This window comes from Erythranthe guttata, chromosome 12 (assembly GCF_056151865.1).
Source record: "Erythranthe guttata isolate IM_541 chromosome 12, IM_541, whole genome shotgun sequence".
Lineage (NCBI taxonomy): Eukaryota > Viridiplantae > Streptophyta > Magnoliopsida > Lamiales > Phrymaceae > Erythranthe > Erythranthe guttata.
The window spans coordinates 12,364,514-12,436,602 of record NC_142544.1 but is presented as its reverse complement, the minus strand read 5'-3'; the positions used below and the strand labels follow the sequence as shown (position 1 = coordinate 12,436,602).

General features: G+C 34.3%; 4 protein-coding genes across 4 annotated transcripts; 2 read left to right on the top strand and 2 right to left on the bottom strand.

Moving 5' to 3' along the window:
* Positions 1–31,026: 31,026 nt before the first annotated feature.
* LOC148766472 (uncharacterized) lies at positions 31,027–36,165 on the bottom strand. The gene is made up of 5 exons (XM_088827301.1): positions 35,250–36,165; positions 34,559–34,881; positions 34,150–34,462; positions 32,178–34,032; positions 31,027–31,714 (listed from the first exon to the last, which is right to left on the bottom strand). Exons 1-5 carry the CDS (start codon positions 36,163–36,165, stop codon positions 31,027–31,029), a joined length of 4,095 nt encoding a protein of 1,364 aa, XP_088683427.1.
* Positions 36,166–37,812: 1,647 nt separating this feature from the next.
* Positions 37,813–42,978, bottom strand: LOC105954277 (purple acid phosphatase 3). Its single transcript, XM_012977951.2, has 7 exons — positions 42,431–42,978; positions 39,712–39,868; positions 39,403–39,510; positions 38,749–38,876; positions 38,507–38,635; positions 38,314–38,381; positions 37,813–38,174 (listed from the first exon to the last, which is right to left on the bottom strand). Exons 1-7 carry the CDS (start codon positions 42,614–42,616, stop codon positions 37,955–37,957), a joined length of 996 nt encoding a protein of 331 aa, XP_012833405.2. The 5' UTR covers positions 42,617–42,978; the 3' UTR covers positions 37,813–37,954.
* Positions 42,979–58,763: 15,785 nt separating this feature from the next.
* Positions 58,764–59,192, top strand: LOC105963524 (uncharacterized). Its single transcript, XM_088827300.1, has one exon. It carries the CDS (start codon positions 58,764–58,766, stop codon positions 59,190–59,192), a length of 429 nt encoding a protein of 142 aa, XP_088683426.1.
* A 35-nt stretch (positions 59,193–59,227) lies between these two features.
* On the top strand, positions 59,228–59,797 carry LOC148766471 (uncharacterized). Its single transcript, XM_088827299.1, has one exon. The coding sequence runs from the start codon at positions 59,228–59,230 to the stop codon at positions 59,795–59,797; it is 570 nt and encodes a 189-aa protein (XP_088683425.1).
* Positions 59,798–72,089: the final 12,292 nt, after the last annotated feature.

Below are 72,089 nucleotides of genomic sequence, written 5' to 3'. Positions count from 1 at the left end.
ATCATCTTGAGACCGTGCTCGTGGACCGAAGCCCCTTCACGCAGCCTCATGGTGATCAACTCCTTGGTAGCTGAGTACCTCGATGCCCTAGTATTCTCACTGTACATGGTTTCAAGATGATGCTTGATATCATAAGCATGCACGTGAGACTCATACTTCCTCGCGAGCTCTGGCACCATGGATGCTAGCATGTAGCACCTCGCATGGAGGTCGTCCTTCTTCCATGCCTCGAAAGTGGCAGTCTCGTCAGCAGTAGCAGTCGCATGAAGAGCAGCGGGGGGACGTTCATTGAGCACATAGAGACGCTCCTCGACTTGGAGCACAAGTTTCAGATTGCGAAGCCAATCCAAATAGTTTGGACCGGTGAGTTTGTTTTGGTCGAGGATTGAGGAAAGGGGATGTTTGGACATTGTTGCTGAGAAAATTTTAAGAAGACAATAATTAGAGTTTAGTTCGTAATAATCGTTACAATTAAAATTTTGGACTTTTATGTTTTAATTGTTCTCCCACTAATTTTATCGAATTCCACCACCCTCTAGCAGACAATCGAGAAAACTTATTTTTCTTTAATGGGCTTTAGGTCCAATAGCGCTAATGTAACCCGTAGTTAATCTATCCCGATTACATAAGCCTAAAGGTAGAGTACTATCAATCACATCTCTATGTGACCCTAAAGATCGATTTACCTCATACTTGATAATGACCTAAGTTAATCTAGCGAATATCAAAATCTTCGTGTGTCAAGTCTAGCCTACCAATATGAGATGTCATGGATCCAACTATATCAAACTAATGCAATCCCTAGTTAATCTAGCCGACCACATTAATCTAACATAATTTTATCTATGACCGTATCTCCATCTAATGTCAATTAAATTACAGCTTATCCCACAATAGCACTCCCCGCTAACACGGCTTACTGCACTATTATGAGAGGCTACACATAATTTAATCGTTGGTAGAAGGAAAGAAAAATTCAACAATTTGGTTTTTCTTTATAGCTTGATAATTATTCTTGATTAAGAATGAGGGATTTTATTTATTAAAACTTATTAGCTCATCGGAAGTTTTAGGTTATGATCGTTTGTGATTCCTACAACTATGTTCTCTAGGTATGTGGAAACGCATATTGATCCTAAGAGAGACATACGATCATCATCGTACTTAATCACAATTATTCATCTCATGAATTAATTAATAAATACGATTAATTGCAAATATAATTAACGGACTTCCTTCATTCATAAATCATTCAAATAAGAATGAAGTCCATTAATTATTTACCATCTAATTTGTGTTCCATTAATTAAACTAATTTAACGATTAAATTAAATAATTAATCCAACACTATTCTTTGAATTCAAATTAAATTAATGGATCAATTATCTAATTGGGTTTAATTGATAAATAATTTCAAAAATTAAAAATCAATTAATTTTAATATTAATCTCAGAAAATTAAATAATTTTTTTTTTTTGTTGTGCTGACAGGACCGGTCAGACCGGTCCGACCGGACCGGTTCGGTCAGCTGAAAAACAGCAGAAAAATGAGTTTTTAAAATTTTATATTTTCTGAAATATTCAAAATATTTAATTAATATTAAACCACCCAATTTGATAACACCAAAAATTCAACAATTCAACAAATCGAAGCATGCTTTCGAAAACGATAAACATGTTGACAAATAAACGATTAACCCGTGGCTCTGATACCACTGTTGGGGATCGCGCATGTATACGCAACGGAATTTAAAATTTTTAGATCGAACTAGATTCGATTACATGCAAAACTAATCACATAGTCAACGTACCTTAACGCTTCCGCCATACATATGGTAATTATCGATTCAATTGAAAAACACGTAAAACCGAAAATTACGAAACATGCTTGTTCATCATTCAATAAAATCAAAACACGTAATCACATATTACTCATGCTCGTAAATTAAAAACATACAAACATGTTCGAATCGAATTACGAAAGTTCTGATTTAATTACCTCTTGTAGCGTGAGATTTCGACGAATCGAAACCTAGAACCAATCACGTACAAGCTGCAAATTACCAATCCTCGGGGCTGCAATTCACGGCTGGAATGAGCTGATCCAGCAAGCGACCAACGGCGGTGAATGGCAGCAGCAGCGGGGGCGCGTGGCAGCAGCAACGGCGGCGCGTGAGCGGCGTAGCGGCGCGTGCGGCGGTGCGTGGATTCGTCGGGGCAGCAGCTCCTCTCCAATTAGGTTTCACCTCGAATAAACGGATCTCCCCCTACTGTAGCACTAGATACAAAGGGGTTAGATAACAAAGGGAATACGATAAAGAAAGGAGAGGAAAAACGGGCGGATTCCGGCGGTGATCGGCGCCGGAGCGGCGGGGCAGCAGCGGCCGAGAGGCTGGACGGCTAGGGTTTTTGTGTGTAAAAATCTGATCTCAAACTCTTGTTTGAGGTCTATTTATACTTAGGGTTTTCAACCCTAGCGGGCTTAAGTCATTGGGCTTGACCCACTGATGCATTAAGCTCATTCCCTCGTCGGCCTCGTTTCTAATAAACGATCGTCCACAAAATTATAACAAAATTATATTTGTGACGAGCTCAAAGTCCTCGTCGATACGAGTGCCTCTTCGAAATTTCCAATTTCCAAAATTGGAAACTTCCACTTCAGTGGACCTGCTAAATTGGGAAACTTCTCAATTTAGAAAGTTCACTAATTTCCGCATATCTTTTTCTCTACGTTTATTCCGACTCGTAATCCACAATCACGAATCTTGGACTCAATCATATTGACCTCCAACTTTGCAAAGATTAACATATTAATCTATGCTCATTGTTATCAAGGATCCATGTTACACGAGAAGTGTGACCCTCAATGGTTCAGGTGTATGCTAGTCGTGGGCTCACAACTCTTTGTGATTCGAACAACACATTGTTCTTATACGAACTCCTCCCAAGAGTCCTGATTAGAGTAAAACTCATTTTACCTAATCCCCGATCAAATCGGTGCCCAACGAATCAAGATTGGCGTCTAGCAACTACGCATCATGATTCCCTAGATACAAGTGAAGTGCCTGCAAGAACCTTATGATATAGTTAGCGTACAGTACGATCCTTTCGCAGCACATGTCCCGATTGAACTAGAGGCATTGGTTCACCGAGACCTCTTATAAAGTTCAATAACCGTGCGAACGTTCTAGGTATTATAAATCCGTTCGTGTGCGACTTAGGGAAACACATTTCCCTAATCACCCCACTATCAACTCTGGCCAGAGATTCCATGGATTATAAACCGTCAGAACACACAGGACATCCATGACTACTCAAGCGCTCGAATCCCCTACTACAATACACAGACTTCACACTAGATTTCGGATTGCACGAACGTTGGCCCTTGGTGTGGTCCGCGGTGGGACTCAGGGACAGGTCACGATACAATCGGTTCTCTAGTGAAGTCACGGTGATGTCTGGGTCTTAAGGACTAATGGCGTACAACTATATCTTAGAAACCTATTACTCGATGAATGAGAACCACTTATAGATTTCTAGGGCGAGGGAGTTCAGTGAACTCATCCAGTATGAGCACCCACTCAAGTATGCCGATGTCACAACACCGAGGACTGATGAGACGCAGTACACATACACTAAGTGCTAGTCTCAAAAGGGAAAAGTCGGTATCCTCATTATTGGCGTAACCCATCGACTAGGAACAAGGTTTAACAGTTACATTACATTGTTGAGTTATCTCACGATTCTACTAGATCAACTCACAGTAATAGAGTAACTCGTTAGGACTATATCTATGCTGCTTGCATGGGATAACAGATATAGAATGCCAAATGAAATATTTTATTATTACGAACGAAAAACGATTTTTTTATTACAAGATAAAAGGAAAGACCACAGCCACAAGTTGGCTTGTTGGTCACCTACTCCAACAGTTGTAGCCTCTTTTAATTTCAAACTGCATTTTTAACACAACTGTACTTGAACTTGTAAGTTTTCATCATAAACTGGATTCGTCAGGTAAGATGGAGGCATGAATTCTCCACTTACATTTTTTATCTCCACAATGAGTTGTAAACCTATGTTCCTCATTCGTATCCCCTATACATTTAAACTCAACTTGAATAATATAGTCATTCAACACTGCCCTAAATGTAGTTATATCCTCAAACACATCATTCTATTTGAACTCAAACTTCTCTTCAGATTTTGCAGTGAAAACTTTAGATCATGAGTCCATGTTCCGTGCAGTTGACTATTATCAAAATCTTCATCTGACCGGTTAAGAGGCTCACAATGATCATCCAATTCAAACCCACTCAACTTAACATCAGTTATTTCTCCATCGGTGAGGAACACTTCACTTTTATTATCCTCTTCATCAGTATTAGAAAAAACAAGAAGATTGTTAGCTCACCTCAGAGGTTTATATTGCTCATTTAAGGAGGAGCGATGGTGCGCTGGACCCTTTTTCCCTTATTACTGATTTTCGTCACATTGGATTTATTAGTAAAAGTTTTAATGAGGCAACTTATGCACATAACTTGGATTCGAGTTATGCACTTTTTTTTCTTTTTTGATTGGTTTTGTCCCATTAAATTTTCCGGCTCAAGATTTTTAACATGTCATATATCCGACTCATCAAATTTACAGCCGATACAACCGTCACTATGGGTGTGCTTGATTGTGCTTAGTGGACCTCTCAATGATCCAATTGATGATGTGGTAAGCAATGTAGTCGTTAAGGGAATTTGTTTGCAACTTCAGAATGAGTCCACATACCTCTTAACGATTCCGCAAAAAATTGGACGCTTATTCGGTTAGAGCCATATCTCAATAAACACTACACCAAAATGGGTATTTTCTAACAGCAATAGTTTACTATTTCTAACGGATATGTACCGTTAGAAATTTCTAACGTTTAATATCCGTTAGAAAAATAAGTTATGCGTTAGTATTAATAACAAATTATTTTTATTATTTTTTAACGGAGTATAAAATATTACTACACTTATGGTCCGTTAGTAATAAGTAAATTGAAAAAAAAACATTCTTTATATTAAATTAATAAAGAAGGCAACATTTTAATTAAAATCTCTCCCCTCTCTCATACGACTGCACGCGTACACTTGACGAGAAATACAAGAGAAGGAGATAGAATCTTGGACTCTGGCAAGACGGGTAACAGTCGCCGCCTCCACCTCTGCCTCCGCCCACGCTCCCGGCCCCACCGCTGCCACGACAACCACGACCACCACTACCGTACAAGCAACGCCTTGTGAACGATGTATGGACGACGACAACAACAATAATGTTTTAGGTTTTCCACTTCCCTTTCCATCATCGTCAATTGAACACCATCCTTCTAGAATTTACATCGACAGGTGACTAGGGCCACAACGAAAACATCAATTGATACAATTTCAGGTAATTACTATTTTTTAATTATGTTTTCTAACATTCAAATTGAGGTTCCCGATTTTCCTTATGAAATTATTTGTGAATGTAAACACAATGTGTTTGCCCTAATATTTTCTTTTTGAATTTTCATTTTTGTCTCTCTCTCTCTTGTCATATTTCAATATTAGTATTTTTTGTTGTTCTATTGATGCATTTTTTTCGACAACAGGGGATGGCAAAAATTGGGTATTTGAATGTACTTGCGTAGATGTCTTAAGAGGTGTTATCCGCACAAAATATTAAGCTAACAACAAAAACAAGATGTGAAAACTAAAATTTAGGGGATTCGAGATTAAACCCTTAACATACAATTGAATAATAGGAGAAAAAAAAACGAGAAATAGATGGAGAGAAAGAAGATTATAGTACCTGTGCGCGGTGATGGCCGGTGGTCTTGCCGGAGACAGTGGCGGATCGAGACGGAAGAGAAACCAGGAGAATTTTCCCATAGGAAGAACAAAGAGAGGAACGATTACGGTGGTTGTTAACTTTTCGCCCACAGCCGCTGGTGGAGAAGGAAGAGAAACGAGGGCAGGGCAGTTCTTTGATCAATCTCGATAAATATTATAAATTAATAGTCTTCCGGTATATGTTTGTGTAATTGTGTTATTATATATATACTTAATATATTCACAATATATATATATATATATATATATATATATATATATATATATATATATATATATATATATATATATATATATAATACTAATACTAATACTAATAGTGACACTAATATTGATATTGGTACTAATAGTGGTACTAATGCTAAGACTAATACTAATGCTAATACTAAAACAAATACTAATATTAATACTGATACTAATACTAATATTGATACTTATATAAATATTAATACTAATACTGATACTAATACTAATACTAATACTTATACTCGTACCAATGCTGATACTAATACTAATACTGATACTTATATAAATATTAATGCTAATACTGATACTAATACTAATACTCATACTCGTACCAATACTAATACTAATACTAATAATAAAACTAATATTAATACTAATATTCATATTGATAATAATACTAATACTAAGAATAAGACTAATATTGATATTAATACTAATAGTAATATTGATATATACTTACAAAGATAATTATAGTGATATTGTTACTAATACTAATACTAATGTTAATACTAATAGTGATACTAATACAAATATTGGTACTAATACTTGTACTAATATTAATACTAATACTAATACTAATACTAATACTAAATAATAATACTGATACTAATACTAAACACTAATACTGATACTAATAAAAATATTAATTCTAATACTCATACTAATAATAATACTGATACTAATACTAATACTCATACTCGTACCTATACTAATACTAATACTCATACTCATACCAATACTAATATTAATACTAATAATAAAACTAATATTAATACTAATATTCATATTAATACTAATACTAATAATAATAATAGTGATACTTACATTGATAATTATAGTTATATAGATACTAATACTAATACTAATACTAATACTAATAGTAATACCAATACTAATACTAATACTAATACTAATACTAATACTCATACTAATACTCATACTGATATTAATACTAATACTAATACTAATAATAATATTGATACTTACATTGATAATTATAGTTATATTGATACTAATACTAATACTATTACTGATATTAATACTAATACTAATTTACTAATATTGATACTAATAGTAATACTGATACTAATACTAATATTAATTCTCATACTAATACTCATACTCATACTCATACCATTACTAATACTAATACTAATAATACCAATACTAATATTAATATTCATGTTGATACTAATAATAATACTAATATTGATACTAATACTGATAATAATAAAAATGATACTTACATTGATAATGATAGTTATATTGATGCTAATACTAATACTAATACTAATACTAATATTAATAATAAGAATAAGATTACTACCGATAATAATACTAACAATAATACTGATACTTATAGTGATACTAATAGTGATATTGATACTAATATTAATACTAATAGTAATACTAATACTAATACCAATAACAATAATAATTCTGATACTGATATTAATACTTATACTCATACTGATACTCATAGTAATATTATACTACTACTAATATTAATACTGATATTGATATTGACACTAATATTGATACTCATAGCAATATTAATATTAATACTAATACTAATACTAATACTAATATTGATATTGATACTCATACTCATACTAATATCGATGCTCATATTGATACTCATAGTAATACTAATACTAATATTGATACGCATATTCATATTGATATTCACAATCATACTCATACTCATACTAATATTGATACTAATATCGATATTGATATTGATACTAATACTGATACTGATAGTGATACTAATATCGATATTGATACTGATATTTAAATGACACTGGTACTGATACTCATACTGATACTGATATTGATACAAATGTTGATACTGATACTGATACTCATACTGATACGGATACAAATACTGAAACTGATATTAATACTGATAATGATGTTGATACTTATACCTATGCTGATACCGATACCGATATTGATGTCGATACCGATACTGATGCCGATACTAATGCTGATACCGATAATGATACCGATACTGATATTGATACTGATATTTAGACTAATATTAATATTAATATTAATACTAATATTAATACTAATAATAAAACTAATATTAACACTAATATTAACACTAATAGTACTATTACTAATACTAATCACTAATCACTAATACTAATACTAATATTAATTGTATTACTAATACTTATATGTTAATATTGTTAATGTTAATGCTAATGTACATATTCTAATGCTAATACTAATTTTAATATTAATGTTAATTTGGAAATGCTTATGCTGATTATAATTGTAATACTAATATTATCCAAATCCTTATCCTATTCATAACTAATCATAATTCTAATGCTAATCATAATTCTAATCCTAAACCTATTTCTAACATTAATTATAATCCTAATAATTTTATTACTAATAATACTAATGCTATGCTAATGTTAATTCTAGTTATAATTCTAACCATAATCATAATCCTAATGCGAATCATAATCATAATACTAATACATGTCACTAATTGTAGTACGAATCAATAATCATAATCTTAATTATAATTCCAATACTAACATTAATCATAATCATAATCCTAATATTAATTATAATACTATATTAATCCGAATCCTAATCCAAGTATTAATACTAATACTAATTCAAAGAATATTAATTATAATCCTAATTCTAATACTAATACTAATCACAATCCTAATTATGATTTTGCATCAATGTTTTTGCACTTATCTACTATTTTGTGTCAAAAAAAATTCTATTCAATCTCGCAACTTTTATATCAAATTACTTATGTGTGATACCCGAAACATCAAAAAACTCATATTAAATATATTAGAAATTAATATTTAATTATATTATCAAACTAACATTAAAATTATTTAAAATAATATAAGGGTATAAGCAAACGTTAAGACGTGAAAATAATGATAATCGTTGTTAATAGGATAAATTACGAAAATCCTCATGAACTTAGTCTAAATTACGGAAATCACCCCCACTTATCGGTAACTACCAAAATCCCCCAGATGTTTGTTTATGTCTTACACAACCCCCTAATGGTGTGATTTTTTACGGAATCTTTTTTATTCCATGTAATATCCCAAAAATTATGGATTCTACCCTTGCAGACATGACATTTCTTTTATCTTGCTTTTTAAATACAAAAATTACCCTTAGGGGAGGCAATAGTAATACTAAAAAGTTGTGAAGATGTTATTTAAGAAGAATAAATACTTCGTGTAAAGTCCCCTCAGGGTAATTTTTGTTTTTAAAAAGTACCATAAACAAATGTCGTGTGCAGGGTAGAATTTGCATTTTTCGGGGAATATTCCACATAATAAAAAAAATCCGTGAAAAATCATACCGCAAGGGAGTCGATATAAGACGAAAACAAAGATCAGGGAAATTTTGGTAATTACGAATATAATATTAAATTAGTAAAAAAGATAAACATATTCTCTGGTCATGTTCATGTAAAATGTATAATATCAAATAATTTATTCTGCAATTATTTTTTTATATAAATCCAAGTTTATGAATTAAAATACAAAATTTCCGTAACACCATCAATCATACAATTATAATAAGTGAAGATTTTAAATTGAATTTAAATAAATTTAAATTAAATTAATTACTATTAAAATTAAATTAAAAAATAAAACTATTTAGAGTTTCCAAGTAAGTTGATATAATTAGAGCATTTTATAAATGGTATGATATAAATACATAATAAAATAATTAAATATCTTTTTAAATTTGGAAAATGGTGACATGTTTTTTGATGATTTATTTTCACCAATCAATTTGCCACATGTGATGAAATTGAATAAATGTCACCAATTGAAAATGACAAATGTCAATCAATTAGGTGTGGAATTCAACTTTTATATATTATATAGATTCTTTATAGAGTAGTGGGGAATTTATTGTAATGAACGACTATATTTATGTAATTTATATTTTATTATTTTCGACCGATTTTATAATTAATTACTATTTCCAGTAATTATGATTTTTTTTTTTCTATTTTTTCTAATGGATATATCCGTTAGGAACTTAGTAAGAAGTGTTACAAACTGAACCGTTACAATGAATTTTCTAACGGACAATAAGTGTTAGCAATAATTATTTTTCTAACGGATAGTTTTATTTTTCCTAACGGATATATCCGTTAGAATTTTTTGGCTCTGAATTTCTAACGCCATATTTTTAACGGTTTTTCGCCATTAGAAAAATTACTTCAAACGGTCTATATCCGTTAGAAAAAGCCTTTTTTGGTGTAGTGAAAATTTCGAATATGTTATCCTTCTTTTATCTTTAAATAAAATTTTAATTTTCTACCCTACTTCATAAAACGATAGTTGTCCTCTCCATCTCCATAAACAATCTGCTCTTGGCGACTTTGAAACTCGTGTCAAAAATCATAAACGAAAATTATTCGCTAAGTTTCATCTTTCTTCTTTCATCAATCCCCCTCTAAGTAAGCCCTTACAGTCTCGTGGTTAGGTAAGATAACGATTGTTATTGGAATTAAAAATATATATCACTATGGGAAATTTTTATCTACTGTACTGATAAGGATTGGGATAAATTTAAGCAAAAGGATTAATAAAAAAATGTTAGGTTAAACAAAAAACTTAATACAACCTTGAAGGATGTCTCAAATTGAAAGAGTGGAACCTTCTACTACTTTTGCAAGGTCTGCGTTAGAATTGCTTTTCTTTTATTATTATTTTTTTTTTCCTTTTTCCTAGTTTCTTCTATCTACAATATATTTATTTTCTGCATTATTTTTCAATAATCATGACCAATAAGAAATATTAGTTGAGTCGTCACGACTTCACAATTTAATTGTTGATTACCCATGTGCGTTTATCATATAGTTTTTTTTCAAATTAAGCTTTGATTGTTTATATGGAATCCATGCATAGAGGCTGGAGCTCAGTATAATAAAGTAATGGTATTAGTTATTGCATAATAAATCTACTAGGATATATTATTAGTAAAGTGCCAAAGTTGCACACTTTATGTGATGAGATACTTGTCAATATTGGTCAACCTACTGTAAATGCATTAGCTAAATTTATGGATTTGTCCACACCTTTCAATGATGCATTTAAATGTTATATATATATATATATATATATATATATATATATATATATATATATATATATATATATATATATATATATATATATATATATATATATATATATGAGTTTATATGGGTATGCAAGTTGAGTATGGTGTGCATATTGACTTCTGAGAAGTAAATTTCTCAAATATTTTATGCAGGACATGTGGTACTGTATGTTGGTTCAATTCTTTCACCAAATTTTTGTTTGTCGGTTGTTTGTAGTAATGGTATGTGATTAGGCGTGTAAACGAGCCGAGCTTGAGCCGAGCTCGCCTCTTTTGGCTGGCTCGAGCTCGCGAGCTCTTCTTTTTTTGGCTCGAGCTCGAGCTCGTGTCAGTTGTGTCGAGCTCGAGCTCGAGCTCGAGCTCGAGCTCGAGCCCATTGTCTTTTTTTTTTTTTTTTTTTTAAATATTTTTTTAATTATTATTTTATTATTAAAAATTATTTTAAAAAATAAAAAATAAAAACTAAATTGTAATTATATATATTTTTAATATTTGTATTTATTTCTATAATATTTTACATTATTATACATTATTTAAATAAAAATAACATATAAAAAATAAAAAAAATAATAAAAAAATAATAATAAATCCGGCTCGCGAGCCGGCTCGCGAGCTCATGAACAACTGAAAACCGGCTCGAGCTCGGCTCATCAGAGAGCTCGAGCTCGCGAGCTCGAGCTCGAGCTCGAAAATCTCGAGTTCGAGTTCGAGCTTTTTACGAGCCGGCTCTTCGAGCTCACGAGTCGGCTCGGCTCGTTTACACCCCTATATGTGATACTGTATGTTAGTTTAAATTTTATTTTTGCGCATAAATATCCATGAGTATAGGGATGGAAGAATCAGAGGAAAATAATAGAGTCAGATGGAACAACACTGAAGTAGATAAATATTTTCTCGAAGCGTGTATCCAAGAAGTTGCTCTAAATGGCAGGGAAGGAGGAAGCCTTAAGCCTGAATCTTGGACCAAGATTATGGATACTCTCAATAATAATTATAATATTATAGTTTCTCAAAGACAAATGAAGAATAGATACGACTACTTAAAACAAAAGTATCAAGCTTGGTTGCCGTTAATAACTATGAAAACAGGCAATATTTACAATCATGCAACCAACACTATCCACATGACAAATGATGAGTGGACAGAGTATATAAAGGTCTAGTGTTTAAGTTCTTCAGTATCTTATCTCAATGATTTTCATTAACTATTTCACTATATTAAGAATTATTATTTCATACATAAATACAGGCTCATCCTAAGGCAAGGAGTTTAGGACTTGCCCCCTTACCGTATCCTGACCTTTGTAGAGCACTATTTTTTATAGAACCACTGCTACAGGGGTTCATTCTTGGGGACCTAGTCCCAAGATCCAAATCCTGGTACTAGCTCAATTTCTTCAACTGTTCGAAATGCGGAACAATATGACATAGAAGATATTTTGTTTGGTGATGAAGATGAAAATTTTGTCCCTGCCACAAACACTAAGAGTAATGATTTCAACCATTAGTCACGAGGAGAAAATCCTAAAAAGAAGAAAAAAAAGATCCGACGTCTAGTGATAATAATTTAGTAGAAGAGATGTCTACTTTGAAATTTATGATAAAAAATAATAGTGGACCGTCAGCTACAAATTGCATAGCTAAATTGGATGAACTTGGATGGGATAAAGAAGACATCTTGTATGTCTCAGCTATTATGATATTTGGTAGTTGTACGAGACATAGACAAACTTGGATGGCGGTTCCTAAAGATAATGTGGGATTCTGAAAATATGGATTAAAAGAATTGGACAAAACATGGGATTTGAATTTTAACTTGCAAGGACTTATGTAGACTAATTTTAAGACTTCAGTAGTATTTACTTTTAATGAATTTGTTTTAATTTCCGTACAATAGTTGTGAACTTTGCGTGTTTTTTGTTTTTAATAATGATAGACTTTGTTCTATATTTGCCTTATGAATTAGATTCTCTTTATGATTTAATTATTTACTTATGAAATGTTTATTCTCAAATATTTAAGTGCATTATTCATTTATGTTAATAGGTTAAATATGAAAATTTATGAGATTATGATATTGATGATGATCTATTGGTACACACAAATTCCACCGGGATATTTAATGTGTATATTAAGAAATATAGATAACAACTCAGCATTGTCAGGTTATGCTTACACGTTAGAGCTATTGTCTAGGTCAGACACACAATGTATGGATTTATGCGCATGTCTCATATTGCGTATATTCGTTTGAGCATGCATTTTAGACAAAGAGGGTGGCTACGTGATAGTAAACATATATTTGTAGAAGGAAAAATGGCAATGTTCTTGCAGATTATTGGGCATAGTAAGCGTCTTCGTGTAGTGAAGCGTATATTTCAACACTCTTCACAAACAGTTTATGCGTGTTTTCACGAAGTATTGAGTGCAATGATGAATATGGCAAGAGAGGTAATAGTACCCACTGTTAACCTCAAATTTAAATGTCTACAAAATAAATTACAAGACAAGAAAAAATAGGAACAAATAAATATATTTTAATCAAAACGAAATGGGTTACAATCTTTGTCGATTCCTCTGATTCTTCTCCTAGATTTAATCCAAGGGCCGAAGCTTGTTCTTGAATTGAGAGCTTGATTCCTTCCTTGATTTGCGGAAGTAGATATGGATATCTAGAAATCGATTTGGGGATTTTTAGGTCTTTGTGGATATGGCGCATTGATGAAGATGTAGAACCTCCGCGGTTGTTGTTCTTCGTCGTGGCAAGAGCTCGAGACTTGAGAGCTTTTGAATGCTTGATGTACGCCTTGCTTGATGCTTGTGTACTTTGATCACCCCCTCCTTGTATATGTTTGAGACCTACTTTTATAGACTCGGTTTTAGGGTTTCTTGACTTGAAATTTGGACCGGAGGGTTTGACCACTTGCCACTTCACGTGGGCTAGATTTTATAAGCCCAAATAGCTAACCCTAATGAATAAGAATTTAGTACTTAATTTGAGTTAACTCACATCGCACATTTGCGGAGCCCAAATTTAGTGTGGACTTCGATATAAAGCCCAAACTCTTCACGGGCTTTGATTTGAGATTCAAATTAATAACCGATTTATTTGGATTATTAATTTGTAATTTAATCTCAAAAATTGATATAAGCCCAAATTTATTATGGACTTTTAATCGAGATCCGAATTAATAACCAATTTATTTAGGCTATTAATTCGTAATTTAATCTCAATTTTGATGTCAACAAATGCCCCCACTTCAAGACTCGACGGAGAACAGGTCGAGTATTGTCGGAAGCGAGACTTGAAGTATTTGAACTTTTCTTTTTTTTTTTTTTTCAATTTTGCATGGCCATACCAAATAAATTTGGGTATGTACGTAAATGCTAATTGACCACTAAATTAATAACTGGGGCCCACCTCAATCATTTCTTTGAAAAAATGGCTAGCAGCACACCCCAAATACACGTGAAGATTGGATGCACTCCTCTTTTTTTTTTTTATTATTATTATTATGGGACCCACAACTCATGGTCTTTCTAAACCACAATCATGAGACGAAACCCAACTTTAGGCAAGCAGCAGCACAAGGAAAGAATCTCTGTGAATTTTCCACTTTGGCAATGAATAATATATTTTCCTCCTTTTATTTTTTTACTGCCGAGTATTATTTAGAAAATTCCTTCTAAACACTTATCCCCTTCCTCAAGTAATAAGATATAATTTCCTAATCTTTTCATCGCAACATGCATATAATGGGCACCTCTGTTATTTCGTCTTCAGATAAAAATATTGTGCCTTGGAAATCCCCTTTTTTTTTTCCACAACCATCGAGACCCCCTCCTTTCTTCTTTCTTTCTATCTTTTTTTTTTATTCGCTGTACGACTGGTAAGTTTTTTTTCTTGATCGAAACGTAAATTCCATCCTTCATAGACGTAAACAATCACTTTGCGCAGCCACGCACATAACGACGCCACTAAACCTCTATCTTTCTGCATATTGCCGGAACGATTTTTTTTTTTTTTTTTTTGGTGGAACCCATGATATTTTTTTTTTTTGATAATCTTTAGGGAAATCGTGGAGATGTATATCGAAGATCGAGACGGTCTTCCCATGCATCGTTATTCGCAATGATAAGGACAACTTCAAAATTAAAGGTACAACCTTGCGCGTTCATGAACCGGCTTCAAACTGCCCATCTTCCCTGTCACGATCTATCGAAAAATCCATGCATCTCTCCAATTGGTCCGAGGAAGCTACTAGGGAAACAATTGACTCTCGTTCCGGCTCTTCTTCTCGCTCACGAGTCTTGCTGCTGAGGTCCTCGCTTCACGACAAAAAAGCTAAACCTGTGGATTTTATACTCCCACATCGTCGTTTCTCATTTAAGGGAAGCTCGTGGAAGATCCCACCGTCCAACTTCGGAGAGGTGTCCTTTCACGTCGGCTTTTGGGAGTGGACGGAAGACGTGCTAGGCCATTATGAGGATACCCTTCGCCAAGCCAAGATATACGCAGCTGTTCATGCCTCGCTATTCACGTACGTCTGCAACAAAAAGGTTCTTCGAGCTTTCCTTGAACTATGGTGCCCTTCGACGAACACGTTGCACACGGCCAATGGAGAATTATCGATCTCCCTATGGGACATACGCGGACTATGCGGGCTGCCCATTCATGGAGACTTCTACGACGAAGTGGTCCCTTCAGCGAAAGAGCTCCTCAATCATGACTCTCGTGGAACTTCCTTACCTCGTAGTTGCAATTACTTATTCATGGCGTACCACAGACTTTCAAAGGATTCCAGTGGCGTACTACTCTCCGATTGGATTGACTTTTGGTTTAAAGGGCCGACCAGATATAGCGAGCCTCCTTTAAGGTTATCAAGAAAGAGGACTTCTAGGCCAAAACTTTCTCGCAATCCTTGTGGAAAGGTCGATGCGTCAAAGTTATCTCGCCCCAAGGAATACGACATACCGTTGGCAACGCTCAAAGTCGAAGAAGATATTAAAGAAGAAACTTACTTGGCCGCGTTCATTGCATGTTGGCTTTGTAGTTTTGCTCTCCCTCACGGATCAATTGATAAGATACGCGCCTCTGTCTTTAAGGTTTCAAGTCGAATGGCTAGAGGAGAATATTTTTCGTTGGCAGTTCCTGTACTAGCAAGCATCTACCGCGGCTTAAGGGGAATATCTACATCAGAGAATTTAGGCGAGTCTCCTATTATCTTTCCCATTCACTATCTCTATGCATGGATAGGGCATACTCTTGAGACTCACTTTCATTCCAAACTCGAGATAATCGGCGCTCATATGGTGAAATATGCGGGAGAGAACATGGCTAAACATTTTGATCTCGATGAGGCACGCGACTTGTTTCACAATATCAATATGTCAAAGCTCCGAGACTTGTGGTATTCCAAGCAAGAAATTTTAGTCACGGACGATGCCAAACTCTCCAGCAAATGCAAAGATATTCTTGTGGCCTTGCGATCCAGCTATTTGACATTCCGTTGTGAAGCAGAACACATCATTGAAGCGTACAGTCCTCATAGATTCAGCCGCCAACATGGTTTTTGCCAAAGCATTCCGGGTGACTTAAAGAAAGAAATATTGACTTGTGAGTTGCACGAACTCATCCGATTTTGGAAATCTTGCACTTTATTGGGAACATCCTCCAAGCTTATTATGCCAAGTGACACATCTTCCTTTCCTTTGGTGACAAAAGAGTATACAGAATGGTGGGCCAAAAGTTGGAAAACTTCTTTAGGAGCAAACACTAAGTTATCACTCAAACTTGGTCGCACTGTTCAAAGAGCTTCAGCGAAAGACCCCAAAGAACCTCATGTTTCTTCATCTATTGGAAAGGGAGACATCGCGCAAGTTGCGGAGAATTCTACTAGGAAACGGCGTATTCCTCTTGATAATGCGGCCTCTGATCCCGCATTCGAAGCTGCTCATGGTGAAGGGAATGAGATCATCTCCACGCTTTTACCTTCGAACGACGAGTCTAGCAACCACTGTCCATCGAAAGAGACATCCAAGGTTTTTGACTTAGCCGTTGCAAATTCTTCCTTTTTTGAGGGCGTGCCTAGTTCTTCATTGCCTTTAGACGGATCAGTAAAATAAATCACCCTATTTTTCTTGATTCATTTTATTATTATTATTATTTTTTTTAATTAATTTTTTTTTTTTTTTTAGCTTCCCGATTTCGAAGAGGGTGTCCGTCCTACTTCTCAGGTCAGTTTGGGGTCGGTAAACGAGGCCAACTTTTTGGGTTTACATGAAACGGGTGCCACCTCGCGTCCTCAAGACAAACGACAAAAGACAACTTCTCTTGCAGTGGAGAGGATTTCTACCGAACAACAACAAAAGACAGTTTTGCCCGTTCCCGCAATCGAGAAGGCATATGGTGAGGTCTCCGAGTTTTCTCCTCAGACCATCAAAAGTGAAGCCGAAAGAGTACTTTTGAATTTTTATTGGCAAAGGATTTCCCAAAAGATCATGAATACTTCATTTCAACAACTTTTCGAGATAAAGCCAGCGATCGAGAAGGTGCTCAAAGACATGCAAGCTTACATGAAAGACATATCACCGTTGGAGAAGCGCTTGAAGTCATATTTTGAAGATGTTTCGCAATACACAAAGGTCAAATCGGATTTCGCGCAGAGAGAGACACAAGAGATGCACGAGAAGTCTCTTTCGTTTGCGCAACGTGATCTTTCCGTGGCTGAACTGCAAGAGAGTGAGCTCATCGAAACGGCGAACAATGTGAAGGTTGAAATTCTTGAAATCACCAAGCAACTAGAAGAGCTGAGGAACAAGAAAGAATCAGCAAGTTCATCCCTTGGTAAAGTCGAAGAAGATTTGGCCAAGATGCAGCAGGTTGTGGCTATGAAAAGAGAGAATATTTCTCGTCTTGAGAATACACCATTCTTATCTAACCATGAGATGGAAGCCTTGGAGAAGATGGAAGCACTACTTGAAGAATCTCGGCGGGAGCTAGAAGCTTTTGATTTGTTCGCTTAAATGCTACCTTTTTTTTTTTTTTTTTTTTTTTTGCTCATGTCGTTTTACTATCTTTCGATGTAAAAGAACATTCCGTCCTTTTTTTATGCAATATAATTTTCTCTTGCTTCTCATAAGGCCTTACTATCGTCTTGGCATCATTTTTTCATCATTATGCAGCAAATAATAACTTTGGATGATTACATCGCGCACACTTTTGGATCCGCCTAATTTTACAAGTTGGCTAACTTAAAAGAAAATTAACCGAACTTGCTTAGAATAAACGCAGTTACAACGAACATTTTTTTTTTTTTTGGTTTGACTGAACTTAGAATATGGGTCTAAGCTGCCTACGTACCCTCCTCAAAGGGATCAAGTCATAACGTAGTTCAAGCGAACAACTTATGATATTTTTTTCTTTTTTTTGTTTTGTTTTGACTGAACTTAGAATATGGGTCTAAGCTGCCTACGTACCCTCCTCAAAGGGATCAAGTCATAACGTAGTTCAAGCGAACATGCAACGTTAATTCACCATGTTCTTTTCCTTGAAGGTAGATGTTTCTTCAAGGGTAGTAACGCTTCAAGAATTTGCCATTTATGGGGCCGATTCGTAATCCATCATTGTCCACCAGCTTGTAAGCACCGCTTGTGTAAGCTTCCTTCACTACATAGGGGCCGTCCCATTTCGACGCGAATTTGTTCCCCATTCGCTGGGTGAGAGTAATTGGCCTTCTTACTGCTAGAACCAAATCTCCAACTTGAAATGATCGAGGGCGGACCTTTTTATTGAATGCTTTAGACATGCGGGCTTGATAGCATTCCAGTTGTTGCTGAGCTTCCAATCTCTTCTCATCTAGTGCCTCCAGCTCCTCAAGTCTAAGACGAGCATTATCCTCGGCGGTTAACCCTTCTTGCACAGCAATACAAAGCGAAGGTATTTGACTTTCAAGTGGAAGGATAGCTTCTACCCCATAAACCAAGGAGTACGGAGTGGCTTGAGTGGCAGTCCGATATGTCGTCCTATACGCCCATAAAGCTTCCCCGACCCTCTCGTGCCAATCTTTCTTTGACTTTGAGACCACTTTCTTCAAAAGGTTGCACAAAGTTTTGTTAAACGCCTCTGCTAGACCATTCGCAGCCGCATTATACATTGAGGAGTTGTGTTGCTTAAACCCAAATTGCACGCATAACTTATCCACCAACTTGTTATAAATTGGTTTTCCATTATCGGTAATGATGTATCGAGGTATTCCGTACCTAAAGATAAGATGGGAACGAATAAACTCGACCACTGTTTCCTTCTTCACTTCCTTCAAAGGAACAGCCTCCGCCCATTTGGAGAAGTAGTCAGTAGCTGCCAATATATAAGCGTGACCTCCCGACGACTTAGGAGAAATAGGTCCCACGACGTCAAGACCCCACGGATCAAATGGCCACGAGGCGACTGTAGGATGTAAGGGCTCCGGAGGTTGGTGTATGAAGTTCGCGTGTAGTTGACAAGCCTCACATCTCCTCGCATAATCCAAGCAATCTTTGACCATCGTAGGCCAATAATAGCCCATTCTTTTAATTTGAAAGTGTAGCTTCGGACCGGACTGATGAGCACCACAAACCCCGGAATGTGCTTCATTCATTGCTTCAGCCGTCTCTTCACCGTACAAACAACGCTGGTAATTGCCTTCAAAAGACCGACGATAAAGCGTATCCTTGTAAAGGATGAAACAAGGCGCCCTTTTTCTTACTCCCATCTTATGACGAACTTCGCTGGGTAATTCTCCATTTCTCAAGTAATTGATCAATGGTATTCTCCAATCTTGATCATCATTGATTGAAATTGATGTAGCGTTAGCATCTTCATGACTAACTTCAATGAATGACGGGACAATCCAACGATTACACACGGGAACATTTGTTGTCTCTCCTTCCGACAAAGCTAAAACGGTTGCTAGATTAGCTAGCGCATCGGCCATCCTATTATCTTTCCTCGGAATGTGATTCAACACGACCTTTTCAAATTTCGCTATCAAGTCCGAAGCGTGTTGGCAGAAAGGAATAAGGTCTTCTTTCCTAACCTCGTATACTTTCAAAAGTTGGTTGATAACCAACTTTGAGTCACCATAAACTTCAATCTCTATAATATCCATTTCTAAAGCCATTTCAAGACCAATGATCAAAGCTTGATACTCGGCCACATTATTGGAGCAGAGCTCGCCCAGTACCACCGAGTATGTCAAAACTTGTTTCTCGGGTGACACAAAAACAACTCCTGCCCCCGATCCATCAGACCGTGCGGCCCCGTCAAAGAACATTTCCCATGCCGGAAGAACTTCGGTAAAGAAAATATCTTCATCAGGAAGGTCATCGGATAACTCCCACTCTGCCGGAATAGGGTGGTCGGCTAGAAAATTAGCTAGTGCCTGCCCTTTAACAGATTTTTGAGGCACATACGTGATCTCGTATTGATTGAACATGATAGACCATTTTGCTAATCTTCCAGATAACACTGGTTTTGACATCACAAATTTGACTGGATCGGCACGTGAAATGAGTCGTATGGAGTACGCTTCAAAGTAATGCCTCAATTTCTTAATCGCATAGAATAGTGCCAAGCAAATTTTCTCCACCGGGGAGTATCTCAATTCATTCTCCGTTAGAGTTCTACTCAAGTAGTACAAGGCACACTCTTTGCCGCTTTCATTTTCTTGAGCCATAAGAGCACCGACGGACCTTTCTTGAGCTGCTATGTATAATATGAGTGGCTTTTCGGGTATAGGAGCCCCTAAGACGGGCGGATTTGATAAGTACTTCTTTATGTTTTCAAAAGCATTTTGACATCCTTCGTCCCATTCGAAAGGTGCATCTTTCTTCATGAGATGATTGAATGGTTGACATCTCCCAGCGAGATTTGATATAAACCTTCTTATGAAAGCGAAATTTCCTTGTAAACTTCTCAACCCTTTCAAATTTCTAGGCGCAGGCATCTTTTGAATGGCATCTATCTTGGATGGGTCAACCTCTATACCACGATGACGGACTATGAAGCCAAGAAACTTGCCGGAAGAGACACCAAAAGCACACTTAAGAGGATTCATCTTTAAGTTGTATTTTCTCAAGCGCTCGAATACAATCCGAAGGTCCCTCAAATGGTCATCTCTCTTCTTTGTTTTGACAACGAGGTCATCAACATAACACTCCACTCTTTTGTGCAGCATATCGTCAAAGATGTTTTGCATGGCACGCTGGTAGGTAGCGCCTGCATTCTTTAGTCCAAAGGGCATTACTTTGTAGCAGTAAATTCCCTTTGGTGTGCGAAATGCCGTGTATTCTTCATCTTCCGGAGCCATTCTAATTTGATTATAGCCGGAAGAGCCATCCATAAAAGATAATGCTTCATGTCCGGTTGTCGCATCAACCATGAGCTCGATGATAGGTAAGGGGAAATCATCCTTAGGACAAGCCTTGTTCAAGTCCCGAAAATCAACGCAAATGCGTATTTGACCATTCTTCTTCTTGACTGACACAATGCTAGAGATCCAAGTTGGATATTTGACCTCCCTGATGAATCCAGCATCTATGAGCTTGTTGACTTCGGTTTCAATTCGAGGAATTAACTCGGAACGAAGTACACGTTGCGATTGTTTTACGGGGCGCGCTCCATTTCTTATACCAAGGTGATGGATTGCGATTTTGGGATCCAGCCCGGGCATTTCTTTGTACGTCCACGCAAACACATCTTTGTATTCGCCTAATATCTCAAGATATTGTCCCTCCTCTTCAGGACTCAAAATTGCACTCACGAATATTGGGCGGGGGTCATCTAATGTGCCCAGGTTCAGTTCCTTTAACTCATCAACAGTAGCTTGCCCGCCATCCTCCAGTTGTACAGGGGCCTCTTGTATTTCATCTTCCGAAACTTCCTCTTGATCATCAACAATACTTGCATAATGACTGCTGACGACAATTTCGACTTCGTCTTCGCTTCGATTCCCGTTCTCTTTAGAGGCATGATGGCTGGTAACACGTTGTTTCACCTTCACTGATCCATTCATGGCAATAACTAAGAGTGGTTGGTCCTTTTGACGTGATTGAAGCATTTGATGAGCTTGAGCTTCACCCGTTGATTCAAACACATCTATCTCATCCTCTCGCACTCTTTTTCCGTGTTGGTTCCTATTGTGATTTCCCAGTCGTGAGAACACTGAACGAGTATCTGTAGAAATTCTATCGTGAACACTCGAGACATTATTAGAAGGACCAAGCCTTTCAAAGACCGAGGGTCGCGCAACATGAGTGTCAAGTCTTTCAAAGACAGAAGATTGGGTGGTAGGAGCCCCAATTCGATCAAAAGCAGAAATGCGACCGCTAGTCTTCTTTTGATTTCCAACACCCTTTATGGTGATATGATGGACGTTGGCGCACTCTCCTTTCCTTGAAACGCGTATTCTAACTGGCTCGATGGGTGTGAATCCCAAACCGACTCTGGGTTGATTAACGCGAAAACCTTGTTTTCTTAATGTCCTTTGTGTTTCATTTAACCCATGAATCTTTTCGCCCGTCAACTCAGGTTTTAGTTCGCCTAGCCGAGATGGATTAGAGAAGTTGTAACCAGACTTAGCTAATAAATTATATGATTTTGGATCATACGCCTCCCTAGGCCATTGAGAATGGGGTACAACGTCACGCGTCTGCTCATGCGCCAATGGACTTAAGCCGATAATAGGCATGATTAAATCTTCCCTAATGAGGTGGCAATGGCTTGGCTCTTGCTCCTTCGGTCGTTCTTGTCCATCCTCTAATAATGTGGTGCACTCACTGAACAAAATTTGGCTTCTTCGGCGTGACTGGGGAGCGCAACGAAACACTGGCAAACTCAATTTTCTCACAGCTCCATCATTTTTGCTCATCGGAGCTTCAACTGAAGTGGCCACCTTCTCGTTCTCTGTGCAACCAATCTTCGTCGGTACGAGTTCCAAATGACTTCCATTAATAGGGTGACATATCGGCGCCTTTGAAATCACCGTTTCGCACTTCAGGTTTGACTCTAGATACAATTTGGCATCCGCAAAGTGTGATTCTGCCTCGGTAAAGGGCTTCGCATTAGCATCGACCTTCATCATTTCTCCATTCCTCAGGTATTTGAAGCATTGATGAAGGGTAGATGGGACAATTCCATTTTCGTGAATCCATGGCCTTCCTAATAACAAGTGATAAGAGGTTCTTGCATCAATCACATGGAATAGTGTACTTGCCGCTAGCTCTTCAATTGTGAGGTCTAAACGAACCATCCCAATAGCTCTTTGGCCTTCTTGGTTAAATCCTTGAATAGTAAGGCGACTGCGAGACAAATCTTCGGTAGCAATCCCCAACTGTCTCATGGTGGATTTTGGTAAGATATTGACAGCTGACCCTCCATCTACGAGTATACGGTTAATTTTTTGCTCGTGTATGAATCCCGAAACAAAGAGCGGACGATTGTGAGGTTTAGATCCCAACAACAAGTCATCGTCCGTGAAAGTCATAGCAGCACAACAAGGAATATAATGTTGATGGTCGCTCTCATCCGAATTAACGTATGCTCTTTCAACTTTTTGCATGAAAAACTCTTTCGGAAAGAACTCTTTCAAAGTCACGTGCTTGTGAACCGAACTTCCGTAAGATTTTCTTGAAGCATCATCACTCACCTTCGAGCCTTTGTTCGATTTGGCACGGTGAATGTATTTTATTGGCTGTGGGTTTCGTGATGGAATTACATGAAGTTTGTCAACACGTCCCCTCTGTCTCTGCCGACGTGTCACTAGAATCCATTCTCCATCATCCTCAATAGCAGAAATGGGGTTTTCATCGTGTATGACTTCCTCCTCGTGAAATAAAGCCCTTATCAATTGTGGTTCCAAACTCCCAAATTGAAATGTAGACACTTTCTTCGTAGGCGTTGGCGGGCATTTTTTGGTGTTCCATGCGGGACATGTGTCGCTTGGGAGTGAAGTGACACTTGTAACATTTGAGTTGGCAACATCTTCAGTATCTAGTATTATTTTGCCATCTCTCGCGAGTCTCATGATCTTCTCTTTGACCACGAAGCATTTTTCTATAGGATGGCCAACAACTCGATGGTATTTGCAATACTTTGGGTCATCCATCATTCCTACTTCTTCGGGCCGTTTTGGTTCCGGCAGGTCAATTAATTTCTTTGCCAGCAGCTCATCAAAGATATGGGAGACGTCCGATTCCGGAAAAGGGTATTCTTTCTCTTGCATTTCCTTCAACGTGGGTCGACGTCTATCATTTGATATTCGATGTTCACCGTTTTTGTCATCTTCGTTCTTCGAAGGAATTTTCAAGCCCACTGTTTTTATGGCCATTGACTCCCTGGTAGAAGTTTTAGAGAATTTTTCGTTTCTCTTAAAATCCTTTCTTTCCCCTTTTTGACCATCTAGCGGGAGTGCACTCTTATGGTTCGCGATACTCAACTCCATATCATGGGCACGCGTAGCCAATTCTTCAAAATTTCGAGGCTTAATCCCCTGTAAGATGTAAAGAAGCCCCCAATGCATCCCTTGGATACACATCTCAATTGCCGACACCTCCGATAGCTTATCCTTGCAATTTAGGCTTAGTGCACGCCAACGGTTGATGTAATCCACAACCGGTTCATCTTTCCACTGCTTCGCGTTAGTAAGCTCGATCATACTCACAATACGACGCGTGCTGTAGAAGCGATTCAAGAATTCATGTTCCATCTCTTCCCAACTGTTGATGGACTCGGGTTCCAAATCGACATACCAATCGAAAGCATTTCCCTTGAGTGATCTAACGAATTGTTTCACCAAGAGATCGCCGTTAGTCCCCGCATTGTTGCAAGTTTCGATGAAATGAGCAATATGTTGCTTGGGGTTCCCCTTTCCGTCGAATTGTTGAAGTTTTGGGGGTTGGTATCCCGCTGGCATCCTCAATGCATCTATCCGCTTAGTGTACGGCTTTGAGTACATGGGTGAGACTTGAGACGGTCCTCCATATTGCGCTTTGATAGTATTGGCGATCATCTCTTGCAATTGTTGTACAGATAGCGTGGCAACGGACATCGAAGAATGAGTGGCGCCTTGCACGAAGTCCGGCTTGGGATGTGCTTCTTCCACTTGCTTTGCTTTCTCGTCACGAAGCGGGTAAGATTCGTGCTTCGGGCTAAACTCCCCAACCTCTGACTGTTCCAACTTATCCATTAATTGAGCGATTTTAATGTCTTTGTCTTCGACTATTTTTTGAAGATTGGCCACTGTTTGGGTCAAGTGCGCCAATTGCTCATCCACGGAAGTCGCATCAACCACCATAACCGGCAATGTGGTGAAGGCTTGAGATTTGGAGTCGATCTCTTCCGAGCCCGAGGAGCTTGAGCCGTTTGTCGTAGTTGTATTATCGATCTTGCCCCCGGTGGATGATAAACCAACAACGGTGGCAATCTCGGCAGCCTTTTGGATCAAAGAGTTTTGGTTCTTCATTGGAGCCATTGGATCGTTGAACACGAGGATATGCGCTTCGATGTAGGAGAGGAGATGATAGGCAAAGTTGTCCCACCGGGCGTGCCAATTTGTTAACCTCAAATTTAAATGTCTGCAAAATAAATTACAAGACAAGAAAAAATAGGAACAAATAAATATATTTTAATCAAAACGAAATGGGTTACAATCTTTGTCGATTCCTCTGAATCTTCTCCTAGATTTAATCCAAGGGCCGAAGCTTGTTCTTGAATTGAGAGCTTGATTCCTTCCTTGATTTGCGGAAGTAGATATGGATATCTAAAAATCGATTTGGGGATTTCTAGGTCTTTGTGGATATGGCGCCTTGATGAAGATGTAGAACCTCCGCGGTTGTTGTTCTTCGTCGTGGCAAGAGCTCGAAACTTGAGAGCTTTTGAATGCTTGATGTACGCCTTGCTTGATGCTTGTGTACTTTGATCACCCCCTCCTTGTATATGTTTGAGACCTACTTTTATAGACTCGGTTTTAGGGTTTCTTGACTTGAAATTTGGACCGGTGGGTTTGACCACTTGCCACTTCACGTGGGCTAGATTTTATAAGCCCAAATAGCTAACCCAAATGAATAAGAATTTAGTACTTATTTTGAGTTAACTCACATCGCACATTTGCGGAGCCCAAATTTAGTGTGGACTTCGATATAAAGCCCAAACTCTTCACGGGCTTTGATTTGAGATTCAAATTAATAACCGATTTATTTGGATTATTAATTTGTAATTTAATCTCAAAAATTGATATAAGCCCAAATTTATTATGGACTTTTAATCGAGATCCGAATTAATAACCCATTTATTTAGGCTATTAATTCGTAATTTAATCTCAATTTTGATGTCAACACCCACAACATTTGACCCAAACCCAAACATTTCAGCAAGTTTTAGGAGGTTAAACCGCATTTTTAAGGTAGATACTTTTCTGCTTTGTATATTTTTTTTTGTCATTATTTTATGGCTTTAGATTTGTAAATTCTCTAACGTTTGCATAATTTTTTTATTTTATTTCAATGTGGGGAGCAATTGGTTCACTTGATGGAACATTAATACCGGCAATTGTTCCAATTTCACAACAGACTATGTATAGGGGTAGAGGAAAGGGAGAATGTTATCAAAATATTTTAGGAATATGCAACTTTAATATGATTTTTACGTTCGTTTGGGCAGGTTGGGAATGGGTAACACATGATTCAAGACTCTTAACGGATACAGTTGTTGATCTAAGAAACGGGTTTCCATGGCCTCCACCTGGTATTACTTTAAATTCAAACTAAATTCTTAATATTTATACGTTAAATTTTATATTACTTTATATTTTTTAAATGGTTACAGGTAAATAATATCTTTGTGATGCTTCATATACACATACTAGAGAATTTATGGTTCCATATCGTAATGTACAATATTGATTAGGAGATTATCGTTGTAGGCGTCATTTAACTAAAGAATAAATATTTAACCATGCTCATGCTCAACTAAGGAATGTCATCGAACGAGTTTATGGAGTTCTGAAGAAAAGATTTTCGATTTTTCAAAAAATGGCCCCTTTTTTGTTTAATGTGCAGAGAAATATAATGACTGCTTGTTTTGCGGTGCATGATTTTATAAGGAAAGATCATATAAGTGATACACTTTTTGAGGAGTTTGATCAACCTAATATGACATTTGATGGTACGAACGAGGATGAGCTAAACCTTGTGAATGATGGTACAACTACTGGACCATAGTGGGCGGACAAAGACATGCAATACATAGCAACTATGCGCGACGAGATAGCAACCCGGTTGATGCCTAGAGGGACCAGGACCAATTAGAATATATTTTTTTTATGTTAATTTTAGGGACTTAATATTTTTGAGCCAATTTTAATGACTTTAATGTATTTTTATATTTTCTCTGCTTTTATTTATGAAGGTTATTTTTATTAGTTATTTGAATTTGAAATTTGAAATTTATATTTTTTCTATGTTAAATATTATAATTTTATATCAAGATATTTGATGAGGGGCGATGGCTATAGCGCAACTATGGCGGTGGAGGCGGCGTTAATAAGGGGATGATTATGGAGGTAGGAGGCGATGACAACTATGGCGGTGGAGGTCAGATCAACGGCGGATGGTGGCGGCTAGGTTTTAATTTGGTCGACGGCTAGGGTTTAATTTGGTCGATGATTATGGCGGCTAGGGTTTAATTTGGTCGATGGCTAGGGTTTAATTTGATCAGATCTATGGCGGATGGTGGCGGCTATGGCGGCTAGGTTTTAATACCGTCGACGGCTAGGGTTTAATTTTGTGAACGGCTATGGCGGCTAGGGTTTAATTTGGTCGATGGCTAGGGTTTAATTTGGTCGGCGGCTTGGGTTGGTGGACGACTAGGTTTTTGCAGGTATGGTAGGCTTTAATTTGGTCGACTGCTATGACGGCTAGGGTTTAATTTGGTCGACGGCTATGACAGCTAGGGTTTAATTTGGTCGATGACTAGGGTTTAATTTGGTCCGCGGCTAGGGTTGGTGGACGACTAGGATTTTGCAGGTAGGGTTTGGCGGCAGCTGAAATTTGTTGGCTGCTATGATTTAACGGTGGCTGGAAGATTTTGGAAGTTAGGGTTTGGCAGCGGGAGTTGGTGAATGACAGAATTCGGAATAATACGCCACATTATACAGTAGTATACCATAGCGTACCATAGCATACCATAGTATTTTTTTAAAATCTGCTGTATTATTTGACAAAAACGAAACTACGGGTGTCTGCAGATGACTACGACCGGAAAAAAAGTAAAACAATTATAATTTTCAATATTATGTAGAAAAAAATAGATTCTTATAGTAATGAAAAAAAAAACAAAAACAGAAACGTATTCCATGTAAAAAATAAAATACAAAAATGTTATATCATATCATAGTACACCATAGTACATGATAGAATATTTACAATCTGATATAATTTCGAATTTTTTAGTGGAGGGGCATTCTTAGAATGAATTTTCATAAAGGATGTGAAACAAATTTTAATTACGCTTGTCATTTAGTTCTAATAAGGTTTGTCACAACGGATTTATATCTTAAGACCCCTTATATGTAATAGAAAACATAATATTTTGTATATCTCAATTAGTTTCTTACCATCCTAGATATATCCTGCCCTAATTTATAGGCAATATTATAGACCTAATTGATTTTGTACTCTTGTATAAAGATGTACCTTTTCCAATTGAATATGAGGTCTTTACAAATAAACCCATCAATGGGTACTTATTCATAAAGAGATCCAGACAAAAAACTCATTTACAAATAAGTCCACACATGGTCCAGATTTTTGTGAAAGACTAAAATAGCATCTCATACTTTAATATGCTCCAATTTCATCCTTAATTTAATTTAACCTCAATTTGACCCTAAAATTCACAAATTATTCAATTTTGACCCAAAATTTTTTTTGTTTCAAATTTTTTTTGCCGCCGGATTCTGGCGTTGACTTTTCGATTTTTTTTTTCTTTTTTCTGTAACATTTTTTTTCGTTTAAACATCAATATTGCTGTGATTGACAGTAATATTAACTATATTACTGTTAAACACGGTAAAATTAACTATACTACAGTTTAACACAGTAATATTGATATATTAATCTCTAGCACAGTAATATTAACACAACAAAACTCATTATTATTGTGTAATAGAGTAATATTACTATGTTGACCGTTCAACAAATGTAAACATAATAAAAAGCCAAAAGAATTAATATTACTGTCAGTGACAGTAATATTACTATAACAACAATAATATTACCGTCAACCATAGTAATATTACAATAATAGACAGTAATATTATTACATTACTCCGTGAATAACTCAAACAAACAAAAAATCCAAACAAAATAATAATATTGATGTTGTTGACAACAATATTACTATAACAACAGTAATATTACCGTTAACCACAATAATATTATTGTGTTTACAATAATATTACAATAATAGACAGTAATATTATTACGTTACTCCGTGAATAACTCAAACAAAACAAAAAACCTAAAAAATAATAATATTGATGTTGTTGACAGTAATATTATTGTGTGTACAATTATTTTACTATCAACGACAGTAATATAATTAGGTTGACTTGTCAAGAAATCAAACAAAATAAAACTAATTAACAAAAAATAAGAAATAATAATATTACGTTAATTTACGGTCAACGGCAAAATAATTACATAATGTATTATCAACGGCAGTACAATTACGTTAATTAACAGTGATTAACAACATAATTACGTTAATTTACTGTCAGTGACAACACAATTACGGTCAACATTTAGCGGCGGACGTAAAAAAAATAATAAAAAATAAAAAAAATAATAATAAAAAAGTGAACGCCGGAAACCGGCGAAAAAATCCGGAAGAGAAAAAAGAAAAAAAAGAAAAAAAGTCAACGCCGGAATCCGGCGACAAAAATGTTTTTTTGAAAAAAAAAAGTTTTGAAAAAAAAAAGTCAAAATTGGATTTTTGTGGTCAAAATTGGATTTTTGTGGACAAAATTGATTAAATTGGGGTTACAAGAATTGGGTATAAAGGGATGGGGGTAATTTTTGTGGACAAAATTAATGTTTCCTTTATTTATAATAAATTTTAAAGGGATGAGCTTATTGGTGAAAGAGATATAGCTCATAAACTTAAAATAATAACGATGCTTGGTTGGAGACTTATACACAAAAACTCCATTGAATAATATAACAATATTTCACACACCAAACATCTTATTTTTTTATTTTTTTTTCAAGAGAACGACACCCGATGAGGGTGGGGGGTTAGGCTTGACCCCCTACCTGTTTATAAAACAATATTTAAGAAGTACATAATGAGTTTTGCTCAAATTGCTACTGCCCAACATATGGCTAATAATAGCAATTGACAAACAAAAGACAATAGCTAACTGACAAAACGTTAAGAATACGGGCAAAACAGGTGGCCCAAATAATAAAAGGGGCGGGTAGGGAATGATCATAGAAGGTCGTGGAAGACCAAGGTAGACCGTTCGCCTCACCACAAAAGCCGAGGCCACTTACACTTTCGCCAAAAATGGGCGAAACTGGTATAACGGCTGCGAAATGTGTGGCACCATTCGGCAAACAGTCTAGTCTTGATAGCCCCAAACAATCCATAATAACCCCAACCCTTCCTAACATGTAAAGTTCACGAAAATTCCTAAATTGCCAATAATATAAAAACGTGGAATGCATGGCACCTATGTGCGAGACTGTCGTCGAAAGGATGGATATCCAAGCTGGTCCATCCGAATCATCTGCTGAATAGGTCGGGGAAGCTCCGCTGTTGTGAAGGTACACCCCAAGTTAGCTAATGCATCAGCTATTGTATTGCCCTCCCGGTAGATATGTGTAATCCTGTACTCCAAAGTATAAAGAGAGTTCCGGATCGCCGTGAGAGAACTCTGAAGACTCCAATGACCTTGGTCCGTGTGCGAAAGAAGTCGAACAGCGACTTCTGCGTCAAGCTCGATCCAAACTCTAGTGAATTGCCTCTGAATAACAAATCGCAACCCCGAGGCAAGGGCAGCAAGCTCGGCTGCAATACTGCTCGGGGCAGAGATCCTCTCGTGAAATGCAAGTATGGCCTCAGCGTCCGAACCTCTGATAATCCCGCCAATAGCTGCAATCTGGGTGGATGCTCTACGGGCTCCGTCTGTGTTTAGCTTTACCCAACCTGGATCCGGTGGAAGCCAAACAACTCGATGAGGTGTGAGAGTTGGTGTTTTGACTCGGTAATATAGGCCAAGAGACTCAGCCACGTGGGGAATGCTAGTCCAGCTGTCCGCCGAAAGTAATTTGGTTTGGTGAAGAATCCTGATGTGCTGGATGACCCTGTAAATAATGGAAGAAGCGCGAACCGTGATATCCTTGTGCTTGCTGTCATTTCTTGCAATCCATAAGTACCACAAGATCAAGCAAGGCACAATGGTTGTGATGTGTGTGTGGTGTGTGAGTGTGTGCGAAGTGAAGTGCTGCCAATAAAGTAAAATCTGGGGTATGTGCGTAGTGTGCAGGTGTATAGCCAAAAAGATAGAAAAAATGATGCCATACCCTCTTAGCCGTCGGGCTCTCCACGAAGATATGATCAATCGACTCAATAGAAGGAGACTCGACAGACTGAGATACAAGACTCGACACAGGGATAGATGGATCTGGACAACAATAGCACCTCGAGGCAAGAGAGGTGCCTCGAGACTGAAGTTTGGTATCCACTGGAAGACGCTGAAGAAGGAGACGCCAAAGAAAGATAGAAATTGTAGGAGTAAGACAAGATCCCCAAAATATACGAAGAAGAGGGGTAGGGGTATGCTGTTGTCGTATCAAGGCCCAAGCCGAGGTCAAGGAAAACTTGCCATCCGAAGAAGCTCTCCAAATGGGCAAATCACCCGAAGCACCAGAGATTGGGACCGAGCAAATCCTATCGATCCACTCAAAAGGAATATCCTCAGCTAGCTTGTTTCGATCCCACTGACCGTTAACCAAATAATACTCCACACGAACTGATGTTAGCCGACCACCATCAATAATGCCCGGAAGGGGACCATCGCCAAACCAGTGGTCGTGCCAGAAATAAACATGACCTGGACCAATCCGCCAAAATATTTGAGCTTGAACACGCTCTCGGACACGGCACATGCACTTCCACACCGTGCTATAGAGTGAAGACACAACGGATGAACCTGGGAACCGATTCCGACAATACTTGTTTCGAAGAAAACGGGCCCACAGAGAATCCTGAGCACGGAATCGAAACCAGAGCTTGTAAGTGAATGCGTCAATCACATCCGTCAAACGCCTCAACCCCAAGCCACCCTCACTAATTGGCCGACAAATCGTCTCCCAAGCAACCCAATGAGGCCGGCGCTGATTACCATAAGATCCCCAGAGAAATCGGGCCATGCACTGCTCAATCTGCTGAATAATGTACTGCGGAGGTTGAATAACCTGAACAAGATGCAAAGCCATAGTCGAAAGCGTACTCCGGATCAAGGCAAGACGGCCCCCGAAAGCCAAAGCGGTCCGAGCCCAACCCGAAATCCTGGCTTGCATGCGATCAAGCAAAGTGTGAAACAAACTGCCCCGGTCCCTCCCTTTGTATAGTGGAGCTCCAAGATAAATGATAGAAAGATCCTTTCTCGGATAACTGAGAATCCGAGAAATAGTGCGAAGATGACCATCAGAACATGCCCTATCAACTGTGAAAGTGCTCTTGTGCACACTAATCAACTGACCCGAAGTCCGACAGTAATGATCGAGAAAATCCCGCAGCTTCTTCAGGCCAAAATTATGGCACGAGGTAAATATCATCACATCATCCACATAGGCCAAATGGGATATAGGGATGCCTCCCCTTGTAGAATAAAACATGCTTGGGCAACGGCTGTATAGTGCATCGAGACCTCTCGAAAAATACTCAGCCGCAAGTACAAAAAGAGTCGGCGAGAGCGGATCTCCCTGCCTTAGACCACGAGACGAAGTGAAATACCCCGTCAGCTCCCCGTTGATTAGTAAAGAGAACTGGCACGAGGAAACACATTGCCGAATAATATCAACCAACTTCGCCGAGAAACCAATCAGCTCGAGTACACGAAATAAGAACCGCCACTGAACCCTATCATAAGCCTTTGCCATATCCAGCTTCAAAATAAGATTCGGATTTCGACAACGAACTGATATCGAGTGGACCATCTCTTGTGCTAATAAAATATTATCACTAATGAGACGACCCTGAACAAATCCACTCTGAGAAGGAGAAATAATGTGGGGCAAATGAGGTGCCAGTCTGTTCGTAAGTACCTTGGTGATAATTTTATTGGTCACGTTGCACAAGCTAATCGGGCGGAAATCTGTCCAAGCCGTCGGAAAGTCCACCTTTAGAATAAGAACCAAGGTGGTAGCGGTGAAGCTCGCAGGCATGGATCCACCCTCGAAGAAATCACAAACCGCTTCACAAACATCACACTGAATCAAGTCCCAACAATGCTGATAAAATAGCGAAGAATACCCATCAGGACCCGAAGCACTATCTCGACAAATCCCAAACACCGCATCTTTGATCTCCTCAATCGATGGACGAGTAGAGACTGAAGAAAAGTCCCTTTGATGAGCGGAAAATAGGGACTCATCAACCGGAAGCAAACTAGGCATATCATCGGTAAGAAGCTTGCTAAAGAAATCAACGCCCGAATCCTTGATCTCCTGAGCTGATGTGAGAACCGAATCACCATGAAAGATAGAGTGGATTCAATTGACACATCGCTTTTTCTTGACTAATGAGTGGAAAAACTTAGAGTTTCTCTCTCCATCAGTCGCCCATCTACAAGCTGCCTTTTGCTTCCAAAAGTCCTCCTCAATATTGAGCATGAGAGTTAGTTCAGCAGTGGCCTTTTTCAAATTTGCACGATTCTCGGGGGATCGATCCAAGTCATATATGTGCTCGGCCTCTAGAACAGCTGCCTCGGCCCTCTCTTTATTCTTGAACACGTCCCCGAAAACATTCCAATTCCACCACTGAAGCTTCTGTTTCAATCGTCTCAACTTCGTATGTAATCGATGCATCCCCGTCTGAGCACACGGAAAGTCCCAAACCTGTTCCACAATCTGACGAAACGTAGCGTGGCGGATCCACATATGCTGAAACCAGAATGAAGCAGGAGGCCTAGACGAAGAAGCAGCCGATGAAACCAAAAGAGGAGCATGATCCGACCAGGTCCGTTAGAGGTGGGTAACCTGCGTAATAGGCAGTAAATCTAGCCAAGCAGAGTTATATAGAATCCTGTCCAAACGCTCCAAAAGACCTGAAGGGCTCTCCCAAGTATAGCAAGAACTAGCCCCAGAGAACCCGGCATCCGAAAGTTCACAATCCGAAACCATAGCACCAAACTCAGCCATATCTAGTCTCCTATCCGAAACCGATCTATTCCGTTCTGACTCAAGTAAGATTGAGTTGAAGTCACCCCCAGAAATCCAAGGAGTGTCACCAATCGTCTCATAAATGTCGCGGAGCGAATTCCACAAAACACGGCGCTCGGAACGAGAGCATCTAGCATAGACTGCAGTAAATACAAAAGGAGCACCAAATAAACCAGATATGCATCTAACCTGCAATAATTGTACCTCATCCCTAAGCAACTCCACTCGAAAATTGTGATCCCAAAAAATCCAAATCTTCCCCGCACAATTAGACAAACCAGCAACGAAACCCAAACGACGGCAATAGTAATCATGTACAAACTCAGTCATAGGTTCAGAAATAACCAATAAATTAACTCTATGTTGGCGACAAATAAAGCGCAAGTGGGATTGGGTCGCCTTATTTTTTACCCCCCTTGCATTCCACACCAAGAATTCACCCGACATCAAGAAGAGGGTGAATGCGACCCATCTGAAGATTTCCGAGATGTGACAAAGAATGAGTTACCAATAAGGTGGGCCTCTTCCACATGCCAACGTTCGGCATTCTGCAAACGCCAACGCTCAGCATCAATTAGGCTCGATCGCCACGAGGCCGAAGGTTCATCAGTGATAGAGCCCGGAGTAGCGTGATCAGCTGGGCGTATGCTCGTGGCTGGGCTCACGGGCTCATAAGGGATCATGGCAAGGTGATTGAAAGGAGGCGTGCCGGCCAAATTTTCCTCGGCCGTGGGCCGGACCTTGGTCACATTGTGTTCGCAAAATAAGCCAGCCGACGTAGGTGTAATCGGATCCGTACCTGCCGAAAGTCTTGACCCCTCTCGTCCGTGTACCCCATGATTAAGGGGAACATCCTTGGCCACCGAAGTGGCTGAAGGTGATAGAGAGGGGGTTGAGAGGGGTGCCCCCTTTGCGGTTTGGGAGCTAGAAGCTTGATTTCTGTTCTTTTTGGAGGGAGACACATGCTGATTTTTTTTTGACATGGATAAGGCCTCACTATCATCCAAATCAGCTGCTTGATCATCGGCAATAGTATCTATAGGGTTTGGACTCATCGGTTGTTTGGTGTTAGAAGTATTTTTTCGGCCCTTTTTCGAAGATTTTGGAACATGTTTGGAGGCAACATCCGGTTGAATATGAGCAGCCTCTATATCCTCTTGAACCCCACTCTCCAACAATTCAAAGGGGTTGTAATGCTCAAAATCTCCTTCACTAATATTATCGGCAGTAGTCCGCACAATAGCTTGAGAAAAACTAGGATTTTCAGTTGATTTTGTCCCCGATGTTAGGAATATCCATGTTTTCAACAACAACATTTTTCCTCTTTTCAACTCGTCGCCAAACTTGTTTTTCCTTTGGTGGGGCTGTGGTTTTGGGAATCCGTTGTGGCGGTGGTGGAAAATCCGGTTTTTTAGCATTTCCATTCATATAACAATTTTCAATCTAGTGACCCAGGTGAGAACAAAACGTGCAGAATTTTGGGACGTTCTCGTAGTTTACCGGCAAGGAAATCATCTCAATATCATCATAGCCAGTCATCACCGGAATTTGTTCAACCCTCGGTTTCAAGAGATCAATTTCGACACAAAATCGAGCAATAGATAGCTTCTTTCGATCGGCTGTAAAATCATCAAACTCAAGTGGATTTCCAATAGAAGAAGCAAGGAAGAATATAGCTTTCCAGTTGTACATATAAGGAGGAACTCCCGGCACATTAACCCAGACCGGCGCTATAGAAGTTTCGTTTTTGAAATTAAAGCCCGGAGTATATTTAAAAACACGCATGGGCAGCCCATCAATATAGCATATCGATCATCAGCTAAGAGATAAGTTAGCATTAGCCCGACAATGCCACTAATTCCTCTTTTATAAATAAGACGTTTGAGGAAATGAAAATATCTACAGCTTTCTTTGGCAATTAAAGGGATGTTTTTTTTTATTTTCAAAACTCAATTTCCAGTTTTATACTTTTCATAAAACTGAGATAATGGTTGTTTGATAATTTTATCCAGAAATTTCTATTTTTTCTTATCAAACTTCTATTGAAAATACACTATTCATACTTTTTTTTAGTTTTCAAAGATACTAAAACCTACTAACTAACCAATATATTTTATTCCACCAACTCATTTATCTCTCTTTCTATTCATCACTTCTCATTAATATTTACACTCTCTCTCCTCTCATTTCTTTCTCCTCAATCTACACTCTCTCTCTCCTCCCTATTTCTTTCTTTTCTAATAATAATAATGATAATAATAATAATAATAATAATAATAATAATAATAATAATAATAATAATAATAATAATAATAATAATAATAATAATAATAATAATAATAATAATAATAATAATAATAATAATAATAATAATAATAATAATAATAATAATAATAATAATAATAATAATAATAATAATAATAATAATAATAATAATAATAATAATAATAATAATATTGCTATTAATAATAATATTCATTGTAGAATTAGTAATAATAATAATAATGGTAATAGTAATAATAATACTAATAAATAATAAAATAATTATAATTATAATAATTATAAGAATATAAACAACAATAATAATAATAATAATAATAATAATAATAATAATAATAATAATAATAATAATAATAATAATAATAATAATAATAATAATAATAATAATAATAATAATAATAATAATAATAATAATAATAATAATAATAATAATAATAATAATAATAATAATAATAATAATAATAATAATAATAATAATCACCATTATCATCCTCAATCATTATATTCTACTTTTGCACGTACTTTCGTAGAGAAAATTCATCACAGCCAAACATATTCTCATTTCTACACCTACATAAAACTAAAAATACCACTTCATTCAAACATGTTCCCATTTTCTACACAAAAACCAATGCATCTACTTTTTCCATCAGAAATTTTGAAAACTAGAAATTTTCATTGGAAATATAACCAAACATCCCCAAACACTCTCTCTCTCCTGCTTACTTCTCTCTATAACATGTATTTTATAATTGCTTTATATATTTCACCACACTTTGCACTGTTGGTCCTTGGAACTTATACTATTATAAACAAATTAGTAACTAATATTGACAAACTGCGTGCCGAAATAAAACATACGAAACCATTTGATATGTTACAAATGAATGATAACCGTAGATATGGAGCTTTCACACATATTCGAAGTGAAGCCTAAATTGAAGAGAAATATGATTTTGATGCACCCCACTTGTGCAATACGTTGCCAAATATATCGTAGAAATCAATATCAATATCAGTTTCGGTAATTTGCATCGTCATGAAGCCTTGCCCGTCGTAATAAAATCTCATCTCCTTTTCATTGATACTCGTCCGATCGTATCCACCCCTCCATGCCTTTGACCCTCCCCCACTTGTTAGAAATTGAAGACGACTGAAACAAAATAAAAATAATAAATAAATATATCGATTTTGTCGTGATTCATTCATATATATGAATTCTTACACTATTTTTATTTTAATTTTGTTTTTACTTATGAAAATATATATAAATATAGATAGTACTGAGTTACCTGTGATGACTGGAAATATGCTCTAAACAGTGATCATGCCCATTTATGTAAAGATCAACATCGTTTGCCTGCATTTTCATGGGATGTTTTAACATATCTTAATGCAAGCAATAAATATTTATTTTTCTTCAAATTTAATTAGATAATAAATTACCCGTGCCATGTTATTTGTCATGTAATTGAAAATAATTACCTCAAGAATCGGAAGAACCTTTTGCACAAGCTTCTTCGTGTTACCATGAATGCCGACGCTTTTAATCGTGTGGTGACCAACCACGATTTTCCATTTTGCCCGCGATTCTATCAACGCTGACTCCAAATCCTATAACATAATTACAAAATGAGGAACAAATTAAAATTAACTAGTTTTTCTCTATTTTTCTCTATAATATATTTATTTTTTTGTATTTAGACGCGCATATTAAAACTACATACGCGCAAGAGAGTCGAAAGATATTTGTCTCTAGGAAGGACGCCTCTCCAATCGTATACTTCATCTTCCGGATCCGTAAAGTATTTATCTTCGAAAGGCGTCGTGTCTATGAAAAAGAATTCTGCGATATCTGCATATAATGATAAACCAATGTATATATATACATATTATATATCTTGTAAATAAAGGGTAAATTACAAATACCCCCTGAGGTATGGTTAAATTACAAAAAACCCCCTCTTGTTTGGATAATTACATCTACCCCCCTCAACTATGATTTTTTCTTACCTTTATGGTGCCAAATTCAACATAGTCATCTAGATTCCGTGAAATTTGCTCTAGTTTGTACTCTTTGTGTAAAAAATATAGTTTTCGATGCACCACAAACTGATATATACAAGCTAAAAATCACATATTATGGTCATCTTGCTTCATAATGTAGAGTTTGAATGGGATAAAACGGGTACAGAAGTGATAATATTCCATATAATCTCGAAGATTCCACTAAATTTGATGAGTTGAGGGGGGTGGTTGTAATTATCCAAACAAGAGGGGTGTTTTTATAATTTGGTCATACCTCAGGGGGGTGTTTGTAATTTACCCTGTAAATAAATAATGAAAAATAATGTAATATATAAAAGTAGATTGTCACAAACCTGTATTGAGGATAAAAGATTTCATGCAAAACCATTTGCTATCCTTTGCTTTGAGAATGGGACTCAATTGTGCTATGGCGTTACCTCTATAGTCATGGTTCCCTAACACTGGTAAATTATACAAAAATATATTATATATACCACAAAGCTTTTTACATTGTATTCTTAATATATATAAATAAATATTAATTAATTGAAATATTTAATGATAATACTTCATATTTTTTTTTTTTTTGAGATGATAATACTTAGAATTTGTGATCAACTTATTTTGCTAGCTAGGGAGTAAATTAGAAGAGAAGTACTAACCAGTGTACCATTTCTTGAGCAAGCTGGGAGCTGTATAGATATTAGTAAATGACTCGTCAAATGCTGGATCATTTTCATCTGTCAATCCACTCGGATAAAAGTTATCCCCCGTTGATATAATGAAATCGACGTCTTTCTTCTCTGCCGTTATACCCATCTGCCCCGATAGATTTATAAATACGTTACGTTACGCGCAGTTATATATTTACTATACAATGCAAAAACAAATTTGATCCCAATATTTTATTGCCTGCTGCATTAAGAATGAATGAAGTAATTACTTTTTAAGAGCATCTCTAACCTTCGAGATTTTGAATATATATAATCTTGAGAGTTAAAGTATAGTAATTTTACCGGGAGCGATATCGATAAAATTCAATTGTGATTTTTCACATCTTATTTTTTATATATCAAGTCTCTTTTGTGCATTAATTTTTCATTGACAACAGTATGACGAAATAGATACATTAAAAATGAAAAATTACTTTATTTTTCAAGTAAAATATATTTATGTTATGTAACTATTTAATTAAATAATTTTATTTTTACTTATAAGATTATTTTGCAACTATATTAATTGTAATACAATATTCTAAATAAACATTTCTAATTTTTTTAACCCCGCTAATATATTAATAGTAATAAAGTACTTAATTGTTGCTCAATAAGTATATTTTATTATTGTGTTATAAGAATATTCATTTCTTTAATGTATCTTATAATTATCTTAACTTATATTATTTTTGAATAATTGTTATGCTAGAGTATTCGAACATTTAACCACCACTTATATACTAAAAAGTAGAAATTTTTAACTCCAATGGAGTTATTAAATGAGAGTATCATTTTCATAATTCATCTCATGTGATTTCAATATACTTGTTGAAAATTAAGTTATCAAACGTAACCACTAAAACATCCAATCACATTTATTCGACTACATTTTAGTAGTTGATTAATATACCTGACAGAAGAGAAAAACAATTTTTTAAAAAATAAAAACAAAGGAAAATTAAATTAATAAGAAAAGGAAAGTAAAATAAAATGAGAATGAGACCGGCGAGAAGAAAATAGTGAAGGATAATTTTGGAATTAAAAATTAAAGGAGCATTTTTTAATAAAAATATAAATGAACTATTCTAATGTTTGAGGTATTTATTTCATCTATGAGCCTCAATTAATTTACTATATTGAGTAAATATTCTCTACATCGTGTTAGTTATTTAATCTTTTATCCCTTGAGCGTGTCTTCGCTATTATTGTTTATTTGTAATTTCATCCATTCGTTTAGACACGTCATCATATATATCTGCTACTGTCATTTTATTCGTGGAAGAAAAGCATGTGCATCTTTCTACATTAATGGCCCACAATATATACATACCCAATTGGAATCACATCATATAGTAAAATTATTATTATTCCCATCAACAAAGCTGCTGGCCCCACCACCATATTCCCCGGTCTCACATTAATTTATTCTCTCATTGGAGTTCCACTAATAATTAATCCAATTTTACTGTTTAATTTCATACCATAAATAAAAAATAATTTTTATTTTGAAACCAAGCAAGACCTTAATTAAGTTCCAATTACTTGAAATATACATGCGAATTTGCTTAGGAATTATTGTTACTTTCAAAGAAAGGGTGCGGTGGCCACAATATGTCAATAACTATCAAATAAGCTACTTTAATTCAAAGTTAGGTAGTTAAGAGCCAAGGACAAGAAAATGTTGTAAAACTATACAATACTATTTGTAATTTGTTGCACACACCACACTTTATACGTACCTTACGTTACTTGTACCTAATTAATTCTAAAATTTATCTGAAATTTGTTGCATAATTGAAAGGTACGTTACTTCAACAAAAAATTATTTGTTCTTTATTTTCTGTTTTTGATAAAGGAACCTGCAGCCAATTATATAAGGCCTCGTTTGGTTGTCAAGATACGATTAAATTGTTTAATTAATGAAACTCAATTATTTCACTGAAGTTCGCAACGTCCAACAAAAAAAACACACTTGAAGGCAAGATAAACCATGATTATATAATTTTGGCAGGTCAACCGGGCAATTTATTGGGATACAAAATATCAAATTAAGTCTAATTATTTAGTTAATCTTGACTTATCTAGGCAACGAAAAAGGCCCTAAGTGCATTGGATAAACCAATACTCTTGTATAATAAGTTGCAAACCATACGAGACACGTATACCACACTATGTTAAACATGTGTAAAAAGCTCGATCTAGCGAAAGTTAGCAAGGAGATTTGAACATGTGTCAATTGACACATACTCACTTGCTCAAATCGGTAGATCATCCATTATGGTACTATCCAAGTTTATATGTAATTGCAAGTTCACTTGTCAAAAAATAAATCTGAATTTTTTAATTATTAAAAAAAAAACACTGTTCTCTCGTTAGTTACCGAGTTGAGTAGTTATGCAATATAAACAAATAATATTTATACCTCTAGAAGTTAGATTTTTCTATATATAAAACATGTAGGAATAATTTATTTTGTGTAACCATATCTCTCTCACACTCGCAAACACCAATATATAAAATAATGAAAACGTAGATACTATATTATATAGCTACATTAAAATAATAATAAAGAAAAAGCCAACAGATTAAAAAAGACGAAATTATAAAACAAAGAAATCACATTAAAAAAAAAACATTTGGATATGATTTAGTACGTGGTGTGTACCTGGTAAGCAAGCTGAGACTGGTTGTACATTCCTTTCCTTCCCCAATCTCCGATCACCAATACACTCATCGACCCGTCGGCTTTCGTCGCCGGATGTACAAACCGTTGAAGCTCGCCGTTCGCCGCCACCATTATCTCAACAAATATTATGATCATCAGAACCATCAACTGCGAATTGCTACCCATTTTTACACACACACACACACACACACTTTTTACATATATATATACACACACACACAACTGTACAGTTTTATTGTGTACAGGCACTATATATCTGTCAGTTATGTGTTTGTGTGGAGGAGGGGTATATATAGCTGTTTATTGTATATGTATTATATTTGGTCCGGATGAGGATAAAAATAAACAAGCAGATAGCTAGCTGGCGAAAATAATTATAATTAATTAAATAGCAAAGATCATCTCATTTGGACTATATATATGTAACTAATTAATATATATTATATATTTGTGAGGAGTTTGAAACTGGACAATAGAGTAATGGGGTAGCGAGTTGCGACAAGCAATCAATTATTCACAAAACATATGAGGTGGTGGTGATTTGGACAACCATTATACGTAACCAACTGCTTTGCAAGGGTGGCCTAGCGGTTGGAGCAAGAGAGCTTGGGTCAATTGACTCAAGTTCGAATCCCCTTGCCAACGGTCGCTAGGTCGAGCTTGTCACACATGGTTAGCCTAGTGTGGTTTACATCTCTCGTATGGTTTGCAAGCTATTATACGAGAGTGTAGGTTTACCCAGTGCACCTATATGGTTGGCTGCGGGTTCCTGCATTATCAAAAAAAAAAAAAAAAAAAAAAAAACTGCTTTGCCGGGCCCACCTGGATAGGTGTTCACACATTATTGGATAACAGTGGGTCCCATTCCTTATCTCCCTTGCTTAATGATTCCATACTTTAAATTTTTTTTTTTCTTTTTATTATAATTTTTAATTTACTTTACGTGCCTAACATAATATGTTTTAGTTACGTTGGTAATTTCATTATACAATATTGGTCACGTTTGCCTCATTGCTTAAGTTAATCAATGAAGGACACATTACAAATAAACTTATCAAAATATACTTATTCATAAATGGGTTTAGATAAAAAGTTCTTTTACAAAAACGTCAACCATGTGTGTAGAAGATTAAAATAGCCTCTCACATTTTAATATACTCAAACTTCATCATTTAATTTAATTTAATCTTGATTTGACCTCAAATTTCACAAATTATTCAATTTTGATCAAAACCTCAATTACTGTCGGCGACACTATAATTACTGTTAATGAAAGTACATTTACGGCCAACGTTTAGCGGCGGGTGTAAAAAAACCGGATACAAATTTTAGGAAAAAAAAACACTATAAAAAGTCAACGCCGGAAATCGGCGGCGGAAAAAGTAGACAAAAAAAATCAAAAAGTCAACGCCGAAAACCAACGGCAACAAATAATTTCAGAAAAAAAAAGGTCAATATTGAATTTTTATGGTCAGAATTGATTAAATTGAGGTTACAATTAAGAATTAAGTGTAAAGAGTTGGAGGTAATTTTGTCATATACATGAATTTTTTCTTTATATATAATACATATTAAAAAAATTAGCTTATTGGCCAAAAAAATATAACCATAAACCTAAAATAATAAAAATACTTGGTCAGAAGCCCATGTTTCCGTCAAATAAAATTGGTTTCCGAAAATAATGAAATTTGTCCTTGTATTCTTTTTACTTCCCTAATCCTTATAACTATTGTTTCAATCATACGGTACAAATCAATTAATATTAATTTATGATCACCACAATTAGAAGTAAAACTCTGCGATTCACATAGCTGGTACATTGATTGTATTTGATCTATACGTACATACATACACCCACCACCACAAAATCAAGATTCAACATTTCAACAGTTCAATTAAGACTCTGCCCCCACAAGGGTGGTACAATTATTGGAGGAGCTAATTGCACATAACCCCCTGTGTAATCTTGAATGGCCAAAAAAGTCCTTGTGTTATAAAAATTAGCAAATACCCCCCTATGTTTTGTTTGACAAAGAACTTCGCCCCTTTTTCTGAAATTAGCTGCTAAGTTATATGAAATTACTAAACTAACCCTGATAATATTTAATAATATTTCAATTTTAAATAAATAAAATGCATAAAATAAAATAATTAAAAAAAATGAAAAAAAAAAGAAAGAAAGAAGAACAAAAAATTTATCACGCACAGGGCAGTCAACTCATGGCATCATCTTGCTCCCCCAACCCTCCACCGCCGCACCACCACTGCCAACACACCCGCCGCCCCACTTCAAATAATTACTTCAAAACGTTTTTAATTCAAATCCACCATTAGAGAAACGGAGAAGGGACGGGCAATTCTTCCAATTCTCATCTGTCAATTCTTCAATGTGAAGTGCCTTCGTTTTCCGCTGGGTTTCGATGGAGAAAGCAATTTTTTTTTTGTTTTTCCTTCTTTTGCAAACGGGCTGGAATTCTGGAGAGAGGGTGGGGGGCTGGAATTTTTTGTCCCCTTTCTTTTTTAGCAAATGAGCAAGATCTGAAGTAGGAGAGGGAGAGGAAGCTGATTAGGTTTTAAGAAATTATGAAAATTGCAATTTGGTCCTATTCAATTTGGAGAGAGGGCTTTTTTGAAATTATTAGGGACGGAATCGAAAATTCTAAAAACTTCATTTCAGGCATGTGAAAAATCCGGGATAAATTTGTAATTTTCGAAAATGATGAGTTAGGGGTATTTTGGTCTTTTTAGGTCAAAAATCAGACTCCCAGTCGCACAAACCGCGAGTGTATCACACATTGAGCTCGGAGGGTCCTTTTTGGCTTTGACTAATTTTCACAGGGGGTTATGTGCTAATTTTTTTAACACGGGTGTTTTTTCGGCAATTCGAGATTATACAGGGGTGGTTTTTGCAAAAACCCATTATTGGAGCATATATATATAAAAGTATGGTGTCGTTTCTTTGTTTCTTTCTTTTACATATTGTCTATATTAAGTGTAACTTTAGAGTTTTAAGATAACTAATTGTTTCTCTTTATTGATTTTGCCTCGTATCATTGATCGTTCAAGGTCATTAACTTGTTCCGCTAATTTATCTTTTGTTCAAGGTTTGTAAGAAGCAATTTAGGGTCTTTCCATTAATAACGTAACGAGGTTATCTGTTACCTTTCTTTAATATGTGTGAGTTTATCTTATTTTAAAACGAAGGAAGTACTTTTAAATGACCAATTCATTAAACATAGTTAGGTTAATGTGATTTATATTTTTCTTGTGTTTTATGGGTTATTGCTAAGGGTGTTCATTCGATAAAACTGTACCGAACCATACCATAATGCGGTAAACCGAAATTTTGGTAATTCAAAAATTTGTACCGTTAACCGTAACGAACTATTCGATTTGGTACGGTCTTTTTACCAAATTAATTCGGGTTTTCGGTTCGGTATGGTAAAATCAAAAATACATTTTCTTATTTTTGGGAAAGGTAAAAAAAAATATTTAAACTAATTGAAAGTTATTATTAATTGAAAATGATTATTAATAGCGGCTAATTTATAAATAATGGAAAAAAATTATCAATCCATAAGTATTTCATAATTGTTATAACCTTAAAGGATTTAAAAAAAAAGTAAAATAAAAAAAGTTTGGTATTCGGTACGGTATGGTATACGGGCATCAATACCGTATACCGTACTGAATAGCGGAATTATAAACACAATTATTGAATACCAAACTGAATTTTCGGTCCGTTATCTGGTATGTGTCGAATTTTTTGGTTCGATCGGTTTACCGATCGAATGAACACCCCTAGTTATTGCAGAAGGATAGAGTTTAGCCTGTAGTAATTACATTACTACAGGTTCTTTTGTCAATCGAATAAAGAAATAAAGAAAATTTAATCAAACTCTCACAGAACATATCTAGAGATTATTCAAAATACTTAAACCAGCAAAAAGGATTAGAGATTAATCAGAACTCGAGCATGTATTGTGAAAATAAATATCGATAGATAAATTGTACAATAAAATGATATTTAAGTAACAAAATGAATTAACAAGATCAAAAAATTCTTTTCACAAGACCAAAATATCATTAAATATCACTACATAAAAATTATTTTCACAAGATCAAATATCTACCGTAAAGTTACCATTAAATAGAAATACTAAAATTATGTTCCATTAAATAAAATAAAGAGTAAAAAGCAGTTTGCCCCCTAAACTAATGGTCGTTTTGCACTTTGCCCCCTAAACAAAAAAAATTTGCACGTTTTTACCTGAACTCCTTAGTTTGTTGCAGGGTGCCTCCTAAACCGAGTTTTCCGGCAATTTTAGACGGAAAGTTAAACAGGTGCATTGCACATGAAATTTGTAGGGGTAAATTCATAAATTCACTTCCATTTTATATATATTAAATTTAAATTTAAAAAATAAATTAAAAAAAAAAAAAAAAACATCTGCAACATCTTCATCCCTCACCCACCCACCATCCGTGATTTACCTATCCATCTCCAAAGCTCGATCCCATCGATACCGGCTTTACGACAACTATCTCTCCTCCGATCCCGACTACAACTTGTCATAATCTCTTACCTCCGCCTAATTATCTCCTCCATCTACCTCCACTGCATCCACCATACGACCTCCGATGTCCATTCTTTCTCCTGTCAAATCATAAATGTCATTCTCGATTCTTCCTTAAAGAGAGAAATTGAAATCTTCCTATTCTTCCTTAGTTGTTCCAGTGTCCCCATCACCAATTCTCTCAGCCTCTGCAATTCTTATCATTACCACGTACTTCGCCTCCTCATTAGCCTCGTCGCCGGCAAAAACAGAGTAGTTTCACAATGGGATGGTGGCGGTTGTGGGCTAGGGTTGTGGTCTAAGTTTATGGGCTGGGAATTTGGGGGTGGGTCAGGTAAATTGCAGCGGCAGAAGTGGTGGGAACTAGAGGCGGCAGCGGAGGAGAAAAAAGGGGGCAGTGGTGGGTCAGGTAAATGGACAAGAAAGAAGAAATAGAACAGAGCGTAAAAAGGGGGAAGAAGAAAAAAAAGGAAAAAAGAAAAAGGAAAAAAAGAAGAAATAGAACAGAGCAGAAAAAGGGGAGGAAGAAAAAAAGGTAAAGAAAGAAAAGGAAAAAAAGGAAAAAAAAGAAAAGGAAAAAAGGCATGTGGTGGGTTTTTTGTATTTTTTCCTTTATTATAAATGATTATTTTATATTTAATACATACATTTTAAGAATGGACAATTTTACCCTTGTAAATTGCACGTGCAACGCATATGATTTGTCATTCCGTTCAAAATTGCCGGAAAATGCAGTTCAGGGGGCACCGTGCAATGAATTAACTAGTTCAGGTAAAAACGTGCTAATTTTTTTTGTTTGGGGGGCAAAGTGCAAAACGACCATTAGTTTAGGGGGTAAACTGCTTTTTACTCTAAAATAAATCTATATAATATATAAATTGAAACCCTCATAGCTTAGAAATCCGACATTTGGCATCCATGTCATCGACACGTGTGAATCTACATGGCATCCTACTCATTTTACACATGTTATTATTTATTACTTTGATATCTTCCATTTTTATTTATCATCATTAATTGATGATTAGGCTAAACCTGCCAAAAATATTATCCAGATCATTAATTGGTATTTTAATATGGAAATAATATCTTATGTCATAACAATTTACCAAATATATTTAAAATATCTTCCATACTCCGTGGTATCAACTTTAATCATAATCAATTAATATCAATTAAAATATTTACGAAAATGCTATTTGCGGTCGCAAAATTGCTATTCGCGGTTTATAACAAAACCCCCCAAAACTTTTAATAATATCAAAAAAACCCCCCAAAACTGCAAATAGCAAAAAAAAAAAAAAATTCGAAAATTCAAAATCAAGCTTGAAGAAGGGTTGGGCTTCGATTTTTTGATGTAATTTCGACTATTTTATGTGTAACATGCATTGGGTAGGTCGATTACGGAACCAATTTCATGTTAAAAAGCCCTACAAATCAATTTGTAGGGCTTTTTTTTTTTGCAAAAAATGTTCGAACGCCCAAGATGGGCGCCCAAGGCGTGTACGAACGCCCGGAACGGGCATCCGTACACGCCTTGGGCGCCCATCTTGGGCGTTCGAACATTAAAAAAAATAAATAAATAAATAACTTTTTTTTTGCACTGGACGCCCAACTCGGGCGCCCAAATGCAGCTTGCACGCCCAACTTGGGCGTGCACCGCATGAATGGGCGCCCAAGTTGGGCGTTTACGCGTTTTAGGGGGTGTTTTTGGATTGTTTTGGAAAGTTTTGGGGTTTTAGTGTAATAAAGTGTTTTTTGAGGGGGTTTTGTTAAAAACCGCAAATAGCAATTTTCAAACCGCAAAAAGCAATTCCCAATATTTATCATATTAATTTAATATGTAAAATATTCAATTTTGATTTTCATAGAATGCTTAAATAATAATTGTCATTATTTCCGATTTATAGATTGCCGCCCATTATAGAATTTGATTTTTTTAACTATATTTTCGGATTAAAAATCCTACAATTTCAATTCAAATAAAATTGAAAAATTAACCCAAAATAAAATAAATTATCCGGATTTGTGTATTAAGTGGTGTCAATTATTTCTATAGATAATTTGAATCAAATCAATTTACATTGGTTTTAAATATTTAGTAACCTCTTCAATGCACATTTCCAAAATTACTAAACATTTAAAATATTTCCTTATAAAATGAAAGTCAATGAATATTTATGTATTAATACCTAATTTGGACGTTTGTAGATAACTGTGAATTATAATAATGAAATGAATGATTGATTTAAAATTAATTAACCTCATTTTTTCACAATGTTATTTATATCTTATATATTATAAATATCAAAATCAAATCTTTTTTATTACAATCAAATTTCCGAAAATTTATTTTCAGAATGAATATCACAGGAATTGATTATTTTGTCATTTAGTCATTATTCACTATGTGTAATTTAAATTAATTTCGTCAATTATCTTCTAAATATATGCCATTAAATCTCTCTTTCCTTCATAACATTTTTCTTTTACTTTTTTATTCTCCGAAAATTAGTATAAAAACCCTCCATCCTAACACATTCAATCACATTCATACTCTACACCCCACTTTTTGGAATCACACGAAAACACTATAGAGTCAACACAATTATTTTTTTAATATTTGTATTCAATTATGAAGATTTACGTTTATTTTTGTGTAATTATTATTTTAGTTCGTTCGATGCATATTGTTTTTTCTATATTATTTTTTCTCAAAATGTTCCGTTATAAATACCAATATAATTTTTTTTTTGGTTATAATAGGAGGAACATGTTGATCAAATTTATCAACAAAATTAAAGATTCCACATGCAATAGATGAGAGCGAGCGCACGACGCTTGCTATTAAATCTTCTTCTTTTGTTTTCTATTTTTTTTTTCTTACTCATTTAAGGGGACACTTTATTGTTACACTTTGTTCTTATCCATGGCTAGATTTGTTTGTGTTTTAGAATGGAGTGTTAGCACATGTTAATAAGGTAGAATACATTTCTAAATTGATATAAACATTTCAAAGGTATTTAGTTTTAATCAAATCGAGTGAGTTTTTTTGGTTTTTGAAAATATAGTCATTTTTTTTGTGGATTTTTCGAATATTTATTTTTATAAATTTATGTTTTAGATACATATTCAATATAATATGCTTCATGTTAACTACCGTAGTATGTTAGTTGGCAATAGTTTTGAAATTTAAAACTCATTGACCCACCCTTAAACATATAGTCTTTTGGCATTTTGCACCCCAAAAAAATATTTATTAGTATTTTTCACCCTCAAACCACAATATATCATCCACACTGCACACTATAATATTTTTTTTAAAATTTTATGAGGGAATGGTCATCTTTTTGGTGATTTTGTTTTTCGAGATACATTATACAAAATTAGAATATCATTTATTCTAATTAAGTACAACCTAATTTCGAGCAAAAAAGGCAAAAAAAAAAGGTCTCTTTAAATTATTTCAATTTTTATTTTCTCATGTGAAATATAAAAGAAATTCTCATAAACTTTTATTAGCAAATTATTCAATTGGTAGACCTTTCATTGCAATTGGTGAAAATATTTGATGGATTTTTATATATAAAAAAGCATAACTTTTACGTGATTTGGTTAGAAAATAGGTCACGGGAAACTAAGTATAATACCCTCGCTTCTCACCCATTACGTAGCATCCTTAATCGACACAATATTTTTTTACTTTCACGTGAAAATTCTTGCTGCACATGGTCATGTGTTTTTTTTTTCCTTCCGTAATTTATGTAACCATCGGAGTATGTTGTTTGTACAAAAAACATTTAGTTTGTTCAATGGATGTTTTTTTTTTTCGTCCTGCTTATGTTTTATTGTAATATTTCATTATATAATAAGATCTAATGTAACTTATGTTATATAATATCTAAAATTTGAATTCCATCCTCAATTGTTTGACATTTGGCAATTTCAATTGGTGACATGAATTCAATTTCATCTCATGTGACAAATTGATTGGTGAAAATAAATCATCAAAAAACATGTCACAATTTTCTAAAATTAAAGATAATTAAATATATTTAATTATTTTATCAATATATTTATATCCCATCATTTATAAATTGCTCTAAATATATCAATTTTCTTGGAAACTCTAAATAGATTTATTTTTAAATTTAATTTAATTTTAATAATAATTAATTTAATTTGAATTTAGTTAAATGCAATTTCAAATCTTCCCTTATTATAATTTCTTGATTGGTGGTGTTACAAAAGAAATTATTTGAATTCATAAACATAGATTTATATTAAAACAAATATTGCATAATAAATAATTTGATAAAATACACTTTACACGAACATGACTATACTACTGTATAATGCAAAAATTGGCACTATTTTTTTTGTCTGCTATGTGAACACTAACGTTTTCTGATATCCTTATAATATTTTAAATAATTTTAATGTCATTTTGATAATATAATTAAATATTAATTTCTAATATATTTAATATGTATTTTTTGATGCTTCGGCTACCACACATAAGGATTTTGATTTAAAGGTTGCGTGATTTAATAAAATATTTTTGATACAAAATAATAGATCATTGCAAAAAAAAAAAAATGATGCAAAAACAGAATTATGATTGTGATTGGTATTAGGATTATACTTAATATTCTTTGAATTAGTATTAGTATTAATATTAGGATTAGGATTCGAATTATAATTAGGATTCATATAGTATTAGAATTAATATTAAGATTAGGATAAGGATTAGAACTAGGATTAGAATTATGATTATGATTATGATTTATATTAGTATTAAAATTATAATTAAAATTATGCTTATGATTAATACTACAATTAGTGACATGTATGAGTATTAAGATTATGATTAGCATTAGGATTAAGATTATCATTAGAATTAAGATTGGAATTAGAATTATAATTAATATTAGCAGTACCATTACCATTAACATTATTAGTATTAAAATTATTAGGGTTATGGTTAGCATTATGATTAGTGTTAGGAATAGGAATAGGATTACAATTAGATCTATGATTAGTGTTATGAATAGGATTATGAATATGATAATGATTTGGATAATATTAGGATTATGATTAGTGTTAGGAATAGGATTAGGATTACAATTAGATTTATGATTAGTGTTATGATTATGATAATAATTTGGATAATATTAGGATTACACTTATAATTAGCATTAGCACAATGATTAGCATATCCAGATTATCATTAGCATTAAAATTGGTATTAGCATTAGTACATTAGCATTAATATTAACAATATTAACATATTAGTATTAGTAATAATATTAATATTAATATGAGTATTAGTATTAATATTAGTATTAGTAATAGTAATAGTATTAGCATTAGTATTAGTATTAGTATTAATATTAGTTCTAGTATTAGTATTAATATTTATATTAGTATTAATATCAATATTAACATCACTATCAATATCGGTATCAGAATCAGTATAAGTATTAGTATAGGTATCAGTATCAATATCAGTATCATTATTATCATTACCAATACCAGTATCATTATCAGTATTAGTATCAATATTAGTATGAGTAATAGTATGAGTATTAGTATGAGTATGAGTATCAATATTAGTATGAGTGTTAGTATGAGTGTCAGTATGCGTATCAGTATCAGTATTAATACTATATTAGTATTACTATTAATATGAATATTAATATTACTATGAATATCAGTATCAGTATCAGTACCAATATCAGTATTAATATGAGTATTATTATTATTATTATTATTACTATTATTATTATTATTATTATTATTATTATTATTATTATTATTATTATTATTATTATTATTATTATTATTATTATTATTATTATTATTATTATTATTATTATTATTATTATTATTATTATTATTATTATTATTATTATTATTATTATTATTATTATTATTATTATTATTATTATTATTATTATTATTATTATTATTATTATTATTATTATTATTATTATTATTATTATTATTATTATTATTATTATTATTATTATTATTATTATTATTATTATTATTATTATTATTATTATTATTATTATTATTATTATTATTATTATTATTATTATTATTATTATTATTATTATTATTATTATTATTATTATTATTATTATTATTATTATTATTATTATTATTATTATTATTATTATTATTATTATTATTATTATTATTATTATTATTATTATTATTATTATTATTATTATTATTATTATTATTATTATTATTATTATTATTATTATTATTATTATTATTATTATTATTATTATTATTATTATTATTATTATTATTATTATTATTATTATTATTATTATTATTATTATTATTATTATTATTATTATTATTATTATTATATTATTATTATTATTATTATTATTATTATTATTATTATTATTATTATTATTATTATTATTATTATTATTATTATGATTATTATTATTATTATTATTATTATTATTATTATTATTATCATTATTATTATCATTATTATTATTATTATTATTATTATTATTATTATTATTATTATTATTATTATTATTATTATTATTATTATTATTATTATTATTATTATTATTATTATTATTATTATTATTATTATTATTATTATTATTATTATTATTATTATTATTATTATTATTATTATTATTATTATTATTATTATTATTATTATTATTATTATTATTATTATTATTATTATTATTATTATTATTATTATTATTATTATTATTATTATTATTATTATTATTATTATTATTATTATTATTATTATTATTATTATTATTATTATTATTATTATTATTATTATTATTATTATTATTATTATTATTATTATTATTATTATTATTATTATTATTATTATTATTATTATTATTATTATTATTATTATTATTATTATTATTATTATTATTATTATTATTATTATTATTATTATTATTATTATTATTATTATTATTATTATTATTATTATTATTATTATTATTATTATTATTATTATTATTATTATTATTATTATTATTATTATTATTATTATTATTATTATTATTATTATTATTATTATTATTATTATTATTATTATTATTATTATTATTATTATTATTATTATTATTATTATTATTATTATTATTATTATTATTATTATTATTATTATTATGATTATTATTATTATTATTATTATTATTATGATTATTATTATTATTATTATTATCATTATTATTATTATTATTATTATTATTATTATTATTATTATTATTATTATTATTATTATTATTATTATTATTATTATTATTATTATTATTATTATTATTATTATTATTATTATTATTATTATTATTATTATTATTATTATTATTATTATTATTATTATTATTATTATTATTATTATTATTATTATTATTATTATTATTATTATTATTATTATTATTATTATTATTATTATTATTATTATTATTATTATGATTATTATTATTATTATTATTATTATTATTATTATTATTATTATTATTATTATTATTATTATTATTATTATTATTATTATTATCATTATTATTATCATTATTATTATTATTATTATTATTATTATTATTATTATTATTATTATTATTATTATTATTATTATTATTATTATTATTATTATTATTATTATTATTATTATTATTATTATTATTATTATTATTATTATTATTATTATTATTATTATTATTATTATTATTATTATTATTATTATTATTATTATTATTATTATTATTATTATTATTATTATTATTATTATTATTATTATTATTATTATTATTATTATTATTATTATTATTATTATTATTATTATTATTATTATTATTATTATTATTATTATTATTATTATTATTATTATTATTATTATTATTATTATTATTATTATTATTATTATTATTATTATTATTATTATTATTATTATTATTATTATTATTATTATTATTATTATTATTATTATTATTATTATTATTATTATTATTATTATTATTATTATTATTATTATTATTATTATTATTATTATTATTATTATTATTATTAGAACATAATATAATAATAATAATAATAACATACTAACATTCATTATAACATCATAACATAATAATAATAACATACAATGTCAATAGTAATACATTCATTCCAATAAAAAAAAAAACTAAATCAAACACTATTTAGAATATTTCACGCTTCACGTCGACTCCGCAACGCCTTTGGTAGACTACTCTGACCTCCCATATATTGGAAAATGATTATGCTTCCCGTATACTACTCTGACCTCCCATCTATCGTCCGACCGTAGCTTTCCGACAAAATTATTATTATTATTATTATTATTATTATTATTATTATTATTATTATTATTATTATTATTATTATTATTATTATTATTATTATTATTATTATTATTATTATTATTAGCATTAGTATCAGTATGAGTATGAGTATTAGTATTAACATTAATATTAATATCAGTATGAGTATTAGTACGAGTATTAGTACAAGTATCAATATTAATATTAGTATCACTACCAGTATCATATTAATATTATTATCAGTATCAGTAGCTTTATTAGTACCAATATCAGTATTAGTATTAGTATCAGTAACAATATTAAAATTAGTATTAGTAGTAGTATTTGTAGTAGTATTAGTATTAGTATTATTATTAGTATTAGTATTAGTATTAGTATTAATATTAGTATTAGTATTAGTATTAGTATTAGTATTAGTATTAGTATTAGTATTAGTATTAGTATTAGTATTAGTATTAGTATTAGTATTAGTATTAGTATTAGTATTAGTATTAGTATTAGTATTAGTATTAGTATTAGTATTCGTATTAGTATTAATATTAGTATTGATATTGGTATTGGTATTGGTATTGGTATTGGTATTGGTATTGGTATTGATATTGGTATTGGTATTGGTATTGGTATTGGTATTGGTATTGGTATTGGTATTGGTATTGGTATTAGTAATGGTATTGGTATTGGTATTAGTATTAGTATTAATATTAATATTCATATTAGTAATAGTAATAGTATTGATATTAGTATTCTGTTAGCATTAATATTAGCATTAGCATTAGCATATTATGATTAATATCAGTATGCATATTATTATTAGGGTTAGCATTATGATTATAATTAGTATTGATATTAGTATTATCATTATCATTAGAATTAGGATTAGGATTAACAGTACCATTAGCATATTAGGATTGGTATTAAGAATAGCGTTATCATTAGCATATTTCGATTTTTATTAGGATAATAATTAGGATCAATATTATTATTATTAGGATTATGATTAGAATTAGTATTAGAATTAAGATTAGTATTAACATTATGATTATAATTATGATCCGGATTGTGATTAGGATTATAGTTATAATTAGAATGGGTATTAGGATTATGATTAGGGTTAGGAGTAACATTAGCATATGATTAGCATTAGTATATTAGCTTTGGTCATGGTAATAGTAATGGTAGTGGTAATGGTAATGGTAGTGGTAATGGTAATGGTAATGATAATGGTTATGATAATGGTAATGATAATGATAATGATAATGGTAATGGTATTGATAATGACATTAGTACTATTGGTATTGATATTCATATTATTATTAGTATTAGTAGTAGTATTAGTATTATCATTAGCATTAGTATTATAACTATGATTAGAATAATGATTAGTATTATGATTAACATTAGCATTACAAATATAATTATGATTAGAATTTCAATTAGGAGTAGGATTAAGATTATTAGTAATGGTAATGGTAATAATAATTGTAATGGTATTGGTAATGGTATTGTTATTGATATTGATATTTCTATTGATATTGGTATTAATATTAATATTGGTATTGACATCGGTATTAGTATTGGTATTGATATTGGTATTAATATTGGTAGTGGTATTTGTGTTGATATTGGTATTGGTATTGATATTAGTATTGGTATTGATATTAGTATTAGTATTTTTATTGGTATTGATAATGGTACATGTAATGGCAATAGTAATGGTATTGATAATGGTAATAGTAATGGCAATAATAATGGCAATTTTAACGGCAATGGTAAGGGATATGGTAACTGTAATGGTAATGATAATGGTAATGTTAATGGTGTTTGTGTTGGTGTTGGTGCTGGTGCTGGTGTTGGTTTTGGTTTTGATTTTGGTATTGGTATTGGTATTGGTATTGGTATTGATATTGGTAGTAGTATTGTTATTGTTATTAGTATATTAATATTAGCATTAGTATTGACATTAGTATATTAAAGTTAGCATTATCATATGATATATGTAATAATATTATTAGTATTAGTATTAGTATGAGGATTATGTGTTATTTCTCTGCTACAACCGATGAAGACTACACTGGGTGATTTTTTTTACCTTGGATCCCACACCAATGTATGTGTTTGTATATTTGTGTGCATATGAATGATAAAGAGCTAGCCGGTGTATTTTATTGGGTGTAGCATAAAATAAATTGAGGATTATGATTAAGATTGATATTAATAAAACAGTACTGGAATTGAAATTCCCGATGACATGCAGATTCATGATTCTTTCGATTCGTTTTTTGGATCTTATAGAGTTTGTTTATCCAAATCTGGTGTGCAACCTGTTCAATTAAATAACCCCTATGTAAGATTTTTATGAAGTAGGGATCTGGCGATTCGACCAACGTTACAAACAATGTGGTACACCTGAAAACTTTTCATCATATATTAAGGTAACTACGTAAAATTGTATACATTATTAAATAACAACCTTTAATTTTTTATTACTTATATGTATGGTTATTCGTAATTTGTATTGTACTATGAACTTACTATCGATTCCACTCGAGATTTTTTATCAAGGTAAATTTAGTGTAAAATGATTTTATTTCATTAAACATTTATATTGTTGTTGTTTTGGTAATTGTTTGTTATTTCGTATGACAACTGTACAAAATATATAGGTTACTCGCACTGTATTAGATACATGCGTTAGGGTTGTTGTTATCAAACGCAATAACAATAATTGTTTCAAATTAAGAATTTGAATTAATTGGTCGTTATGGTTGTACAATTTTGGGACCAACGCTGTATTCACTCTTTGTATACGGTAAATAAACCTTTGATTTTTAATTTTTCCACTTATTTTGGCTTAATTGATCACTTATACTATACGAAATAGTTTTTTATTTAATAGTTTTCTACTGCTTTGTATTGCATATCAACCATTCATTTTATTATTTGGAGAAATTTTTTATTATCAAATATTTGTTAGAACTCAATGGAGGAAACTATTTATTAAAAAGTGTTCGATGATATCATGGATGCTGTTACAAATGACATAGGTGGACTGTTCTTTCTTTATGGGCATAAAGGAACACGAAAGACTTTCGTACAGAAAACTTTATCGGCTGTTATCCGTTCAAAAGGCGAAATAGTTATAAATGTTGCTTCCAGTGGTTTTGCTTCGGTTCGCTTCTACTTCCAGGTGGCATAACTGCTCATTCGAGATTTGTACTGCCAATAATTGTACATGACAGCTCCACATGCAACATCAAACAACAGAGCCCACAGGCAGAATTGTTGTCTAGAGCAAAGCTAATCATATGGGACGAGGCACCGATGATGCACAGGTACTGTTTCGAAGCAGTCGACAAAACAATGAAATCTATACTTGATTAAGATATGCCATTCGGAGGCAAGGTTGTAGTGCTTGGAGGGGACTTTCGGCAAATTCTGCCAGTTGTGTTGAAAGCGTTGAGACAAGACATTGTTCATGCTACAATCAATTCATCACCGTTGTTGATACAATGTAACGTTATGAAGTTGAACAAAGACATGAGACTTGAGTTGTCCTCCTCTTCCGCCAATGCAGATGAAATAAGAGAATTTGCGAAATGGATATTGAGAATCGGCAATGGCGATGGTGGCGAGGTAAATGACGGTGATGCCACATTTGAAATTCCCGATGACATGCTGATTCGGAATTCTTCAGATCCCTTTTTGGATCTTATAGAATTTGTCTATCCCGATCTGGTGACCAACGTTTTCATCCCGAGTATTTCGAAGGCAAAGCAATTCTTGCACCCACTAATGAAAGTGTCGGTTTTGTGAACGATCATTTTTTGTCGATCATAACTGGAGAGGAGATGGTCTATTTCAGCTCCGATAGTATGTGCAAGGAGGAGTTATTGTCGGATGTCAACACAGATATATACTCACCGGAGTTTCTCAACACCATATCATACTCCGAAATTCCACCGCATAAGTTGACATTGGAAAGAGGTATTCCCGTTATGCTCATCAGAAATATTAATCAGGCCAGAGGATTGTGCAATGGAACAAGGCTTCAGGTTATTAATATGGGAAAACACGTTTTCAACTGCAGGTTCCTATCCGGTAAACATATTGGTGATATGGTGCTCATTCCTAGAAGGACTTTGGTACCGTCCAACTCTACATTGCCTATTAAATTCCAGCAACGTCAGTTTCCGCTGATGGTATCATTCGCAATGACAATCAATAAAAGTCTAGGACAGACTCTTTCTCACGTGGGTCTGTATTTGCCGAGACCTGTTTTCAGTCACATGCAACTCTATGTCGCACTCTCTAGAGTTAAGAGTCGAAGTGGCATAAAGATTTTGTTTAACTCGGAATCTGGTGATAGGACCAATGCTTCAAATAATGTTGTATACAAGAAAGTTTTTCAGCGTATATGAAGGTCTTTCTATATACAAAAATTACAATATTCATTGACGACCTTTATATTCTATTATTTATATGTTTTGTTATTCCTCATTTGTAAGTTTATTTTAATTGTACTAGGAACTTGCTATGGACTCCGCTCACTATATATCATGAAGATAATTTTATTACAATGATTTTATGCCATTAAACAGTGATATTGATATTGTTTTGGTAACAATTTACATATTTTGTGTGACCATTGTACAACATATGCAAGTCAATTCTATTGGTATTGTTTTGGTAATTTTTTTACAATGATTTTATACCATTAAACAGTTGCATTGTATCGGATTTGTTGCATGGGTTTAGGGCGGTTGGTATCAAACAATTCAAGTTTTCAACTTTCATGTCATTATGGTTGTACAAGTTTGGGACGAACTATATATTCGCTCTTTTGTATATGGAAATTAAAACCTTCGATGTTTAGTTTTTTCACTTATATCGACTTATTTCATCACTTACACCGTACAAATTAGTTTTATTTTTGAATATTTTCTACTTATTTCTTTTACTTATTAACAATTAATATTACTATTTCGAGAACCTTTTTTATTATTCAATATTTGTTTTACAATGAATACCCCGTGCATCGCACGGGTGTATTACTAGTTAAAATACAAAAGTTAAATCAATGGCTTAGTTAATTCATCGTACGTTCACCATGAAACCACCTCATCTCCCCAAACGCCGTGGAAACCTCCCTCCATACACCGGAGACAAAATTAAAACTAATTCATGTAGGAATTTGGATTGGTCATAGGCACCCAGAAAAAGATTAACGTGGGTAATTTTTTTTAGGTGTAGATTATGATATTGTTAAAGAAAATAGAGTAGTTTTCGAAAGTGTAAATAAATTGGGGTAGGTCGTTAGTCCCAATGGCGGCTCTATTTATTGTCACTGCTGACATAAACGCCTTGATTCGCCTTATTTTTTTTAATGTGAATTAATTTTACGGTCCAAATTAGAGATCGGGGCAACGTTTGGAAGATCTAACGACTAGTTGTGGTGACAACTGACCTAGGGGTTCGTGCGTTGGCTAAAGCCGCCAATGTCAACGGCGACTCCATTTCTCTTCCCCCCCCCCCCCCCTCCACCCCTCTCCATCATCCTCAATCTCCGTAAACAGACAACAATATAGATTTTCAGACGGAAAAAAAAGAACTCCAATTATTCTCGTTGGCGACTCCACCCGTTGTCGTTCCCACTGTCCTTTCGGTTCTCGTCGCCATAGCTCCTCTCGCCGCCCACTAGTAGAAAAATGGCTTTTTACTACGATCATTGACCGTAACAAAAGATATCAAATTCTTAGTAAAAATACTTTTGCTGCGCATTTTCTATGAATTTTCCCCGTAGCATATACGGGCGTGATAAAATTTTGCTACGGTAAATGGCCGTATCAAATATTTTTTTGCTACGGTAAATCCTAATATTTATTACAACTTCAAAATTGTCTTGTCGTAAAAAATACCATTTGTTACGGTTTTTTACTGTAGCAAAAAAATTCGTTGTAAAAAGTAATTTTTTTACTAGTGGTCACTCCTCTCGCGCCCCCACTCAACGCCCGCACTACCCGCTCACAAATCACCGCCGCTCCTCTCTCCGGCTCTAGTCACCGACGTCGGTTTATTCAGCGAGATAATTTTTAATTTATTAGTCATTAAGCATGTTATTTTTAATTAATTATTGTATAAGCATATTCTTGATTATTAATTATTTTATATCATATATTTTGTTATTGATTATTTTATAAACATGTGCTGAACTATTAAATTATTTTATACCATGTGTATAGTTAATGATTGATGACTTGTTTTATATGCATAATATTTTAGGGTTTATGATTGATGATTTTTTTTTTATATGCTTAATATTTTAGTGTTAATGATTGATGAGTTGTTTAGTGTCTTTAGAAAATATGTTAGTGTAAAATAAAATTGAAATCGATAATTTTTAATTATTCCTTAATCTTTTGAAAATTGATGGCGACTAAAAATAATGTTACATTGTAAGTGTACTTTGGAGATCACGTGATGATTGGGTAGCGAGATATAGGATTGTCCAAAAAACTGCATTTCGAATTTAAACGTGACTTGTCTTTTACTCAATTTTGTCGAAATTGTATCATCAATTTTGTCGGAATTGTATCACCGCCTAGTGGTCGATATTAATCAGTTTGGAGTAAGAGTGAGTTGTAAATCATATATTTTAAATGGAGAAAGAATGAAGGAAATGAATACCAAGATGACAACAAATGAAAGTTTACAAATGTATATCGATCCGGAAGAAGGGAACAACTCAATCGAAGTATTTGTTGAGGAACCGAGATACATTGATAGTGCCCCACAACAAGTGAGTGAAGAGGCAATCGATTTGAATGAACCAAATTATTCACAACCATAAGTGATTCCCAATTTTATTGCGGCGAACAAGACATCCCCAACTTAGGGTTCGAGAACTATTATGAGACTAGTGGAGCAAGAGAGGTGCACAGAGATCCCTATACAATTAACTGTGGTGATTTATGGGGATTTGTTGGTGAGTCGAGTGGGACGAGACGGAACATTTTGGATGATGATGAACCTATATGAGACTCCTTTGGGACAAACAGTCTTGTGAATTTGGAACCATCTGATGACGGAGATAATGACGATGACCCTATATGAGACTCATTCGAGGCCTTAGAGCTACTTTTGAGCTGCTCATTATGGTCGTGAAGCTTCATGCATATATGGTTCACCGTCTCCACATCCTTGAGCAACTTCGGGGGTGACCTCAGCGCCCTTCAGCGCAGAGGCACGGTTGGCCACGAACCCCGTCAACTACGTTAAAACATAAACCAACCATTACAATAAGAATAAGCGAACAAACGAGCCCAACACTACATCGAGAAGAATTCATACCTGGGCCAAGGCAATGGAGCGGGAGGTGCGCTCCAGCATCGCACCCTCGGAAAAGTTCTGCAAGAACTCTCGATCCCGAGGAGAGATGAGACCAGCATAGAAGTCCACGAGCTCGTCTTGCTACCCATCCAAGGGCGCCAAAAAAGAAGAAGGAACGGGAATGGTAGGAACAACGGGTCTCGGTACACTGATAGGTCGCTTGGCCGAGGGATCCCGAGGAGGATGGCTTGCAGCGGGTCGCTTCTCGATTGCCCTGCCATGAGCCGCACCAAGCCCCTGAGTTTTCGCAAGCACAAGAGTGGTCGTTGGAGTAGCAGCGGGGGATTCCGCCCCTCTGACGGGTGACCAGGAGCATAGTGTGGAGGCCTCGGTAGGCTCGTTCGAACCAACCCTCTTCCTCAGCTTGCTAAATAGACTCATCTCTGACACAACGAATAAAAAGAAACAAGAGTAAGAAAACCAAACGTAAACGAAAAAAGAGGAAAAAAGAAAATTCGTAAATACGCTCAAAACACGTAAATGCCGTATCATCACCACAATCTCGGACACTTGTCATGGGCAAGCTCGAAACTGCCAAGCCAAAACCCAGCATGAGAAGGAGAGAATTTACCACTTTCTCTACATTGAGCATAGAGTGCCGAAAGAAACTATTTACCGTCTCCACCTCGGATTGGAGGTTGCTAGGCACGGGCTCCTGAAATGGAGTCTCGGATACGGGAGTGGTGGGGAAGAACCATGGTAATCGGGATCAGATGAAGAAATATCTACGCGACCAATCTAATGGATTTGATAGGTCGCAGAAGAGGCGGGGATCATAACGAGCGAAAAGGATGAAAGAAATTGTGCCAACCTTTTTCACGAAGAAAAAATAATAAAATAACGCAGTCGGGGGCTCGATACCCAAGTAGCAGCTGACAATATAAAAACAACTCATCTGGATGATCGCCGGAGGAGTAAACTAGTTGAGTGGGACTTTGTACTTCTGAGAAACTTTGACAAAGAAAAGCTTGAGGGGAGGAAAGACTCGCCTTAACCTGATCAGAGCTAAAGGTCGCGCAACTTTGAGGTGGACATGTCGGGTTATCCGTTGAGCGGGTCACCAAGGCCTCATAGCCCTCACGAATTTTTGTTACCTTAGCTACGTTCGCTAGCTGGGATAGAACAACGAGCGACGGAAACGAAAGTGCAGGAGCACTAGGACTAGTCACTGGAGTTTCGGTAGTGACACTCAGAGTAATGGGCGTTTGAGTGGAACAAGACATTTTTTTCTTAAAAATATATGTCCTAAAAAGGGGAACAAATCCTTACTTAAAAATCGAAGGGCACCAGTAAGGGAAAAAATAAGTGCAAATCAAACACAACAAGATGAATGCAGCAATCCTCACGCATTTCACGTTTATTTATACTAATCGTGTGAAGAGGAAAGGGGGATGAGATTCACCGTTGGATCAAACCAGATTCGACGGTGCCAAGAGGGCCACGTTAAGGGAAATTCAAGAGATGCGACAACACATTAAATTGACATATATCCCTAGGCCTCTCAACAACCATATGTGGGCCTCAAGGTAAAAACGTGGGTCCAGCCCGCAAAACTCCACTAAACCCTAACCACACGATTCATGTTAATCCAGGGTTGAAGAATTTTAACTGGCAAAAAGGCAGTCGAAAAGACCACAACATGAAAATATAGTTAGAGTAGCGCAACCCTAGGAATTTGAATCATTATCAAAGACACTGGATTCATTAAATAGCTTACACACCTTTCCATTTGAAAAGAAACATCCATGCACGGGTGTATTAAACACAACTAAGATGCTTTCTTGTTAGCTACTGTATTAGTGAGTAGTTTATTTAATTACGTATTAGTGGGTAGTTTAAATTATGTTAGTGGGTCAGTTATTTAGTTCATGTTGTTAGTCTTTTAGTAGATTATTAAGTGGTTTAGTGGGTCCTTATTTTATGTTTGTGTATGCCTATATAAAGGCTATTTCCATTGAAGTCTTAATGTGCATATGGCAGTAGTTCCCTTCATCTATTTGTTTTTCATTATTATTATCTTCTTTATTTACTATCAGTGGTACCATCGGGTGAGGTCCTAAAATTAAAAAAAAAAATTAAGTGAGAGTTGTTCCAACAGAAAGAGAGAAAAGAAAGGTGAGAGAAACAAAAAGAGAGAAAAATAAGGTGAGGGAAACATAAAAAGAGAAAAAAACGTGATATACTTCCTTTGAAAAAGCTGTAGCTTTATCATTCATGGGTTCTGAAAATAACTTTGTGCAGGCAGCAATTCCACACTTTGACGGTCATTATGACCACTGGAGCATGTTGATGGAGAATTTTCTACGATCCAAAGAGTATTGGCCAATCGTAGAAACTGGTGTTGGAGAACCTGGAAATGTCGAAACTTTGACGAAAGGTGAAAAAACAGACTTGGAAGCGAGACGGCTGAAAGATTTAAAGGCGAAAAATTATCTCTTTCAGGCGATTGATCGCCCCATCTCGGAAACTATTCTTTGCAAAGAAACTTCCAAAGATATTTGGGATTCCATGAATAAGAAATATGAAGGCTCGGCGAGGGTGAAGCGTGCACAGCTTCAAGCCTTGAGAAGGGATTTTGAAATACTCCAGATGAAAGATGGAGAATCAGTCACTAGCTATTGTGTTAGAACTATGGAGATCAGCAACAAAATGCGTTTCCATGGCGAGAAGATGGGAGATGTCACTATCGTGGAGAAGAAATTGCATTCCCTAACACCAAAATATGATTATGTTGTATGTTCCATTGAAGAATCAAAGGACATAGACGCACTTTCTCTCGATGAATTGCAAAGTTCATTGTTGGTCCATGAGCAAAAGATGAACCGAGGTTCAACAATAGAGGAGCAGGCCTTAAAGGCTTCTACTAATACTCATTTCTCTTGTGATAGAGGAAGGGGTAGAGGTAGAGGAAGGGGAGATCGAGGTGGAAGATATGGAGGAGGAAGAGGAGATCAAGGCGATAGAGGTAATATGAACGTTAGAGCAAACAATGACCAGTTTCACAGTAAAGAAAACGGTCGAGACGGTGACAAGTCTAAAGTCGAGTGCTTTAGATGTCATAAATTTGGTCATTATCGCTCGGAATGTTATATCAGGCTGCCTATCGACAAGGCAGAGAAGTCAAATTTTGTTGAAAACAAAGAAGGAGAAACTTTGTTAATGGCGGTTCAAAGTGAAAAAGAACCGGAGCCGAGTGTTTGGTATGTGGATACGGGCTGCAGCAACCACATGAGTGGAAGTAAGTCTTCATTTACTCGTTTAAATGAAGATTTTCATTCTACTATCAGTTTTGGAGATTTCTCTACTGTGAATGTGATGGGAAAAGGTGATGTGAATATACGAACCAAGAATGGTTTATGTGGAAACAATCTCTAATGTCTTGTATGTTCCAGACTTGAAAAATAATTTGTTAAGTGCTGGTCAATTGCAAGAAAAGGGTTATGTTATTACTATTCAGAATGGTGCTTGCGAAATTTATGATCCGACGAGAGGAGCTATTGCTATTGTTCAAATGAGTTCAAACAGGTTGTTCCCTTTAAAGATTGAGACTCTTCACACCTGCTTGATGGTCGAAGTGAAAGATCCTTCTTGGTTGTTGCACTTTCGATATGGTCACTTGAGTTTGGGGGGATTAAAAACTCTTCGACAAAAGAATATGGTAACCGTTCTTCCCCAAATCTCAGCTCCTTCTCAAATTTGTGAAGAATGTTTGTCGGCAAACAACATCGTTCCCAATTTCCTAAAGGGAAGTCCTGGAGGGCGAATGGAATTTTGGAGTTGGTGCACTCTGACATTTGTGGGCCGTTGAAACCAATTTCGAATGGAGGTAAAAGATACTTAATTACCTTCATTGACGATTTTTCCCGAAAAACTTGGGTTTACTTTTTACAGGAAAAATCTGAAGCTTTTAGTGCATTTAAAAGCTTTAAGGCTCGGGTGGAAACTGAGACGGGCGAAACGATCAAAACTCTTCGAACTGATCGTGGCGGGGAGTATTGCTCTACAGACTTTGGTGTTTTTTGTGAAGCTCGAGGCATTAGTAGAGAGCTCACAACTACTTACACACCACAACAAAATGGCGTATCGGAGAGGAAAAATAGAACTATCCTGAATATGGTTCGAAGCTTGCTGGCAAAAGGAAGGATTTCGAAACATTTTTGGCCCGAAGCTGTAAATTGGAGCGTTCACATCTTGAATAGAAGCCCTACTTTTGCTGTTCGAGATGTGACACCGGAGGAGGCCTGGAGTGGAAGGAAACCGTGTGTTGATCATTTCCGAATTTTCAGTTGCATCGCATATGTGCATGTCCCAGATGAGAAGAGAAAGAAGCTTGATGATAGAGGTGAGAAGTGTGTCTTTCTAGACATTAGTGAAACATCAAAGGCGTACAAATTGTTCAATCCAACAACAAAGAAGATTGTAATCAGCCGAGATGTATTATTTGATGAAGAAAGGACTTGGGATTGGGATAGGCAGCAGCCTACTCAAGTTCTATGTGATAATGATGTTGAAGAAACATCACCGATGCTCGACAATTCAGGAAACGATACTCCTGTAGCAGCTCAAATCTTGCCAGAAAAAGAGAGTAGTTCCAATGCCGACTCTCGTCGACGAATTCGGAGAAGGCCTGCATGGATGGAAGATTATGAGGTACCGGGATTTGATAAAGATGATGATGCAATTACTCATTTTGCATTATTTGCAGATTATGATCCAACAACCTTTGAAAGTGCCATCAAAGAAACAAAATGGCAGCAATCAATGGATGCCAAAATTGAAGCTATCGAAAGAAACGGTACGTGGGAGTTGACTGATCTTCCAGAAGGGCAGAAAACCATTGGTGTAAAATGGGTTTTTAGGACGAAACTCAAAGAAAAGGGTGAGGTGGACAAGCATAAGGCACGATTGGTTGCTAAGGGATACAAGCAAGAATATGGAGTTGATTACACAGAGGTGTTTGCTCCAGTTGCAAGGCATGACACGATCAGAATGGTGATTGCATTAGCGGCACAAAATTCTTGGCCTATATTTCAGCTTGATGTCAAATCAGCATTCTTGCATGGAAACTTGAAGGAGAAGGTATTTGTCGATCAACCCACTGGTTATGTTATGGTTAATAATGAGCATAAAGTCTATCGATTAAAAAAAGCTCTTTATGGACTTAAACAAGCTCCACGAGCTTGGTATAGTCGCATTGAGGCTTATTTTCTAAAAGCTGGTTTTAAAAAATGTCCTTACGAGCATACTTTATTTGTTAAAGTTGGAGAAAAAAGTGAAATGCTCATTGTCTGCTTGTATGTCGATGATCTCATATCTACTGGAAATTGTGATATCATGTTTTAAGAATTCAAGAAATCTATGATGGATGAGTTTGAAATGTCTGATCTTGGTAAGATCCATTATTTTCTTGGCATAGAGGTAGTGCAATGTGATAATGGAGTTTTTATATCTCAAAATAAATATGTGCGAGATATGTTAAATAGGTTTTGGATGACGGATTGCAATCATTGCAATCACGTGACTACTCCAATTGAGTTTGGCTTGAAGCTAAACAAAGATCGTGAAGGAAAGAAGGTGGAGAGCACACTTTACAAGCAAATTGTTGGCAGTTTAATGTATTTATGCTACGAGACCGGATATTATGTACTCAGTGAGCCTCATGAGTAGATACATGGAGAATCCAACTAAGATGCATATGTTAGCGGCCAAGATAATTCTTCGTTACTTACAAGGCACCAAGGAGTTTGGATTATTCTACAAGAGAGGTGCAAAGTCGAATTTGCTTGGTTTTACTGACACCGATTATGCAAGCGATCAAGATGATAGGAAGAGCACTTCGGGTTATATTTTTATGTTGGGTACAGGGGCTGTTTCGTGGTCTTCTAAAAAACAGCCAAGCCAATTGTTACTTTGTCGAGTACCGAAGCTGAATTTGTTGCTGCTATAGCTTGTGCTTGTCAAGCTATTTGGTTGAGAAGAATTCTTGAAGTACTTCAGTTCAAGCAAGGAGAAGCTACCACGGTTTTCTGTGATAACAATTCAGCCATCAAGTTATCGAAGAATCCCGTTCTACATGGAAGAAGCAAGCACATCGAAGTGAAGTATTATTATTTGAAAGATCTCTGCAGTGATGGAACAATTGAACTGGAATTATGCAGAAGCGAGGAGCAGCTCGCGGATATCTTTACTAAACCGCTAAGGTTGTTCCTCTTTCAAAATCGAAGGAATCTGATGGGCGTGTGTACTTTGGATGATCTGGAAAACGAAAGTGGCTAAACTAAAACTTCAGAGTTTTGAGTTTAAGCGAGGGAATGTTAGCTACTGTATTAGTGAGTAGTTTATTTAATTACGTATTAGTGGGTAGTTTAAATTATGTTAGTGGGTCAGTTATTTAGTTCATGTTGTTAGTGTTTTAGTGGATTATTAAATGGGTTAGTGGGTCCTTATTTTATGTTTGTGTATGCCTATATAAAGGCTATTTCTATTGAAGTCTTAATGTGCATATGGCATTAGTTCCCTTCATCTATTTGTTTTTCCTTATTATTATCTTCTTTATTTACTATCATCTCCATCTGCCCAGCGAACTAGGGGAGTAGTTGAAATTTATCTTCGCAGGATAGTTCGCTTGACCAAGAAGTTCTCCATCTACCCAGCGAATTTGGGGGGGGGGGGGGGGGTAGTAGTTGAAATCTATCTTCGCATGATAGTTCGCTCGGCCAAGACCCTCTCCATCTTCCCAACAAACTAGGGGAGTAGTAGTTGAAATTTATCTTCGCATGATAGTTCGCTCGTTCAAGATGCTCTCTATATGCCCAGCGAACTAGGGAGTGGAGTTGAAATTTATTTTCTAAGATAGTTCGCTCGATGATACGCGTAAAACCTACGTATAAATTATCGCAAGTGTACAATATCGCATTTTGTAGAATAGTGAATTGCAGATATCGATCCACATGGAATTAAGTTCCTAAATTACCAAGTACCGTAATTATACTATCCTAAAATTTATTTAGACATACGAACGAAAGGGAGAAATAAAACCAAAAAAAAAAAATAATAAAAACAATGGTCTGCCAGTAAAAACGAGGAATTCCGACGTGTGATGGCTTCTAGGGTAAAATCCACCAGTGTAGTATCGATAAAGATCCAAATCCGAATCTAATGTCAATTCTATGTTCGCCAACCTAGACACTAAAATACCCTAACCCCCGTCTCCAGTGTAGTTAGAGTCTACCCACAGGTCCGACGTCTCCGTTCTGAACCTGATATTAAGAGAACATTTAGGTCAAGTCCTTAAGGGCTACCCGAGGTGCATCACGTCTCCGTTTCCATAACAGGAGCTATGTTTTCCTAAAATCAAACGAGAAATCCTCTCTCGAGTTCATCTCCATTTAGAATCAATTCAAATGTTGGCCAAACAATCGAAAGCATTTAATACAAAAAAACATAAACAAAATCAAAGAACGACAAATAGATCATAGATCTGGAAATCAAAAACAATATATACAAGGTTTCATTTCCCTAAAAGAAAATACACAGTTCATTACAAACAGAGCATAAAAATGAAGAACACGCGAAATTATAAACTAAACGTAAAGAAAAGCTTATGAAAAACCCGAGTCGAAACCCTCGTCGAAGCTTCCCGCGAAGAACTTGCGAAAATCGAAGAAAAATCGAAGAAGAGGTCGAGAGATTAGTCTTGATATTTAAAAATGAAGAAGAGAACTCTATTTATAGTAAGAAATCAAAGAAAAATATCTCGTCTCGAATTATGTACCAAGATCGCGAGCTGGGCTTCTTGGAAACTGCGCACCGCCTTCCCAGATCGCGATACGGGAATGGTGGATCGCGATCTGGTTCTTGATCGAAAAATGTTCTATGAGACCCCCAGATCAGGATCCAGGAAGGCAGGATCGCGATCTGGGTCCTGATCAAGAAAGCCTTCTATAAGACACCCCAGATCGTGATACAGAAAGGCAGGATCGCGATCTAGGCTTCTGTGCCAACTTTAAACACTGTGTTGACCCTTTTTTAAGCCGAATTTGAGAATGTTTCAATTCAAAAAAGTTTTATATCTTGAAGTTATCTTTCTAAGGCCACTTGAATCATCACAATTGGAGGTCGTATGCAAACGTTATGCTTGAAATACGAAACAGTGTCACAACCCGCGATAATGTACTTTTGTACGTGTTTGGTATGATTTTCGGCTTCGCTTCCAAAATCGTTTCGAATCGGCAAAAATAGCTTCTCTTTACCTAAAATATAAATAAAAAAACAACATAATATATAAAAATAAAGCCGAAAACTCGGACGAACGAAGACCAAAACTCGAAGAATTGATAAGCGAAAATCATGCAAAATGAACACTTATCACACCCTAAAACTTAGATCTTTACTCGTCCCGAGTAAATCAAAACAAAACAAACTACAAGCCAAAAACAAAAACAACAAAAGCAAAAAAATCTAAACCTAGGCCACTAACGTAGGGAATCACGATTGCATTTAGCGTAATCAACAAGCCTTTGAACCCCTGTTTACCCCCAAAGGACGAGTTGTGTCTCATGAGGGTTTTCAGACAACACACCCACAAAGTTGCCGGATTGGTCAAAGCATTGCAATTAATTTCAAAGATAAAACGAGCTAGACAACCTAAAATCTCAGAATGGCATACGACTTAAGATATTCGACTATCCAACCGACGCAATTAGTTGTTTCTACACCAAAATAATAGATAGACTAAAAAATCCGTAATCAAACAATAAGCACAATGATCGAGGGTTTTGATTAGAAATGTGGACGAAAAGTAAGTTTTGATTCTGAAATTCAAAAATTTGAATTGGGCATAAGAATGTCAATTTATTCAATAGAAAAATGACAACAACAATTTTTTTGGTGATTTTCATCACAACTTTTTCTTTTTCCATTTTTTTGAAACAGGTATAATCGTGACTCGTGCAAGGCTCGATACCACTGTGTTATCTCTCTGACCCATGTATCGAACTTTAGTCCAGGAAACCCCCAAGCTTGAAAGCTCGAGAGACTAGGCGACGAAGTGCACCCAACGGGTTAAGCTCGAGTCAGAAAGGCTGGGAAATTAGAGCGTGAATCACAACAATACCTTATTATTATTATTATTATTATTATTATTATTATTATTATTATTATTATTATTATTATTATTATTATTATTATTATTATTATTATTATTATTATTATTATTATTATTATTATTATTATTATTATTATTATTATTATTATTATTATTATTATTATTATTATTATTATTATTATTATTATTATTATTATTATTATTATTATTATTATTAT

Bases quoted from the DNA above. Each gene is read 5' to 3' on its own strand.
- LOC148766471 (XM_088827299.1), top strand. From the start codon at position 59,228: ATGGTCTATTTCAGCTCCGATAGTATGTGCAAGGAGGAGTTATTGTCG.
- LOC105963524 (XM_088827300.1), top strand. From the start codon at position 58,764: ATGCCATTCGGAGGCAAGGTTGTAGTGCTTGGAGGGGACTTTCGGCAA.
- LOC105954277 (XM_012977951.2), bottom strand. From the start codon at position 42,616: ATGGGTAGCAATTCGCAGTTGATGGTTCTGATGATCATAATATTTGTT. The intron at 39,511-39,711 runs GTTAGTACTTCT...ATAATTTACCAG, and splicing joins GCTCAAGAAATGGTACACTG to TGTTAGGGAACCATGACTAT. The intron at 38,175-38,313 runs GTAACTCAGTAC...ATTTTGTTTCAG, and splicing joins CATATTTCCAGTCATCACAG to TCGTCTTCAATTTCTAACAA.
- LOC148766472 (XM_088827301.1), bottom strand. From the start codon at position 36,165: ATGGAAATGCTAAAAAACCGGATTTTCCACCACCGCCACAACGGATTC. The intron at 34,033-34,149 runs GTAGATGGGCGA...TTCTCACATCAG, and splicing joins TTGGAAGCAAAAGGCAGCTT to CTCAGGAGATCAAGGATTCG. The intron at 31,715-32,177 runs GTTTTCCTTGAC...ATGGATTGCAAG, and splicing joins AGAGCTTCTTCGGATGGCAA to AAATGACAGCAAGCACAAGG.